At 31.1% G+C, this 72,089-nt stretch overlaps 6 protein-coding genes across 12 annotated transcripts; 5 read left to right on the top strand and 1 right to left on the bottom strand.

Annotated features, from left to right (window-relative positions):
• The first annotated feature begins 392 nt into the window (after nt 1-392).
• LOC115718606 (CST complex subunit TEN1) lies at nt 393-3,915 on the top strand. 7 transcript variants are annotated; one of them, XM_030647422.2, is made up of 4 exons: nt 393-512; nt 2,170-2,278; nt 3,375-3,528; nt 3,614-3,915. In XM_030647422.2, the coding sequence occupies exons 2-4, from the start codon at nt 2,175-2,177 to the stop codon at nt 3,716-3,718; spliced, it is 363 nt and encodes a 120-aa protein (XP_030503282.2). In that variant the 5' UTR covers nt 393-512; nt 2,170-2,174; the 3' UTR covers nt 3,719-3,915. The 7 variants fall into 7 exon arrangements, with proteins under 7 accessions (XP_030503282.2, XP_030503278.2, XP_030503280.2 ...); XM_030647418.2 differs by having other exon boundaries at nt 395-512; nt 2,118-2,278; XM_030647420.2 differs by having other exon boundaries at nt 396-512; nt 2,122-2,278.
• Nucleotides 3,916-20,249: 16,334 nt separating this feature from the next.
• LOC115719734 (probable protein phosphatase 2C 34) lies at nt 20,250-23,855 on the top strand. Its single transcript, XM_030648908.2, has 6 exons — nt 20,250-20,642; nt 21,684-21,990; nt 22,162-22,470; nt 22,857-22,974; nt 23,077-23,300; nt 23,392-23,855. Exons 2-6 carry the CDS (start codon nt 21,745-21,747, stop codon nt 23,602-23,604), a joined length of 1,110 nt encoding a protein of 369 aa, XP_030504768.1. The 5' UTR covers nt 20,250-20,642; nt 21,684-21,744; the 3' UTR covers nt 23,605-23,855.
• Nucleotides 23,856-42,117: 18,262 nt separating this feature from the next.
• On the bottom strand, nt 42,118-42,845 carry LOC133034575 (uncharacterized). The gene is made up of 2 exons (XM_061109683.1): nt 42,409-42,845; nt 42,118-42,309 (listed from the first exon to the last, which is right to left on the bottom strand). The coding sequence occupies exons 1-2, from the start codon at nt 42,598-42,600 to the stop codon at nt 42,118-42,120; spliced, it is 384 nt and encodes a 127-aa protein (XP_060965666.1). The 5' UTR covers nt 42,601-42,845.
• A 5,152-nt stretch (nt 42,846-47,997) lies between these two features.
• Nucleotides 47,998-57,253, top strand: LOC115718689 (topless-related protein 3). Its single transcript, XM_030647511.2, has 25 exons — nt 47,998-48,343; nt 49,159-49,338; nt 49,418-49,531; nt 49,686-49,844; nt 50,276-50,450; nt 50,548-50,677; nt 50,948-51,063; nt 51,209-51,344; nt 51,484-51,593; nt 51,792-51,861; nt 51,947-52,020; nt 52,117-52,212; nt 52,283-52,375; nt 52,994-53,121; nt 53,353-53,590; nt 53,680-53,847; nt 53,944-54,030; nt 54,395-54,547; nt 54,631-54,741; nt 54,834-55,013; nt 55,087-55,215; nt 55,311-55,406; nt 56,051-56,233; nt 56,326-56,516; nt 56,743-57,253. Exons 1-25 carry the CDS (start codon nt 48,264-48,266, stop codon nt 56,957-56,959), a joined length of 3,414 nt encoding a protein of 1,137 aa, XP_030503371.2. The 5' UTR covers nt 47,998-48,263; the 3' UTR covers nt 56,960-57,253.
• Nucleotides 57,254-60,422: 3,169 nt separating this feature from the next.
• Nucleotides 60,423-61,139, top strand: LOC115720502 (uncharacterized). The gene is made up of 2 exons (XM_061109682.1): nt 60,423-60,511; nt 60,557-61,139. The coding sequence occupies exons 1-2, from the start codon at nt 60,423-60,425 to the stop codon at nt 61,137-61,139; spliced, it is 672 nt and encodes a 223-aa protein (XP_060965665.1).
• Nucleotides 61,140-64,014: 2,875 nt separating this feature from the next.
• Nucleotides 64,015-67,232, top strand: LOC115719221 (pre-mRNA-splicing factor 38). Its single transcript, XM_030648172.2, has 6 exons — nt 64,015-64,378; nt 64,461-64,582; nt 64,684-64,774; nt 65,223-65,361; nt 65,487-65,557; nt 66,654-67,232. Exons 1-6 carry the CDS (start codon nt 64,089-64,091, stop codon nt 67,111-67,113), a joined length of 1,173 nt encoding a protein of 390 aa, XP_030504032.2. The 5' UTR covers nt 64,015-64,088; the 3' UTR covers nt 67,114-67,232.
• The last annotated feature ends 4,857 nt before the right edge of the window (nt 67,233-72,089 follow it).

Below are 72,089 nucleotides of genomic sequence, written 5' to 3'. Positions count from 1 at the left end.
GAAATTACAATGCTAAAGTTTATTTTTCTTTGTAAATTTAAAGTTTTAGTTAGATATTACCGTTAAATACTAACTGGATTACTACTGTATCGACTTTGAGGTTTTACTGTTACATATACACATGTGTACACAGTGGTCATCCAATTAATATTTAACGATAATATTTAACTGTTAAATATGCAAAGAAAAATAAATATAAGGGGGTTTTGCCACAAAAAAAAAATAAGGAAGTTAAGTGTATAAAAATTAAAACATAAGAGGATTTTGCCACTAAAAAAAGATAAGGAGGTTAAATGTATAAAAATTAAAACATAAGAAGTTTTGCCAAAAAAAAAAAAAAATAAGAGAGAGAAATTAAGTGTATAAAAATCAAAATATAAAGGGTTTTGCCGCAAATTGTTATTTTTATAAACCCAAACTCATATATTATTTTGCCGCCATTTTCAGCAACAGTCCATTCAACGGAAGGATCTCCGATCGAGTAACGAAGTAAAAGTATCGCTCCTCTCACTGTAAGATACCAAAAATGTCTTCAATTTCCAACTTCAAAATAACCAACCTTTTCTTTTTCACCTATGGCCACCTTCCCTTTCTATGAATTTTGCCTTTTTTGCTTTTCAATTTCATTTGGGTAGGTCAACTTTTATTTTCAACATTTATCAACACGGAACACCATTCACACACCTTCTCAATTTTTTTCCTAGTTATTTAAATGTTTTTGTTTTGGGATGATTTTTGAATTGTATGCAAAGTGTTTGATAAAATGCATTTGATAGATTAAGTTAGTACTAGTTTTGAAACTTTTATTGAGAGCTTGAAATTCTTAGATGTAATTTGTTAATGATATAATGTTGATACTTTTGTAATACTTTCCATTCTTTCTGTAAAATATACTCAAGATTGTTGTGAATTTAGTTAAACACTACCACTATATCTATAGGTGGTCATATTAGTTTATTTATATATTCTCTTTCTATGACATGTCTGGTAGTGCCATTAATTTTGTATTTTTAGCTTGCTCATAACTGTTAAGACTTTTTTGCTATTGAACAAGTACTTGTTGGTTTGAATGTTAAAATAACATAGTGTATGATATGCAGTGTGTATATGTTTATAAAGAATATGATATTATATGTTATACATTAAAATAGCATATCATGATCTAGATCAAATATAACTAAAATGTGATTATTTTAATGTAATGATTTTGCTTGTTTATCAGTGGGGTTTTCAAGTTTTATTGTTTATTGTTTTAGAGAGTTCTGACTTTGGTGAACTTTTTCTTAATAGAATAAGTGGTGGGTCAAACTGAGTATCTGTGATGTGGCATTTGGGTGTTTTAGTAAGAACCCATATGAAATTCTTAGCAATTGGCTTAGTAGCCAAGCATTGAGGTAGTCTTTGTAAAACATGGCCATGAATTGAGGCAAATGCATATACTCTAGATTATGAGTCTTCTAGTTGTGGCGGCCAGCAAGATTTGAAAATTTCTTTTGAAAAATGGCATGTGAGGACAGGTGTTTTTGGGCTCTTAAATCATCTTAGTCAAGTGTACTTACCAGTGATCTTCTCTGGCAATGGATTTTACTAGAAGATCCCTTTTGCATGCCAATCAAGTAGTTATCCGATTCATCTTTGTTTATCCTTAAGATTCACACATTCAATTGTCAGAAGAAAAAAAATCAGACATTTAGAAGAGCTGTCTGGAACTATTTGGGATGCTTTCTCATAGTTTCACATTTTCAATGATTCAAAGGCCATATTAATACAAGCCTTATCCATATGAATGTGGCAGGGAAGCAACTTGATTTATGGGGAAAAGATTCTATATCTTTGCTGGTGTAATAGAGTTTGTTTGATTTTTGAGTGTGGCTTTCCATTTCTCATTCTCTCCTGTACTTTTCTATACTTGTACAGGTGTGTGAAATAAAGGTTCCATAAGTTAGATGCGGTAGGAGTTTTTAATGGGTTTGTAAGGGATTGAAAGAACAATACTCATCTTGGTTGAGAGAAATATGAATATGAGTAGTGATTAATTGAATCATCACATTGTACATATCTGTCAAAGATTGCATTTTTTGGGTGGTTTCATTGATGATTTTATTCACTTGCACTAGCCAGTTGTAGCCACTAACCAGTAAGGAACTATAAGTTATACTACTTTGAAAGGTTTGATGGCTTCGTCAGTAATAACATCTGGGGCATTGGTTTTACTGGAGGACTTGCATCCATCTTCACCGCACTTCAAGCAAGGGACTTCACTTAGAGTAACTGGAAAGTAAGAGTTCTGATTCTTTTTAGACTTGATTCTCTTTCCTGTGGTGTGCTAGATTTTCACGTTGAATTTTCTGCTTTTAGTGTTGAAGTTTAACAAATAATGTTGAATTTCCCCTAAAATTTGTGGCTTAGCCTGAGTGGATAGTGTTCAGGAACTTTATTCTTTGCTCATGCTCTTTCCTGTTAAATCTATCAGAGTATGGGGGCTAGAGTAGGGAACTAATGTTTCTCCATTGAGGTGTTTGATGAGATTCTACAAGAAATGGAGGTGGATGGGATGCTTAAAAAATAATGTGGGTAAACTAGAATTGACAATTTCCAGTAATTTTGATGGCATTTTTATGAGTAGGATGAAGAGTTTTTTTTTTTTTTTTTTTTTTTTTTTTTCTTTTAAACAGTGGTGTTTTTGTATGGATATAAAGTTGTGAAGGTGGAGGCAAATGACATTGAAGATGGCGAGGTAATGAAATTGGATATTAGGAGGAGATTTTTGAATTGGAAAATGTGTAAAATGGTAGCAGGGTGAGATGTACAAGAGTAATTGAATTAGCATAAGTTCATTTATGGGACAAAAATTAAGTTTTGGGTTGGCCTTTGACTTTCTGATGTAAAAGAATCTATTAGTGTTGTTTTCCAATAGTGTGAGGGAATGGAGTATGTGGCTGTTCTTCTTTAGAATGTCTTACACTCATGAACTAGTTTTTTCTTTCTAAAACTTTAGGATCATCCACTGTAATTGCTTTCTGGTCAGTGGAATACTTTTGGGATATGGTTAAAGTTTGTGAATTTCCTCATTCCCATCCCATGTGCATATATACTGGTGTTTTCATTATGTTGATGGTGATATCTAATTAGATTCTTCCTGCTATATATATATAAAATAGATTCTGGGTAAGCTTAATCATTGAAAACAGATCAGCTAATTCATATAATTGCATGAATGCATCATGGGATTATACTAGAATGATGGCTAAATGATTGCACCAATTTATTTCTTTTCATTTCCCTTTAAATATTTTATCAATTCAGTTGATTATCATATTACAATGACTTCAATTGATATCCTCACCAAACACAGTGAGTCATTTTTCTACCAGGCTACAAGAGTATTCTGTAGAGACGGCCATTGCCATGGTTGTTGACGGAAGTGCCAAACTAAAGATTAACACCGAACATCTAAGGAACCTGAGTTTGAGAATCGGCTCCTTCTACCAGTTTATTGGGGAACTACTTATCCAACCTGATAATGAGGTATCTGGTTTATAACATCAGTTTGATTCTCTTGTATCATATATACATACATCTAACGATTTAGATCGACTCTTCTTATTTTCAGGCAATCTTACAGGCGCGTGTTGGTAGGAACGTCGATGGCATTAACCTTGATCTCTATTGTCAGTCCTTACAGCTGCTAAGACAATTCCAGGCTGATCATCAGTAGAATTCAACAACTTGATACAGTTCTAGTTTCGAAAGGCTCACATGGGCTTTTCTTTTTCACACTGATTAAGGTATCATAGTAACTTGACTTGAATCATATTTGAAATGCCGGTCAACCAATGATTTTTACCATTGTTTTGACTATTTCTTGAGACTAAATTATTGTAAATATATGATCTTGATTGTGCTAGTCTGAAATTCATTCTCCCATAAATGATGCTAACTCTGTAAATGAAAATAGGTTAATAAGGTAGTCATAGTTATATAAACACCAGGAAAAGTGGATTTTCAAGTTTTTTTAAGGGCTTCTCCAATGAGACTCTAAAATCCCAAAAATAGTAGAGTTTTGACACCAGTGGTGCCTAGCACTTTTTATAGGTAGCGTTCGACGTTTGGTTAGCGATATTTCTTAATTTTTTTTTAAGTTATATGAGACCCGATATTTAATTATATCAGTAGCGGTATGATACTAAGAAGGGTTCTAGGCACCAATAGTGCCTTCAGCAATTCTCGGGAAATAAAGATTGACAAAGTTTTATTCTGTCTAATCACCTTCTGACATAAAACTGTCATATAATTCAAAATTGGTATCTCATCAATACTATTTAGTAAGATTGTTAATTGGTTTGTTTAGTTTACGGGCACATCTAATCCAACATAATTAGGTAGTTTTTGGTTGGTTCAAAATATTGAATTCACTAGTGATATTTTCTCTCATTTTACTTTCTTGGTTAAAAATATTACACCTTTTTTTTCTTCTTCTTTCTTTATTTGATTTCATATGTTTTGTTATTTTGGATTCTCCGATTCTTATGCATTCATCTCCCATTTATAAATATTTAAACAACCTAATGCCTTTATTGTAAAATGTTCAATGTTCCCAACTAATTTGGCAGAATAATATAATTCTAGGTAATCTTTTCTTTTCTTTATAAGATTTTATTACTAATTAAAATAAAAACCTGACTCTATTTAATAGTATCTAGCTGAAGTTGAGAAAATTCTTTTTTTTTTTTCAGTAAATTATTAAAGTTATTTATTTTATTTTTTTAACTCACAGTGATTAAAGTTGTCATGTGAGTCATGGAATGGAGCTAACACATTATTACATGTGATGTAGATTTGCACTAACACAACTTTTTTTTTTAATTAATAATGATTATATTTTACAACAAATTTAATTAGAAAGACAGGATTGAGATTTAAAATCAAAAAGTCAAAAAAAGATTGAAAAGCTAACAGTGCAATCTAAGTGATTTGGGAAATTGGGGTAGTGCAGTCATAACCATTAAACGCAATTCAAATAATTTTTTATTTACTACCAATCTTTGGCGTTAAATGTTGATTGGATCATATTATATACATAAAAAGAGTGTTGGTAATCATAACATAAATATTCATTGGATCATCTCTTTTATCATTAGCCCATTATGGTATTGATAAATCATGGCCCAGGTCGGACTCCACACTTCTCCATATCCTTTATTATGATAAGATTGGTTTTTTTTAAAAGAATAATTAGTTTTTCTTTAGCATTTGTATTAGGCACCAGTGGTGACTAACACTTTTGCGACATGTTGCATTGCGATTGGTTAGCGATACTCTCTAAAAGCTATTATTTTAAATTATATCAGACTTGATACTTAGTTAAACCAATATCAATATTGACACATAAGAAAGTGCTAGGCACCACTGGTGCCCTTTAGCATTTCTCTTTTTTTTTTAGTCCTTGTGACACCGTACTATTTAGCTAATTAAAAATATCCCAATGTACAATTTCATATGCTTACATCTAATCCTTAGAGCACTCACAATAATAACTAAAAGCTAAAAAAAAATACCTAAAAGCTTAAAATTGAGCTCCAACAAATGTTTTAAATCCTTTGTTATTAGGGGCTTACTCATTTTTACACTTAAAAATAGTTTTTTCTTGTACTTTTACGGAATCCTACATAGAAATCCCTATTGTAACTAGCGTTGTAACCTAAATCGCAATAAAAAATCGTATAGCAACCCACATAGAAACCACTTTAGAAACCCAAACCGTAAATTTGAAAAAAAAAAAAAAAAGGTGAAAAAAACAGTATATGGGGTAATTCCCCTTGTTATTATACGTCATTCCAAACTTCAAAAAAATTTCTCTACATTTAGCTCATGAATAGTGAAGAGGTAAAATATATTTTAGATTTTTCTTTCCCTCTTTCATTCAATTAATTAATTTTTATTATTTTTTTACTCATTTTCATTTTTTTTTGTTTTAATTAGTAAAATATATGTAAAAATATAATATTTAAATAATTTAAAGTAAAATATAAAGAAGCTGATGTATGATGTAATATAAATGTGTGAGGTAAAATAAAGAAAATGGTATTTTAGTGAGATATTTTAAAGAATAGAGTAGAGAAGTTATTAGAAGTACTCTTAGTTCATTACAGTGTAATAAAGGATAGAGTAGTAAATTTGTCTCTTTCAAGAGAAAAATTGATGGGAAATTCTATTTGCACTCTATAAAATGATAATATATCTCTATATTTAAATACAATTTATTTTTATTTGATGGGTATATATTTTAAGAATATGAGTTGAAACAAAAAAAAAACTAATATAATTAAAGATATATATTTTATGTAAAATAAAATTTATAAAAATGAGGTACACCTATAAAAAAATTTAGGTGCAAATAAAATTCCTCAAAATTAATTATGAGGTGGCATAAGTGACGATAAAAGAAGAATAGAATTCTCTTGTATTATATTACGGAGTTAAAAAAAAAAACTAAGAAACGATTTAAAAAAAAGTTATTTCATAAACTCTTTAAAAAATAAAAATTTAATAAAATTAATTTCATTAAAACGATCCCAATCGTTTTTTTCTTGCCAATTCAAAATAGAAGGTGTAGAGTTCATCAAAAACTTCTTCTTCTTTGGCCAGTTAAAAATTGGTGGTGTTGTTACCGGCTGTGTGGAACTAAAATTATTTTTTAAAAGTCAAGAAAACCTAAATTTATTCGATCTAGTTTTAGATTCTTATTATTTACTTTTTATTCATTGTTTTTAAATTTTTATTTACGTGTTTTTATTCTTTCTTTTTTCATTTAAGGGTATACAAGTTTTCAATTACTATCTGTTAGAGATGACAATTTTACCGAAAACTCGTTTACTCGTGAGTATCCTACCCGTGTGGGTAGGGTAATGCCTGTTGAATTAGAGTTTTGGCCAGGATAAGAGTATGAAAACATGTAAACGGGCATAGAGTAAGGTATGAGTATAAGTGTACCTTGCCTATTATCCTACCCGACCCTATTTGGTTATATTTATATGTATATTTGAATAATATAGATTTTATTCATATTTGAAAAATATATAAAAACATATAGTCCTAAAATAATTATATAATATTATATTATTATTTTAATTGTTAGTAATTATACTTTTTAATTCATATTCATTTTACAAATAATAGAATTAATACTTATTACTAAAGTAATTATATATATATATCGGTGATTTTTTATGTATTGAACACAATTTTATTAATTTTTTTTTTAATTATTTTTCTTAAAAAGTTATTAGGATATGGTTTACTTGTGGGTATCCTATACCCGTTAGGGTAATACCCGTACTTTACCCACAAAACATAATAAAATAATGGGAGACGATTTTGTCCTGTGATATACTTTCACGGAATGTATTCCGTAGTACATTAGATGGGTCTCAGGGTACATTAGATAAGTGTCAGGGTACGTTACTATTTTTTAACCTTAATTACCCATAGATCAATCTCAGCCTTCAGATCAAATAACTCCCTTATCTAACGGTTGTCGTACATCACGGAATACATTCCGTGAAAGTACAATCACGGGACAAAATCATGTCCCATAAAATAATATGGGGTAAGTTATAGGTAGAAATTTTTTCATAGGGTAGGGTCATGGAATAAGTGTACCGTACCCATACCCTACTCATTATCATCCCTACCATCTATGTATAATGTCACACCATCAATTTAACAGTCAATTTGAACAAAACTATACGTGTTAATCTATCATATTTTGCCATATTTTTTTTTATAGAAAAATAAAAAGATGGCTCAACATGCTCTGATTCATTATGTGCATTCCAATCGAGGAGCACTATCAAAGTATTTCAAAGAAGGATTATCCTATCGTAAGTCTGCTTTTGGCCTAAATCAAGTTAAGTTAAATAGAATTTTTATCGCTCTATTTGACTCAAATATGAAGTATATTACTCTAACTGATATATTTTAAGAGTATTTTTAACAATGCTTATAGATTAACGAGCACAATATTACAATGTCATAAGTAAATGAACATAAAAACTAATTGTTATCATTTTTTTATCACAAATTTCAGGATTTTTATATATATTTTTTTGCTGGGAAATGAATTTCAGAATTTTCATTGATCACAAAATCTAAGATGGCCTTCTCCTTCTTAGTAAACTTCTTACGGCCTGTCAAAAGTATAATTCTAGCCTTAAGATTTTGCAAGGTGATCACCACTAAAAGTGTTCAGCTCATACAAACAATTGTTTCTATTAATCCATATTCCATACACACTAGCTGCCATAGCTATTAATATTACTATTACTATTTTTTTATGGGCTTTGATATACTTGTAGGATTAATTTAGGAATAATTACATAAAATATATTTTTTTCGTAAAAAATTTACAATATTTTATATTTTTATGCTTAAATATTTTTTTTTTTACATTTTTACAGTATTATATAAAAATAACACGAAAACAATAAAAAAAACTACATAAAAGTAACAAGAAAATAACATTCAAACAACAACAAAAAATAACATACAAATAATAAAAAATTAACAACAAATTAACAAAAGTATATCATAAAAATACATCAGAAGTATTTTTTGTAAATAAAATCATATAAAACATAAAAAAATATTTAAAATTTCGTACAAATGTATTTTTGTAATTTTTTTATAATTTTTGTGTATTTGTGAAATAATTCCATTAATTTATTACTATTACTAACTATTACAATTTTATTTATATTATTCTATCTTTCAAACAAAAATACTCTTGAATTCTTCTTTTCTTTTAAAATATAATAATGATAAAAAAAAAAAAAACTCTTAGATTTAAAAAAAAAAAAAAAAGTTAAAAAGTCTATAATGATCAGTACTAAAATTTAATTTTCTCTATTATACACCAAAATTTTAGAATAGTTATTGAGAGCTCTTGCAAATATATAAAAAAGTAAAAAAATTATTTATTTTGGGAAAAAAAGTAGAAGTTAATTACGTAAGGGTAAAGACGGTTTTACGGCACTTAAACTCGATATGAACAAAGCGTTTGACCGAATTGAATGGGATTTCCTTGAAGCTATACTTCGAAAACTGGGTTTTGTTAAAAGCTGGATTCAACTCATTTTGAAGTGTGTTAAGTTCGCAAGGTATTGTGTAATTCATGGTAATTATGAAGTCGACCTAATTATTCCTACAAAGGGTATCCGTCAGGGAGATTCACTTTCACCGTACCTATTTATTGTATGTGTTGAAGGCTTCACAGTTTTGCTCCGTAAGTATGAACAACGTGGTTGGCTTCATGGTTGCAAGGTGGCGAATGGTGCTCCAAGAGTCTCTCACGTGCTCTTTGCAAACGATACTTACTTATACTGCGAAGCTACAGAAACTGAGGCCCTTCGAATTTAGGAAGTTTTACACAAGTTCGAATTAGCTTCGAGTCAAAAGGTTAATCTTTCTAAATCTTCTATCTTCTTTAGTTCAAATACCTTGAGAGAGATAGGATTAATCTTTTATTGGGTATGGTCACGGCTACTGAGGGCAGCCTGTACTTCGGTTTGCTTACCTCTATGGGTCGTAACAAATCTGTTGCTTTGGGTTTTCTAAAGGACAAGGTGAGGAAAAGATTTCTTGGTTGGGGAACTAAGTTTCTTTCACGGGCTGGTAAGGAAATTTTGATAAAAACTATAGCTCAAGCGCTCCGAAGCTACGCCATGAGTGTGTTTTTGATTTCACAAGAGGTTACAAGAGATATGGAAGGCTTGATGTCAAAGTTTTGGTGGCAATATTCTAATAGTTCATCTAAAGGTATCCATTGGATGTCTTGGAAAAGACTATGCAAACACAAATCGAATGGGGTATGGGCTTTCGTAACTTGAGAGATTTTAACTTAGGTCTTTTGGGTAAACAAGGATGACGACTTCTCTCCAAACCTGATTCCCTTGTATCTCGTGTATTTAAAGCTAGGTATTACCCGCGAGGCTCTTTCTTTACTGCTGATATTGGAGCCAATCTAAGGTTTGTTTGGCGTAGTGTCCTTGAAGCTCACTAACTGGTGGCTAAAGGGGTTCGTTGGTCTATTGGGGATGGCATAAGCATATCGATTTTAGGTGATTCTTGGTTAACCGATGCTGTCAACTCCTTGATTTATTCATCGCACCTTGCTCTTATTGGTGCAAAGATATGCAACTTGTTTTCCATGGATGGTACGGGTTGGGATGAAGAGCTTTTGGCAGATTTATTTGACCAGTGTGATCGAGATTTGATCCTCCAAACTCTACTTCACCAAGATCGTGGGCATGATTATCTTACATGGATAGGAGAAAATTCTAGTTTGTACACTATCAAGAGTGCTTACAAACTGGCACAAGATGTTCGTGGTGATAATATTCAAGAGGAGACAGTAGTTGATAGATTTTGAAAGAACTTTTGGGGTTTAAAACTTCCACCATAAATGAAAAATTTGTTATGAAGAGTTGGAAAAGGATGTCTACCAACCATGGTCCAACTTCAGACTAAACGTGGAGGTGCTTCCCAATATGCAACATAGAGGAAGAATCCATACTCCATGCCATTGTTTCTTGCCCAGTTGCTAAACTCTGTTGGGAAAGAGTTGGAATCAGCACTATAGTGCAGCCAATTTCCTCCATTTTGGACTGGTGCGTGTCTAATTTTTTGGTGCTTGATTCGGACATGAAAAAATTGCTGGTTGCCTTTTGTTGGGCTATTTGGAATGCGAAAAAATGATAAGGTTTGGCAAAACAAAGTGGTAAGTGTGGATAATATAGTGTCTCGGCTAGAAGTTACCTTAATCAATGGTTAATTGCTCATAGTTCAGACTTAGAATTCTCTGGTCTTGGTTTCTTACCAAGTGACGGAGCTGAGCAATGGCAGGTACCACATGGAGATAGCATTAAGGTTAATGTTGACGATGCTATATTTTTCGAGACTTAACCAATATGGGGTGGGTTTCGTGGTTCGAGATGCAAAGGCATGATTTTAGAAGGTGGTACCAAACTTTTGAAATGGCTCGGTTACACCAAAATTTGTTGAAGCATTGGGGGTTAAGGAAGCTTTGAGTTGGATCAAGAAGAATCGACCACACCATGCTATCCTTGAAACTAACTGTTTATCTGTCATACAAGTCTTGCATAGTTCACTTGTTATGATTTTCATATTTGGTCAAATAATTAATATTTGTAAGGCTTTATTGAAAGAATTATGAAATGTTCTATCTATTCGATTAAAACGATTAGCTAATAAGATGATTTATAATTTTATTAGAGTTATCTTATTTTATATTAAAAAAATAATAATAATAATAAAATAATAATTTTCAATTAAAAAAAATTATATTAAAAATATCTTATTTTATTAAATTCAAAAAATAAATAATAATAAAAAAAGAAGATATTTTTTTTTGGTAAAGAATTGTGTGGAAGCATTGGGAAGTCACTATCAGGTGAGGGTGAGCCGCCCCACATGTGATTGTTAGAGGACACGTGGGTGATATTGATTGGGTGTGTGAATGAACAGTAGATGTTGTTTGTTTCCCTCTTTACACCGACTTGATTGGATGGATGTGATTGTGTGTGGTGCGAGTCACATGTGTGACGTGTCCCTACCTTTACTTACTCTGACTCATCTCATCTCATCTGCTACAAGAAATGAAACTAACTCTTCTCCCTTCTTTGCCTTCAATTATTTACACTGTTTCCCCAATCAAATCAAATCACTCTATCTATTCTATATCTACCTTCACACTTCTTCCATGCATCTTCCCATAACTTATCATCCACTTTTTTTAAAAAATTAATAAAATTTTTATATTATATTATAATATTTAGAAATAGCCTGAGGTCGAAGCCGGAAGGCGAAGACTAAAGCTAGGATTTGGGTTCGAATTCAAAGTGAGGGCTGAGATTGAAGGTCGGGGTTCGAGATTAGGATTTGAGGCCAAAGTTGGATTCGGGGCCGAGATCAAGGTTGGGGTTTGAGGTTGAACCCTGATTTTGGTTCGAACTATTGAGATTGTTAAATTTAAAGACTTTTGTCTAATTTCATTCAATTTACTGTTTCAATGATTGTTTATGTACTAAATCATGCTCCCAAAATTTGATATTTACCAAATCATGCCCCTCAAACTTTGATATGTACTAAATAATGCTCCTTGAACTTTCATCCATGTTAGAATTTTTTTACTAAAATTAGACAAAAGTCCTTAAATTTAACAATTTCAATAATTCGAGGGGAATTTTTAACGGCCAAAAAAGTTCAGGGGGCACGATTTAGTACATGTCAAATTCGGGGAGAAAAATTACTAATTAGCCTAAAAATTATTATAAGGTAATAATAGGGTTTAATTAATAGTCTTTGCAAATCATTAATAGCTTTTTTTTAATAATAATTATTAAATTAAAAAATATAAAATTTAATAGTTAATTATACCAATAATAATATAATATCTTGTAATAATATTAAGCATTCCTATTCAAGTAAGTGGACCTTTACTGCGTACTTTCTTTTTTAGCATAATGGTGATATTATTGTTGTTGGTAGATTAGTATATTACTAATTCGCAAATTAGTCTTAACGGTCTAAATCTTTTTATGGTGTTATGATTGGACGAGGTAAAATCAATTGATCGTTAGAGATTAACATTTTTTTTTTGATGGAACATCAATTCATTAGCGATTAACTTGTCAAAGATAGTGTATATCTTACTTTCAATAAAATCCTATTGTTATTTGAGAAATTAAAAGAATTCTTTTAACCTCTTCTTCGTGTTATTTTGGATCGAAATCGAACTAATTCATAAAGAGAATCACGCTTAGCAATTGAGAGTACACTATTTTATTTTATTTTATTTTATGTAATTTTGAGAAAGGACTACCCCATTTTGCATGAGCTAGAAAGAAAAAGAAATCTTCATGCCAATTTAACATTTTGCTTGAAATTAATAACATTACAATTTACTAATAAAGACTTCACTTCACACACATAGAAATAAAAATTGCCTTGTTTGAGACGTATCTAACTTGAGCCTCTAAACTTTTCGATACACACAAAACTTTAATTAATACATTAGTAAATTAGTATTACGTGTTAGCTCAATATTAGTTTCAATTAATTGGAAAATTCATCCTTTTTTTTTTAGGTCAGATTAGATGGTTGGTCAATTAGTCACTTTTTTCAAAGATTTATATATATATCTTTATATATATAGATTCTGTGCCTGTGTAGCTATATATATATATACTAGGTGATTGTTACGTGGCTTGTCAAGCCACGTAGTGTTAGTTTTATTTAATATTTTAATTTTTTATTTTAATTAATAATTAAAATAGTATAATTATTTGAATGATTTGTTTTATAAAAATAAAATATGTGTAAGTATATTTAGTAAGTAAAACATAGTTGTGTTATAATAATGTAAGTTATTAATAGTAAAATGTACATTAATCTTCTAACTGAAAAAAGTTCTATTATTTCATTTCATATCTAATAATAGCTACACAATTATATATTTATAGATTTTCACATTCTTTGCAAATTACTAATAAGCACCAATAATATTTTCATATTCTAATATTTTTTAACCTTCTCCTCTTGGTGGTAAAATTAAAAATAAAACTAAAAATAAGCACAAACATATAAGGTAAATACTAATTACAGCCCATTTCATCTTCTTTTTATTTTTTTAAGCTATTTTATCTTTTCTAGACATTTTATCTATATTTTTTTTTTTAAAAAATAAATAAAAAAATTATTAATATTCTTTTTTAAGATAGGTTTGTTAGAGAGATATGTGGCTAAGATGATTTTTTTAATTTAAAAAGAGATTATTAATATTTAAAAGATTGTTTGATTTTTTGGGTTTATTTGTTAACGGGAGATCAAACTTAATCGTTAAATTTAACCGAATATTCTTTTATTTTTAAGTATATTCTGTTAAACCAAGAAATGCCGTTAAATAGGCACTTTTAATATATAAAGATATATATATTTTTTTTTTTAAACATAAGTGTAGCTACATTAATAAACAGAAATCTTCAAAATTTCAACAATTAATGTACTTTCTAGATATTAGGGAGGTCAAGAATGATAGGTCCCCTAAACATCCTTAATATATAGCTATAATATTTAAATATTTTATTGTAAATTAAATTACACCATTATTACAAAAAAAAAAATGAAAATAACAGGAGATATCATCCTAAATGACATGCAAGTGTAATTAGTTTTTAAAAAATGTATATTTATAAATTAGAGGCTAATAGTGGTTAATTTTAAGGTCACTTTATAAGTAGTTAATAATATATTTTTTTAATAAAAGTAACAATTTTTATAGTAATTAATATTAAATTAAAACATGAATTTAAAATTACATCATTAGCCATATGAAATATTGTGGTGGTGTTAGGTACTAGTGGTACTCTTTTGTATTTTTATTAAACAAAAAAAATTTGCTAAATAGCATATTGTTATTTATGCCAAACACCGCTACGAGGTATCATATTATACTTAGTGTAGTTAAATATCGTATTCTACATAATTTAATATAATAATTATTATAAAAGCACTACTAACCATTTGTAAAGTATCCCCATTAATAAACATGTTTTTCTTTTTTTAATATGTATAGAGATGATTATCATCAATATATTTGAGGACAATTAATAATGGGCATTGTTTTAAGAACATGAATATAGGTTATTGGGTTAGTAAAATGAAATGAATAGGTTTGACTAAAGAGGGTTAAGTCTAGATGCCGACCACAACCATATAACAACACGGTGAATAATCCCATGACTCGATCGGTGAAGATGGGTCCACAAAATATATCAAAATTGAAAATGGCAGGGTGAGTCTCAACCCAATATTATGGTCATTGAACATGATGTGTTAGGTGAGAGAGTGGCTCCACTTGATCATGACCACAGACCACCTCTCTTTTCAATTTGTGGATGCTAATAAGCTCTAATATAGAAATGGGGTCCCTTTGCATTTTTTATTTTTTATTTTTTTAGGACTTTGAAAATAACTTCTTCAACATATATATATTATAATCATCTCTTTTGCTAATTTGGTATATTTATTTTGATTGTTATATTTTTGTTTGGGTCATATGACAAGATCCAATGCATAAACAATAGTCACTTTTGCACCCCACCAAAAAAACACACACACACAATTATTTGCTTCTTTTTTTTTGTAGGATATTTGGTGCTAGTCATATCCAACAGTTCACCAAATGCACATAATATATATTCTTTCTTGTTTTGGTCTTTTAGAATATGTAATTTAATATATTTCTTTTTCTCAGTTCTTGAAACGTAAATGGACTTTATTGACAACAATTATTGGAAGAAAATTAAATTAATCCTTACCCAAATTAGGAAATGAGGAAATATTGTTATATAGTGAGCTGGAATTACAAGGAGGGTAAACGAAAAGGACTGAAAAAGGTGGAGACATTTTAATAAAGAAAGGCTAATATATTAATCTATACATATTGTATTGTATATATATTCATTAATAATAATACATTTAAAGATTTTGACGTAGATACATTTTTCTAACAAAACAAAAATACATATATTACACGTCAAAATGTCGATAAATTATAAATTATCATTCTCCTGTTGTGACTAGAAAGTCTCTGGTTAAAAGTATTAATTATAAAAATTATAATTTATTGTGACTAAATGTGTTTTTATAGTTACAATACTGATTGTAATTAAAAATAAATTAGTAACAACTTGTATCTAAATACTATATTTTAGTCACTAGTAATTTTTTATTGTGACTAAAAGTTACATTTAATCAAGCCACTAAGGTTAGTTTAGTGGTGAGGGAGGAATGGGAAAAGGGAGAGGTCATGGGTTCGAATCCAAGACTTTTAAGCTATAAGCTATTAGTTGATTGTAAGAATACCATTACGTTACACTCAAAAAAAAAAAAGTTACATTTAATCACAAAAAAAATTATAACTAAAAATAGCTGTTTTTTTTGTAGTGCAATATCAATTATGTTTAGTTGTTATTTTTCTAAAAAATATTATCATTGTAAATCGTTTTTTTAAGCATGTTTAGGTGCAGAAGTTGATATTTATTTACAATGCTACTAATATAAGGTGTACTCAATATATATCAATTAGTTGTTCTTTCTCTGGCTAGGACTGTCGGTTCTCTAAGTTTAAGTATGGTTTGGTCGGTATTGAAGAATATTGTCTCATATGTATTAAATGTAAAAATATTTATGGTTTACTGTTGATTTTTGTGTCTTTTGAATAGTGGAGTAAACTGAATATAAGTGTGATGCTGCAATCTGTTTATTTTAATTTGTTTTGTAAAATGATTTGAGAATTAGATGAACGATTAATTAGTTTATTTTTTTTCAATTTTAAATCTAGTTATATTTTTTTAAAAAAATATCACAATTAAATTACAAATTACTATTAATAAAATTGCATAATAATTTTAATATGGGAAATTATTCTGTATATTATTTTTTTAATTTTTTTTTTAAATTTACGGTTTAAATATCTAAAATAATTGCAGTGCTAGTTGCAATAGGAATTTTAATGTAGAATTTCGTAAAAATACAAAAAAAAAAAACTATTTTTAAGTATAAAAATAAAAAAAATTCCTTTTAATATAATGTGACTCATTATATTATAACATAAAGCCATAGACTGTATGCTAATAATTTCTAATTTTAATATTTTCAAATCTTCACCCGACATTACAACCCACTAAGTACTACTAAAAAATAATATCTATAATTTTTCTTCTTGATTCTTGTAGACTTTTCTCCTTATTTTTCTTTTATTGCCAAATTTTCCATAACTATTTATATCATTGCAAATATTCTCTTTCTTGAATTTTAAAATAGTTTATGTACGTGGATAGTACAAGTATTTATTTAACATTCTTAAGCTATTTAAAATCTAACTTATTAGTATTAAATATGATACAGGTAATATCTCTAGAATATATATACAATTATACATATTCACATAATTTATTAGAATATGTAAATAAATTATACATATACCTTAATGGTATGAGCCTGAAGTTAAGATCGTAGTTTTAGACTCGTGCTATTAAGATATTCACAAATCACCCTCTCAGTTAAGTCTTGTAGAAACCAAAACTCTTAAAGAGACTGGTTCAGTGAGTCATGAAGCTCAGCCAATTCAATATTCAGTACCAACCAATAATATAAATTAAAGGTCAAATCCTAGCCGATTTTATTGTGGAAACGTACTAGGATCGACGACGATACGAAAGAACTAGTGCCAAGACTCGCACGTGATTTGAAAAGTCTATATTGACGAAACTTCGAACGGAAAGAGGTGTTGGAGCTGGAATAATAATTCTAATTTCCCCTCAAGGGCACCAACTTCAAAGTGCCATTTGATTCGAATTCGTCTTCTCCAACAATGAAGCGGAGCACGAAACAATGATCGCTGATTTATATTTAGCCAAGGAAGTTGGATTCAAGAACATTGAAGTTTACAACAACACACATATAGTTGTGAACTAAATATCAGGGGATTATCAAATTAAAGGAGGAAAGATGACTGCTTCTGTCTCCAAGGCTCACGACTCAGGAGCTACTTTAGAATTTTAAAAGATATACCACCCGATAGGTCTCTAGGGATCAGAATGCATTTGCAGATGTGTTGGCTAAGTTAACAATATATTAAGAAATAGAGGAACACAGAGTGGTCCCCATAACTTGTCTTGGTGTATTGAATACCCAAATGCTGGGGGTAAATGTCATTGACCACTCCACCTCGTGGATAGAATACCGAGTACCCAATCTACAAGTTCTTAAATTCTAGAGAGCTAGTCACAGATAGGGTGACCGCAAGAAAAATCCAATGTCAAGCTCTAAATACGTCATCCTGGACAAAAAAAATTGTACAAAAGAGAGTTGTTTGTACCATACCTAAGGTGCATAGTTGGGATCAAGATTAGCACAAGTGTCCATAAGATATTAGACTGCTATTTATATATTAATTTTTGTCTATACACTTGAGTTAGGCTAGATTTACGTAGGCCCAAGCATAGACGAGTTAGGCCTGTGCTTAAGACCTACCAAGCCTTAGAATTCTTAAAAAAAATTACCTTTTAAAATTACACCTTTTTTTATTAATTTTAAAAATACTAATTTTTTTAAATAAGGGTTTAATTTTTTTTCTTTTCTATAGCCTACTAAAACAAAATGTTTGAAGAAATGATTGTAACTAGAAAGAATGTATACAATGATTTTTGATAGTTTAGAAAAAAATTACAAAAATCAAAAATAAAAATTAGATAAAACTTTAATTATAATTCAAGGTGACAGATCCTATTTATTCTAAAAAATATATATATATGGTAAGTAAATAAATATAATCTCAAGTACTCATAATATATTTCCTAAGAAAAAGTACACATAATATATGCATTCTTTAGTTACTAAATCGAATGAAAAAAAAACCATTGTTTTTTTTTAATAGCTAGTAATAAAATAAAGTACTTTGTATTGTTATTTGTTGGTTTGTAGAATAGTCAAAACTTGGGTACTGGTCCTGGAGCATGAGATGTTGTATTAATTAAATATGTGAAGAAAAATGAAGAGCACGTGTTATAAATATTTGAACTCAAATTTCAATAACATTCATCATTTTAAATCTAGACTAGATCTTTTAATTTTCACAGGGTTTATTTCTTCTTTCCTATTTTCACTATTTTTCAATGATGTTATTTTAACTGATCAACAAACACATAATTACTCCTACTTTGTCTCTCTTGTGTTTTTTTAACAAAAAAAAAAACCTTTTTTTCTAGCAGAAAAGAATGAATTAATGATCATAACTCATTTCAACGACTTACTTATTCTTCCTCCTTTACTACACATTTAATATCAACACAAAAAGCTTGAATAAAATATAGATTATTTCGTACTAATCATATATGTACGTAAACACAGCACACTACTATTTTCTAATCGAATAATTAATTACATATAATAATAATATCATGTATAGTTGAGTAAATTAAAATATAATAATTAATGACATCCTCAGTTTGTCACCTTATCAAGACTAATTAATTAACAATAAATTGTTAATACCAACTAATGATCTCTTCATATTATATATATAATATTATATGGTAAGTATCTGGTGTATATATGTAAGACTTTGAATTATCAAATAATTTATTAAATTTTTCTTCAAAAAAAATAATTTATTAAATTATCATATGATGGTTAGCTAAGTTAATTAAATGGGGCGGTGTTTTTAGTTCACAATATTATTATTAAAATGTATTAGTACTTCTAATATTTTTTATCTTTAATAGCATTCTTTATTTTTTTTTAATTAAAATAGTATAGTTATTGCTCTAATTATGTTTCTTACTTTAATTAATATTTCATCATTTTAATAATATTTTATAATTTAAATTTGTCAACTATTAATTAATTTTATAAAATAATAAAAAAATAATATTATCTTTGATTAAAATACTATTAGAAAAATTTAGCAAAAAAATAGAGAACTAAGTCAGCTTTTTTATATAATTGGAGCTTATTTTTTTAAGTTCTCCTCTCTATTTTAGCTAAAAATTATATTTAGAGAACAAGATTAGAGATACTAAAGTATAATATCATTATCTAGAATTAAATATATCTCATCCTATATAATTGAATAGATTAATTTTTATAAAGTATTATTAACCAATCATAATATATTACTTCTATTTTTAAGTATTTAAATGTCCATATATAATACAGCCACGTGTCTGTCAGAGAACATTAGGGCACGATTAGGACCAAATAACACAAAATCATAATCATAATAATATTTGTTTCTATCCCATTATTATTTTCTTTAATAGTATCGTGTGCTGTAGATATTAAAATTAAAATTATATGCAATTATGCATTACTATTTTTAATTTTTTTTTTATATATATATACATGATATTAACGTAGAATCTTGTAAAATCTTTGTCGAGTACCAATACATAAAAATAAGCTAAACACATTTGGCTATCCTATGTTGACCATCTAAAATTTAACTACATAAAAATAGTAATAATAACCCTTCTCATACAAATAGAATATTTTTTTCACCATATACGAAATTGATATTTATAGATTAATTACTAATGTATAGTTGAACTCAATTTCTTACTTTTCACATTTATAGATACAATTAAAGAAATAACAATTATTAGCTTAGCTAAGCTAAGCTTTTGAGTCACTAAATTGTACAGCTCTAAAAGAAGAAAAAAAACAAAGAAAAATTATAAAGCTAAAGGAGACATAATATAAACAGTTTGGTGTTTTGTTTGTTTGTATTATTATCTCTCTTAGTTTTCTTCTCCCTTAGATAGATATTAAAGAAAATGTCCCATAACCAAACAAAAGCATAAAACTTTCATTCACAGAGAGACAGAGGAGCACACTGTTATGGATTATAATCCACAAGCCTTCTCTCAATCTCATACTAGGCCTCCTCGGAATTTACCTCTGCTCCGGCCACTTAAACCCTTTTTCCGGCGGTTATTTTCAGTTCCGGCTATCTAAAAATCCAATCTTTCAGACCAAGCTTAGCTTATAATAAATCAAAGGTTCTACCTTTATGTCTTATACATACTTTTTCTTGCTTTGCTTTTGTTTTTATTTAATGGGGTTTGTTGATTTTTCTGTTTTTGGAAATGGGACCGGATTAGAAGAATAAAATTAAAAAAAAAGTTTGTATTTTTAAATTAGTTCTTCTTTTTTTGCATTGGTATTGTTGATTTTTATTTTTTATTTTCTTATATTGGGAAGATGGAAAGATCGAGTTTTGTTTAGATTTGGTTGCTCTTTGATAAGATTTTTCATCTGGGATTTTTCTTTCTTTAGTTGTTGAAAACTTTCTAGGGAAAAGGGTTAAAGATTCCTTCAAAAAAAGAAAGAGCTTAAGTGAATGAAGACAAGAGTTTTAAAGTCTAGAACTTGTTTTCATTCTGTACTGGGAAAAAAAAGAAAAGAAAAGAGGTCATTACTCAAAATCTGGATTTAATTTTGCTTTATTCTATTTCATTTTGTACAAGTTGAGACATTTATCTATATTTGTATAAACATATGTATATATATATATTCTTGTGTTGCAGATGAGATGAGATACTTATTCTACTAGCCTAGTTGAGTAGAGTTTTTTTTTTCTTTCTACTTTCTCATATTACAAGTGGTTCAAAATGTTGGATTTAAATATTAAAAAAATCAAGAAAAAAAAAGTGTTTCACCTTTTCTGTTAAAGACCCAACAATTAATTAATCAATTGAGTTTCAACTTGTTATTATTTTACAGTTTTCCTTTTTTCCTAGTCATGATTAGATTAAAAGAAAAAAAAAATTATGAATGCAATGCTGGAATTTGTATAAATATTCTCTGCAAAGTCTTCCAAATTCATTGTTACTGTTTTTCTTTTTTAGTATTTTTGTTTGTTTGTTGATTGTTAATTATCTTATTCTTAACTTTCTGAGTCAGATTGTGTCCTTTCACATAGTCACAAGATCACTTAATTGAAAATTCTCTGTTTTGTTCTCTGTAAAAGAATGTTTATATTCAACCATTTTTTCTCTTTTATAAATGGTGGACTAACACAACTCCTCATAATTGTTCAGAATTTTTGAACCTCAAACCAAACACTTGGTGGGAAATTTGGATATTTTAGGCTTTGAGCTAATGGGGCATTTTTCATCCATGTTCAATGGCTTGGCGAGGTCGTTTTCGCTCAAGAAAGGAAGGAACTCGGAGAACAATCATGGCGGAAGAGAGGCTGCAGATGCTATGGCTAAGGATGCAAAGAAGAATGACTTGATTTTACGCACTTCGGGTACTGTAAATGCTATTGGTTCTAACAACTTTGCCTCAGTTTTCACTAAGAGAGGCCAGAAAGGAGTGAACCAAGATTGCTGCATTGTGTGGGAGGTATGTAGAGTCATGATTTTTACGGAGTTTTATTGGAGTATAGTGTCCCACATGGAACAAGTATAAAAATATCGAGCCATTTATAAGAACACGAGTTACTCCTCTTATTAGTTAGATCAAGTACTTTCTTAACTTTTTGAGAATATTGAAGGTTTTTTGGTTTGGTGATAGGAATTTGGGTGCCAAGAAGACATGATGTTTTGTGGGATTTTTGATGGTCATGGTCCTTGGGGCCATTTTGTGGCCAAAACAGTTAGAGAATCAATGCCACCTTCTTTGTTATGCAATTGGCAAGAGGAACTCTCTCGAATGTCTCTTGACCCGAATTTGGACTTGGAATCAGATAAAAAGAATCAGTGGTTCAACATATGGAAACACTCTTACTTGAAAACTTGTTCAACTATAGATCAAGAACTCGAGCACCATCGAAAACTCGACTCGTATTTCAGTGGAACAACAGCTCTTAGTATTGTCAGACAGGTAACATGAGTTTCTACTTTCATGATAGTGATAGTGATAGGACTGTAGAGTTTCTATATTGAAATGTGTTTGAGAGGTTAAGTTGTTATGGTAATGGATTTTGCTTTGAAAGTCTTCTCAATTAGTGCTCTTCTTGATTATACTTACTCCATTCACTGCATTTATATAAGTGGTCATAATAGCTTGCCTTTTACTTTACGGCTCACTAAACTTTGAAAAACACCATCCACTCAAAACTCCACAACCACTCATAAATGACCAAAAAAAAGTTTGTTTTATCCAAGTGGGAAATAATTTATTCTTGTTTGTTAATTTGTTCATACTGTAGCTAAGATTTGTTGATCAGAACAATTTTCACAATATGATTGTCTTCCTCTCTTTTGTAGGGTGAATCTATTGTCATTGCGAATGTTGGCGATTCTCGAGCTGTATTGGCTACAACTTCCGATGATGGAAACTTGGAATCTGTTCAGCTCACTGTTGATTTCAAGCCCAATTTACCTCGTTAGTCTTTTTTCTTTTTCCTCAAAAAACGCCAAACAAAATGTACAATGTCATACTTATACGAAATGTTCTTACACTGTTGTGTTCGTTTCTATTTTGTAGAGGAGGTTGAGCGTATAACTCAATGCAATGGGCGAGTTTTTTGTCTAGACGACGAGCCAGGCGTGCATCGTGTGTGGATGCCAGACCAAGAATCGCCGGGTTTGGCCATGTCTAGAGCCTTTGGAGATTACTGTGTTAAAGATTATGGACTCATTTCTGTACCTGAAGTTACACATAGAAATTTAAGTAGTAGAGATCAGTTTGTGGTTTTGGCAACTGATGGGGTATAATTTTTTACCACTTTAACTAAGATTTTCACTAAATGCAAGTCTAATTCAGTGTTTGATTATTATTGTTATTGTTTTGTCCTTTCAGGTTTGGGATGTTGTTTCCAATCAAGAAGCCGTGGAGATTGTATCGTCAGCAACAGACCGATCGAAAGCAGCTAAGTCTCTAGTTGAGTGTGCGGTTCGGGCATGGAAACGCAAAAGGAAAGGCTATGCCATAGATGACATCTCAGCAATATGCCTCTTCTTCCACTCTCCCCCATTGTCTCAGCTAATTCACCCTATTAGCACCTCTAAATAGAAGAAAGGACATGAAAAACTAAAGAAAGCAAAAAAGAAAAATGGATGTTCATTGTTTCATCATGTTAAAAATGTACCCTTGATTTGATTTAATCAAGAAATTGTTCATCTCTTTTGCTCATCAAGTTCATACTAGACTGTAAAATTGTTCAGCAAGTACATATTAGCCTTTTCCTTTTCTTTGTTGGTCTCTTAAACAATTGTTTAATCTAAAATGTTTTATGAAATTGAAGATCAATTAAAATTTTCTAATACAATTTCATCATATGAAATGAAACTGTGGAAATTAAAGAAGGGTTGAATTTTGCATATACCAAAGTACAAGTAAGTTTAGATTATGAGCAAAGTGTTTATGGTGAACTTGTCCCACATCGACAGCGGAAACAAAAGTAGATAAGCATATGTCTATAAATAAGAAACCAGCTCCTCCATTAGGCTTATCCCGTCCTGTCAGGGGTGAAAGGCGACTCGCCAATGATCGTATAGAGACGACGAGTCGTGCCAACACCCACTGTTATGAACACTCAAACTTCAGGCGAGTGGGTTGGGCCCTACTTTCGGTTCGACCCGCCCGTCAATTTTTGGAAGCACCCGTTTTACAACGGGAGCTCAAATAAATTAATTCAATCTAAATATTTGCCTAGTTTTACAAATTTGTGCAATTATTTTTTAAAATATTTTTACTATGATTATTTTATTAATTTGTATTTTATTTTTTTTATTTGGAATCTGAATATTTTATATGAAATAGGTAGAAAGACATTGTTTTCTTGATTTTTTTTTAATAAAAGTTGATTGAAATATATATATTTAGTTTTATTTAATGTGAATTATATACTAAGTTTAAGTTTGAAATAAGTAGATACCTATTTTTTTGGGTAAATACTATTTTGGACCCTGTGTTTTGTAAAAGTTACAGATTGGACCCTGTGTTTTGCAAAAGTTACAGATTGGACCCTGTGTTTTGTTAAATGACAAAATGGACCCTGTATTTTCTAAAATAGTAAAAATAGGACCCTAAGCTTAATTTTTGACAACTTTTTTTTTAATACAACCAACTTGAAGACAATGCTTAATACGAACAGATACAAAAAATGTAAACAATTTTGTCATAGCACTTTTAGATCGGATTATAATTAAACTTTATTTTGACAAAAAATCAATTCAGGGTCCTATTTGTACTATTTTAGAAAATACAGGGTCCATTTTGTCATTTAACAAAACACAGGGTCCAATTGGTAATTTTTGTAAAACAGAGGGTCCAAAATGATATTTACCCTATTTTTTTTGTTATTTTTTTAATAATATTTGTTGATTGAAATTTTATTAATTATTTTTTTTTGGCATATTTGAGTACTATATTTAATGCTGGTGTATTTTTAGTTTGAAATAAGTAGATAAATATTGATATTGAGAAATTTTATATAATTTTTATTTAGAAGAGTGATAATTAGTTTTCAAATGTTTTAATATATTGATATTGAGAAAGTTTTACTAACTATATTCTACTAATTATGTGAATAATTTTTTTGTACTTGTTTATATTTAATTGTAGATATATTGAGTGATTTTAATTTTGATTTCTAAGAAGTTTCAAGAATATGTAGTCACTAGTTATATATGTATTAGTTACTTGTTATTATTTAACTTAATTTTTATTTTCAATTTTTTTATATTACATTTAATATTGTAGGTTGTGGATTGTTATTGGAAAACAAGTAAAATTTTGATTATCATTGATTGCTAATTAGAGGAATTGGTGACTTATTTCCTTTTACTAATTATAAAACTATTAGATTAGAGGAATTTGAATATTTTAGATATTTATTCATCGTGAAATAAATTATGTGATATAGTGTATTTCAATGAATGGATAATTAATATGCATTTTAGAGGAGTTTGAATATCTTAAATATTCATTCGTAATGAAGTAGTTCTGTGAAATATATATAGGTTGTAAATTACTATATTTTTAATTACTTTTTTAATTTTTGTCTTGTTACCAAATTTGCTTGTATTATTTGTTGCATTCTTATATAGTTATCAATTTGAGAAATATTATTGAAATAGGAAAAATTCTTTTCAATTTTTTTAAAGATTCAGTAGTAAACACGTTTTTTATTATTTAATTACTAAGCATGCAATAAAGTGGTTTATATGGTTTCTAAATTTTTTTAGGATTCGTTTAGTGAACATATTTTTTGTTCCTAGCTCTATAAATATTTGATTTCTTTCATTCTCGGTGGTTATTAAATGTCATGACTCATGATCTTTCATTTAGTTTTCTTGCCTGATATTAAGCCTTTAACCTAATGCAATAAAGTGGTGTAGGTAGTTTTTAATTTTGGGCTATTAGTTTTTTTAGAGTTGAGGTCATGGGCCTTCAAATTTGAGGCTTATTGTTGGATTTTTGTGTCCCTTTTATTTCATTGAATTTCAATACCTCTATATGATTTGTTCAGTAAAAATTTTTGGTATTAAGTGATTTTTTATTTGGATAAGAATAAAAGGTCCTTTCTTTGAAATTTAAGTGGATAATTTTGAGATTATATTGTGTGTGTGTGTGTATAGTGGGTTGTGATAGTTGTATTATATAATGTATGTATTGTAAAATTATTTGGGAGTGACATATATGATTGGTATTATTGAAAAATAACTATATGTTTTTGTTGAAGCTAAGGACAACCAAGGCCTTGTAGTTGGCACATTCTCTTATAGCTAAAATTTTCAATGTGAGTACAAGAAAGTAATGGCCTTTGTCAATCAAGTCTTATAATGCAAATAGAATTTGACTTTATTTATTATTTAAATTTTAGCTTTTATCACATAATTTATTATAATTAACTCGTGGAATATTTTTTATTTTAGCACGGTAGAAAAATCTCTTATATAAAGGATGAGAATAATGAAGTGCTCGAAGAACAAACACAATACATCATTAAATTGATGAAGTCTAGATAAGTCTTTAAGTTTAGAACTTTAAGTTATTCTTTCTAATATAAAGATTTGTGGTATTTTATTATGTGTAATATTTTAGAAATTTGTACACAATATAAAATATTATTATTGAAGTTACTAATTATTACTGTTGTCTTTAAAAATTATATTAATAATTTATTTTTTAGTTAACTTTTTTTATACATGTTCTATATAATTATAAAAATAAAAATTAAATTCATTATTTATTAAAACAAACATACAATAAATTTTTAAAAAAATCTAAAGCAACATATTTATTATAAAAATAAGATAAAAGGGTACCTTTTATAAAAAGTATTCTTTTTATCCCACTGCCATATATTCTGATTTTTATTTTAGTAAAAATCAAGATAAAAGGTCTTTGTTTGTAGTAATGGTACGGTTCAGCCCTACCAATACTAGTAAGAGATGAGTACTTAGTGCATGTGGTACAGAGGTCGTACTTCTGTTAAGCCTTGTAAATAGGTATATGGGCGCCTAAATATAAGTCGGTGATATATTATATTATATGTTTTTCTTGCTGAGTCTGTCGACTCACAATTATTATTTACATGTGTAGGTAAAAGAAAGGCTAAGGTTGAGCAACAGTGAGTCTAGAGCTCGAGAATAATTGTACATATCATGATGGTTAAACCTACCAAGTTCGATCTCAGAAAGATTTGGGCCTTATTTTGTAGTCGCTGTACGTTATGTTTTTAAAGTATATTTTTAATACGTTTATAAATTTTGAAGGCGGGATCCCGGTTCATATGTTTGAATATATATGTGTATTTACAATGGTTTATAGTTTAATTAAAAAGTTTAAATTTGACACGACTTTTGAAAAATCTTTTTATTAGCAAAAGTGTGCACAATAATAAAAAAATCACTACAACGTGCCTAAGTAATAAGGTGTTACAATGACAGTAAAATTGACAAAAAAGAAATGAGTATTTTGTAAGATTACCTTTATGTTTATTTAGGAATTTATGGGTTTTTATAAACCAAATCATTTATTTTATATTTTTGTACACATTTATTCCATGAAGATAAACATGTTTGTGTTATTGTTTTAGTAATGATTTGTGTATTTGGGTATTTTATATTAATGTACAATGTTCATTGATTTATGATTTGGGCATTTTTAATGCTTATAAACATTTTTGTATAATTTTATTTTTTCAGTTTTATGAGTTTTTATATTTTAATATATTTTGTTTATTTATAAATATTTTTTTATCTAATATTGGGAATTACTCTATATATATATATATATTTTTTTTTTGGGTTGCTTCAATGATTTCTATGTGAATTGCTATATGGATTTTGGTTGCTCCGTTAGTTGTTATAGGTGTTTCTGTATGAGATTCCGTAAAAATACAAAATAAAAAAAAAAATAACTATTTTAAGGTATAAAAATAAAAAAAATTCTTTATGTTATTTTGATATTATTTTTATGAACATTGTAAAATGTAAAAAAAATTATATGTAAATGTGTAAAAAATTTGCCAAATAATAGTTTATGTAAGTTTTTCTTATTTATATGATTTGGTATGTAATTATTAGCTAATATATATAATTATTCATAGGAAGTAATTAAAATTATATTACGATTATTATAAAAAAAAAGTTAGAATATTTTATTAATTTTTTTTATACAAAGAAATTAGAATGTTTGACTATTTTTTTTTAATTAATAGTAATATTTATAGATAAATTATAATATATGCATAGTTTCATTAATACAAATATGTGACTATTAAATAATATATAATTACAATGATTAAATATAAAAAGATACCACATTTCACGTATGTTTGTCAAAATAATGGTATTTATATTAAACAACAAAAGATTTTAGAAATTTTTACACTAAAAATACAAAATACATACTTTATTACATATATATCTTCACACGGTTAAACCAACATTTATACTCATTAATTTTATTTTATTACACTTTTACTACTTGCACACACAATCCATGCAGTCACACACGTCATTGATTGATGACTTATATCAATCACACCTTACATCATTCCCTCATCTTTTTCTCTTTTTTTTTGTTTTATTATTTTCAATTTTTTTTTTCATTTTTTTTTTGAAGTAAAACATCCATAGCTGAACTTTTCTCCTTTCCCTTTGCCAAAGAAAAGTTCTAAAATTGGGTTGAAATCTGTAGCTAATAGGAATAAGACGATGACTCCGATTTTGCTCCTCAATTGTCGAAACGTGAGCGAGTTCCTCCTAAAAAAAAATTAAAGTTTGCTGCCCAGGAAAAAATTCATCAAGATGATGCTCAAAAAATGATTAAGATGGAGCTGGTCTTCGATCTCAGGTTTGTTTTCAGTTTCTTTTTCGTTTCCCCCCTTTTTGAATTTTTTTTCGTATTTGACATTAGTGTGTTTTGTGTTTATCGATTTTACTATTTTAGGTTTTTCATTTTAACATTTCATTTAGTTTTGTTTGGTTTTTTAGGGCTTCTATTTTTTTAGTTTAATTTATTTGTTCTTTTTATGAGTTTTTCATTTTCGTTTGTTTAGTCTTAATTTCTGTTTTATTTTGTTGTTTTTTTTGTTTTTGTTTTTGTTTTTCGAGATGTTTTATTGTTTTTCATTTCAGTTTCTTCATTTGATTAATTCTGATTTTGTAATAGTTTTTTCATAGTTTTTTAACAGTGTAAACGCCTTCTGTATGTATTTTTTTTAATATGTTTTTTGTCTAGTTGTTTCCTGTCCATTTTTATATCATCAATGGGTAACAATGAGATTTATCATGGATGTTGATGTTCAAAGAGTTTTTCCTGCATTTTAGTTTGTATACAGTTGTTTTGTAGTTTTATTATAGTTTTGCTACTTGCATATGTTATTTCATTATAAAACTAATATGCAACTATTTGCACAAAACTTATTACTATGTATAACTACTATTTTTTAGTCCCCGTCAAATTAATTTCCTGCATAATATATAAACTATCATAAAACAATAATGCAACTATAAGGCAACCACAACAAAAAATAAACAGACTTATACGTAACTGGTTGTACCTTAATTCGAATTTACTCTTCTTATTGTGTTTTTAAAAAAATATATTCATATTAGAAACTAGTAATCAATCAGAATGCAACTATATATAACGTAGATGTATTATTCATGAGGTTTTTTTAAAATTTTTCACATCATACATTGTTTTGGATTTGGTGGGAGCTCCAGATCTGTTTGTTACAGATCTACATTTCATGAATCTGGATTTCGATATTAGGGGGAGTTGTTTTGATCGAATAAAACAGAAAACAAATGTGTAATTTCAGTTTCTTCACAGTTTTTCTAATTTTTTTTCGTTATTTTCTGTTTAGATCATTGCAGGTCTTCTTTTCCAGTTGATTTCGCCAGAATTAATAGTTATATTTTCCTCGTTTTGGTTTCATTTTGGTTGTTTTGCGGTTTTGAAACGATCGAGGTATTTTCATCTTCATCGTTCGCTCTGTACAGCTGAAGGCTTAGTATATGTGGTATTTTGTAAATATTTGTATGTGGACTGTATAAATGTTTAATGGGCCGACCCATAGTATTTTTGTAATTTTTTTTTTCTTTTTTGTATTTTTCTGTTTTTTTCCCAAGATTTTAATGGAAAAAAAAACAAAGGTAATAAGTAATTTTATCCAAAAATGATTGACATTTTTATAATAGTTATAGAGATATAAATCACATAATATATAATTATATATTAAATTATTTGGGATGGGATATATAATTCAAATTCATTAATAGTAATATAATGTTTTTTTAAATAATCTTAAGCACCAATAATTATTGTATTTTTGACAAAAGAAATTCTATTTGTACTCTATAAATGATAAATACACTTAATTATTAAAACAAAAAATAAAGTTAAATGATTTTTAAAAATTACTCTTAATATTTTTTATAAAAAAAATTCTCACATTATTTATGTTAATTTCAATACTTATTTTTTACTTTTTTAAATCATATATATAAATATTTTATTTTTTTAAGAAACTTTCAAATAATTTTTTATTTTATTTTTTGTCATAATATTTAAAATATAATTTATTTTTATTTAATAGGTATATTTTTTAAGAATATGAACTGAAAGAAAAAAGTTAAAATTTTTTAGTATAATTAAAGATATAGATTTTGTATAAAATAAAATTTATTAAAATAAAGTGTCTTTAACAATTTTTGGGGTTTTATTTTTTCTAAGAAAAATTTATATAATTTTTATTTTTTTTATCATAATATTTAAAGTATAATTTATTTTTATTTGATAGATATATTTTATAAGAATATAAATTAAAAGAAAAAATTAAAAAAACAATATAAATAAATATAGAAATTTCATATAAAATAAAAATTATTAAAATAAACTATCTTCAACAATTTGATGAGTGTAATAAAATTTTCTTTTTGACAATTATACTTTTTATATATTTATATATAACAATTTCTATATTGGTAAGTGTTTAAGCTGGAAATTAGAGCTAACTAAAAGCTTATTTATCGCTCAAATGATGTACTAAAAAAACCAAAGTTGATGGACCTGATATTTGATAGAGACACCACTTAAAACGCGTGACTACAACCTCACCATCTTATCGCGATAAGACCAATAACTTTTTATTTCTCACTAATAATCTCTTCAATTTATCAAGCTTCTTTTAACTTGTCTTAGTCTAGGGCCCACGCGCTTTACGTGGAGCGTAGGAAAAGACACAACTTTCCAGTACTATGACGTTTTTCTTACTACCGCCTAAATTTGAGTTTAGTACTCTTTTTTTGAAAAAAAATTAAAAAAATAAATAAATTAAATAAATTAAATTATTAGTTTTATTTGGTTTGTGTTTCCAGCGTTTTAATCTTATAAATAATATCAAATTTTGACCTAATCATAATTATAACAGAATTATCATTTTTTAAAAAAATGAACAGAATAATCGTTATAATAATTGTATTTTTTGGTTTAGTTTTTTTTTTAAAAAAAATTGTGATGCATTTACAATATAATTACTATTATACTATTTACATGAATTAATATTACAAATCTATATTCATATAATTATCAATATAATATTTATATATAAAAAAATATTCTCATAACATGCCTCTACTAAAAAAATTTAAAGTAAAATGTATTTTTTTTGTTTTGTTTTAATATATACCATTCATTCTAATTATCATTTCAAAAATAAACTAAACATCATAATATTATTATCCTAATACTATTATTACCATTATTGTTTCATTACTCTACAAATTAATGCCACTTAAGTAATTATTTTGTTTTTTAATTTGAAAAGGACTTTGTTATATACTCCTCCTTTAGTTTATTTACTATCCTTATTTCTCTTCTTGCATTTTTTTTTATTAGAAAAACAAAATAATAATGAATTAATAATAATAAAAATGAGTTTAGGACAACATCCGTGGAAGATTTGGTTTTTTATTTGATTGATTCTAAATTTTTTAACTTTTCTTTTTGGAATATTGAGTCTAATACTTTTGTTCCCTTAAAAAAATAATAAAAAATAAAAAATCATAATATTATTGTCAATATGCAAACCCTTAAAAGAAAAATAGTATACATAGTGTATTAAACTAATCTAAATATGATACATCAATTTATTTGAGAGTATTTTAAAGGGAAAAAAAAATATCTACATGGTTAATAGTATTTAAAAAAAAATAATTAGTTGAGTTGGCACATTCAAATTATTAATTTAATAGGAACAGTAATTTTTAACAAGTGATCTTAATTCTTAATAAAAATATATAAATTTTAGAAAAATTATAGGGTGCAGCTAAAGCAATGCACGGTGTACCCTCATTCTTATTTTTTGTGAATAGTTATAAATATATGGGTGATTCTACAATACACCTTCTTAAAAAGGATGTACTGATACACCCTTCACTTGTTTCGGTATCAGAAAAAAATTTTAGTCTAATTTTTTTTCTTCATATTTATGTACGTTATAACTATTCAAGATAACCTACAAAATTTTGAAAATTTTTGAATAATTTACAATATAGAAAATAATGTTCAAACAGTCTATTTTATACGCGTATAAAATAAAATAGTCACGCGTGCAATACACCGTTGGAACGTAGTTTTCGGCGTGTTAAACTTTTCCAAATTTCTTAAAAATTTTGTAGGATGTCTTAAATAACTATAACATACATGACCATGAAAAAAAAATTGACTAAAAAATTATTTCGAGTGCTAAAACAGATAAGGGTACATCAATATATCCATTTTAAGGGGGTGCATTGTAGAATTTCCCTAAATATATTTTAGAACATCCTGTAATTTTTTTTTTTTAAAAAAAATTGAAATAATTCATAGTGTAAAAAATCTATTTGGGATGATAAATAATAATGATAAAAGTTTTTAGTTTAATTTTTTTTCATAATCATTTAGTTTTTTAGAACCACTAATTTTTTTTAAAAAAAATTGAATAATTTATGAAGAATTTTTTAAAAACATACTTACTGGTAGTTTTTTTTTTTTTTTAACATAAACTTCATTCATAACAGCAACATTACAAAGGATTTGGTAAGTCTTGCATCAGAGCAAGCCTTGCACAAGGGGAATCAACCCCAACCCACATAGCTCTGACTTACTGATAGTTTTAAATAACTACAATGCACACAATTTTAAGAAAAAAAAAACTCTTATAAATGCTAAAATAAATAGATAGAAGTGTACCCAAATAATCATTTTAGTGGGTGTACTATAAAATTACCCCTAATGATATATTCATTATTTCTTGATATTTTATGTTTTTTCTTTTAATTTTTACCACAAATAAAAATTTTAAAAAATAATATTTGTAAGCTAGACTAATCATATAAAATGATATATATTAGTGTAGTCAACAACTAATATAGCTTAAATTAAAGAAAATTAAAACATTGTTATTAAGCATTATGATGTCTAACACCACTATAAAATATTATCCTATAAATAATTAGTAATTTTCTATAAATATCTAACACCTCATAAAATTATTACACACTATAGAATTTCTCAAAAAATAATATTTTACTCACTCTAATTACTTCCCTAACGATAAAAAAGGCATTGGGCTTTATAAAGCATTTCTTCAACTATTTTATTTTATTTATTTATTTATTTTAGCATTTCTTCTACTACTTTCTTTTTTTGAATAAAAATTTGTTGTAGTATTAATTAAATAAATCAGCTAACAAATTTTTTTCCACTACTTTAATTTGCCTTGAAACTAGCATTTTTTATGGTAATTTTTCTTAAATGGTTTTTTAAATTGTTTTTAATAAAATGTGTACAACAATTCACGCAAGTGTGATGTTGACTCAGAAAGTTTTAAATTTATCAAATTTATATTGGTATATTACTTATAAATAATATAATATTTAAATTAAATACGTTTAATAAATTAATAAGTATGTATGACAATTTATATTAGTTTTCATCATTTTATGATAATTTATATTAGTTTTCATCATTTTATAACATATAGTGGAATTACTTGTTACTATATGTAACTTCATAATTATCACTTATATAGGGTCAGCCTGAGAATATATATAGGCATATTAAATTTTGGGACCTTAAAATATATATAAAAATATATAAAAAAAATAAGTGTTATGTGATTTGAACTCATGACATTGTATAACATGTGATTCATCTCAATCAACTATATAAATATTTATTGTTTACAATACACTTAATTTTACTTAAATAAAAGCCTAAACTTTTTATTTTTTTTTATTTTGGGCCCTCAAAAAGTGTAGGCATTAAGCACGGGCGTAGCTCGCCTATTCCTAGGGTCGGCCCTGCACTTATATTAAGTGTGTAAAAAAGTATTACAGATCTTAATTTGAATTCTTATCCTTATTCTCACTGAGTTCATAACATCCATAAGAAGTTATGAGTTAGAATTTCAAATGTTGATATCTTAAAAACTATATAAAAAGGTCTAAATGCTCTTATTGAGTAAACAAATTTTCTATCAACAAATTAATCACTTTACTAGAAATTCTAAAATGCTTGATAATTCTTAAAGTTAATCTTATAAGAGTTCTCTTAGTACTTAGAGATAGGGAAAATAAATTTTTAGACAAAAGTGTACTACCTTTTCAAGTCATACGGTGATCTCCACATTTTTATGTGAGTATATAGTGTCACTAAAAGCTTAAATTATAGTAATAATATTTTTTTTTCTTCTTATATATATGTATTGTACATATGTTGTAATCTTATTTTTTTACATTTATATCTATTCTATATGAAGTGTGCTTGTATAACAGAATTCTTGGTTTATGAGAAATTCATGGGTGATTCTTTATTTATATATAATAAAATAAATCCTATTAAATTCAAATAAAAAGGTCAGGTTCTGGGAAAATGCTAGCTAAAAACTGCTTCATAGGCGAGATATCCTGCCGCTCCGTAATCCTGTCCGTACGAATGCGAAGGGACTTCATCTTCGTCGTGTTGGTGAATAGAACTCTGGTTTACAATTACTCCAATTTGAAACTTTATTGCCAGATTGAGACTGCGGCGAATCCTAAGGGGCTTTGCGCCGCTTCGGTAGCGGATAGTCCTGCTGTGATGGTTTGTCTTGGGGTGCTGATTGGGGAGATTAGAGTTGAGCATTATTCTATAAGGAAGATTAAGTTCATCGCTGCTCACTCTTCTGAAATTGCTTGCTTAGGGATCACGCGTGAGGGTAGCTCAGTGGCCACGGCAAGCGTGAAAGGGACTGTAATTAGGGTCTTCAGAACAAGAGATGGAGCGCTGTTACAAGAGGTACCTACCTATATCTATCTCTATATATTTTGAGAAACATAAAACCACCACATAATATATAACTTGATTATGATCAGTTTTTAATTAGTTCTTACGTTAATGTAAAGAGCTGAGTTGAGTGAATTATATATATAGTTATGGAGGGGTACTGAAAGGGCTATGATCTATAGTTTGGCTTTTTCTTCACCAATTGAATGGTTGGCAGTCTCAAGTGACACGGGTACTGTTCATATTTTCAACCTCAGCAAATGTACTACTACTCAAGTGCTTGAACCTCAGCCGTTGCAAACATCATATACCTCTTCTTCTCTGTCATTTATCAAAGGTATATAAAATTTATTTCTTGTACATTCAACAGAGACTAATTATAATAGTATTTTATTATAGAAAGTCAGTAGAGATAATAATAAAAACTTTTCTTTTTTTTCTTTCTTTTTTCTTATCAATTTTTTTTTTCTTTTTGAATAAAGATAAATATTAAATTTTAATCGTATAGAGTTTTATTTTAATAAAATATAGTATTTTAAAATAATTTAATAGTATTTTGTTATAGAATACTATCACTTTTTGTTAAACATGGTTTTCACTTTTTGTCGACACTACTTTATTCAATTTATCAACGAAAAAATATAGACAATCCACATATATGCGGACCCAACTAGAATGAAAAGTGCAAAATATAAAAATTACACTATTGTCTCTATCGAAGCAAATGAAGATTGAAATCCACCAATGATTATCATTAGTTTTCTTATCTACAATTTTTAGACAAATGCTATCTTCAATTATCAACAATTTAGAGATTGATTTTTAATTTTCTTTTTATCTTACACCCATTTAAGTAATGTTTTTTTAAATATTGGAACATCAATTTTTAATTTATTTTTGGATTAACTTAAGAACATATTTAAATCATCAAGATTTTTTAAACACTAATATATTGCATTCGGTATTCACTTTTAATTGACAACATTATAAACTATAATATTTGTTACACATAATAATAATCTCACCTAATAACTAATAATATTTTTTCTTTAATTTATAATTATATCACTTTCAAATAATATAGAAAAAAAAACTAACATAAAATTTAGTATACGTGCCTCGCACGTAGTTTTTGCTAGTATACATATACATATATAGTGTAGTATATATTATTATAATATTTTTATAATCAATCTTTTATTTTACTTCTTATATTATTTTTATAATAAAATTATAATACATTTTAATATTCTTCTATTCTAATAAAATCTCTAACATATATCATCATTAACTTTTATCATTGTTAAAAATGTGTAAATATATAAATAAGGATAGTTAGGTACAAATATTTATCATTTTTTTTTAAATAAAGATGCTTAATTGTAGAAGGGAAATTTCACTATTTGCCCTTAATAATATACCTCATATCAAAATTTATACCTTTCCTTAATTTGTACAAATTTAGTCCATTAATTACATGAACTTCCCATTTTACCCTTTTTAAAAAAATAAATAAATAAAATACCTAAAATCTGAAATGATGTTTCTCTCTCTTCCCTCTTCCCTCTCTCTCGTGCACCACTCTCTCTCTCTAGAAAAAAACTGAAAAATTTATCAAAAAATTTCCCCCTATCCGTCCCACTCTCTTGTCACTCTCTTTATTTGCTGTTGAATGGTTGTTTTCTCGGTGGGTGTTGGTGGAAAACCGAAGCACAACTCAATATCACTCAAGAATCTTACACCATTATAATGGGTAAGTTGTATTTTAAGCATTTTGTTTGACTTTATGTAGTTTAAAATTGTTATATGTGTGTTTTTTGTTGGAACTGCTGTTTTTTGGTCTGAAATTGTTGAGATCTGGCAGATCTGGTTTTCAGTCGATTTCTGGGTTTTCCAGTGTTATCGATTATATGTCGATGATATGTCGATGGTTTGTCGATGATTACAAAGGAAAGGTCAGTGACGACCATTATCGACGTTATGTCGACATAATGTCGACATGTTGTCGACATCATGCAACCAACATGGTATTAACTATTTGTCGACATTTTGTCGACATTTTTGTCGACAGAATGTCGACAACAAGCATTTTTCTTTTTTTTTTAAGAAGTTGTCGATATTTTGTCGACATCATGTCGACAAAATATCGATGCAATGGAAAAATACCGTGAATAAAATATAAACATAACATAACATTAACATAAAATAAAGTTCATTAAAAATAACATAAAAAAACATAAAAAAAAAACAGAAAATAAAAGTTCATAAAAAAAAAAACAAACATTAAATAAAACTCACCACAAGCCATAACATAAGAAATTATTTTTTTTTAAATTCTTTGGCTTGTGGGTGAGCCTTGCAATACTTGCATAATGTGCCAGGCTTCACCGGTTTACCGTTAAAGATGCCTAGTTTGCAACGACGGCATCCTTCGGGGAACCCTGGTGGTGGAGCCGGCCATACACCAGTTTTGCAAAATTCTCTTTCAAGTTGCATGAACCTGAACTCGTTACGATTTCGTTCTCTTTCGAAAGCTCGAGCGGCGTCCAAAACTTTCTGCATTGCAGGAGTAATTATGCCAACATCAGGCTCCTGCTTCAGCTCTTCAGGAGTTAGGATGGGGAATTTGCCGTTCTTTCTTGGGGCCATATTTCGAACTTAAGAGAATAAGAGAAATTTTTAAGAGTAAGAGATAGGTAGAAGACAAGAGCACTTATGAATAAGATTTCCCTTTGCTTTTATAGAGCAGTAAAAATGTTGGGAATGTATGAAAATTTAATGGTCATTAAATGCGTAACTGTACAGGGAAAACGCATGAAATGGCGTATTTGTCGACTGAATGTCGATACTATGTCGACATCATGTCGACAACATGCCAATTTAGTGTCACTGCTAACACATTTGTCGACGACATGTCGACTTCATGTCGATATGTTGTCGATAGGACACGTGTCTGACATGCAACGTTTCAGTTGGGAAGGGTTGTTGGGAACGTAGGTAAAATTTATTAACATTAAATGTGCAACCGTTTTTAATTGTCGATTGAATGTCGATGGTATGTCGATATTATGTCGATGACGAGCATGGTTGTTGTTGTTGTCGATTGTATGTCGACACAATGTCGACAATCAGTGCCCTAATTTCTGATGTTGTGCTTCTCGACATTATGTCTATTGATATCGATGGGATGTCGATTTTTATTTTTTTTTTTGGTGTTTTTTCCTTTACTCACCTTGTTTTTTTAGTTTGCAATTGCAGGAGACAAAGTGTTCCTTGTTGTATCGTACGATGGTGTTTGGTTATGTGAGAATTATAATTGGATCTACAAAGCAAATAGCAGCTTGACGTTGACAAGCTTTCTCACAACCGAGACAACCCTACAAGAACTGCGACAAATTTTATATGAAAGAGTTGGAAGTTGATCCGGTAGCGTATGATTTAAAGTTGGAGATTTGTTCCTTGTACATGAAGGGAAAAATGGTTGCGCCAGAGGTTATTAAGAGAGAACGCCAACTGAGAACGTTTTTAGAGATGAGGGCAACAATGTCAAATACAGAGTTTATGCCATTATTCGTGACCAAGGTGAGAAAAGTTGGGAATTCGGAGCCTACGCCGCCTACTAATCCTCTCCCTCGGAGTGTGGTAGGGTCTTGTGTTCCCGAAACAGATGTTGGGATTGGTGTGAATGAGGAGGTTCCGGCCAATTTAGAGGTTCCGACCAATTTTGATGTTCCGACCAATGTAGGGCAAGAACAAGAAGCGACAGGATTTCATCAGTTTGAAGAGTTCGATACACCCTTCTACAATAATGATCCTATTGTAGATTTGAATATGGACGATGAGCATGATTTAGCAGTCGATGAACCCGTAGCGGGACCATTGTTGAGGTTAGAGTGTGTACCGAGTAACCAAGGTACACAGCGAGAACGACAACCTCGTAGTGAAAATCGCACTACACCTGGAACTAGCAGTAGTCGACCGGGCGAGGGCGAAGAACATGCTCGTCATGCAACGTTCTCAACGTTCTCCTCTTTCGAAGTTTGTACCAAGTTCAAAGCTCCCATGTGGACAAAGGAAGATATAATGGAAAATCATGAGCTAACTACTTGTTTACAAAGTAAGGAAGCAGGGGTGATAGAGCTTGGTAATTTTTATGAAAACAAGGAAGAACTGAGACAAGTTGTGGGTAGGTTTGCCCTTAATAACAATTTCGAGTGGATGGTGAAGAAGTCATCCCCTGATGTGTTGTACGTTACATGCAAGGCTCCAGATTGTAAATGGAGATTGAGGGGAGGAAGAAGATGCATTCGACAACTTTGAGGTCACCGTATTTCACAATGAACACACATGTAACTTGAATGCGAGACGTTCGGATCACCGTCAAGCGGCACCATGGGTAGTTGGCCACTTATTAAGGGGAAGTACACCCAAGACGGAACTAAGTACAAGGCTAAAGACATACGAGGAGGGACATGTTTGACAACTACGGTATCGGTATGAGTTATGTGAAGGCGTGGAGGTGCGGGGAGATGGGACTTACGTATGCTTTTAGGGGTACGCCTTTGAGTTTTCATACATGAAGCTTCCTGGGTACTTGTACATGCTGGAACAGAAGAATCCAGGTACCATTACTGACTTGTACTTAGAGGATGAGCGGTTCAAGTATTGTTTTATATCACTCGGTGCATGTAGAAGGGGCTTTTCTTTTTGTCGTCCTGTTTTGAGTATCGATGGCACCTTCTTAAAGACGAAGTACGACGGTATAATGTTAGTTGCTGTGGCATACGATGCGAACAACTAATTGTTGGCGGTTGCTTATGGTATCGTTGACAGTGAGAATAACGACTCTTGGACGTGTTTCTTACAGAAGTTGAGGGTAGCAATTGGCGTGGTTGAGAACTTAGTATTTGTGTCAGATAGGCATTAAAACATTGATCATGCTGTTGAACTCGTTTTCCCTGGGGCAGTCCACTGTGCATGCTATCACTACATTGTTATGAACGTGAACGCCAAGTTCAAGACTGATGCTTTTCACAACCAAATATATAATGTTGCTTACGCATGGTCGAAGACTGAATGTGATAGAGAGTTCGAGAAGCTTAGAAAGATGAATCCGGCCATTGCTGCATATGTGGAGAGTATAGGGTTTGAGAAGTGGGCTCACCCTTATTGTTTGGGCGATAGATACAACATCATGACGAGCAACGCCGCCGAAAGCTTCAATAGTGTCACGGAAGAGTTCAGAAATATCTAATAACTACTTTGGTTGAATTTATCGAGTTCACACTCCAATCGTGGTTCGGCGATCGCCTCGAAAATGCTGACAAATGTGCCACCCCTTTGGCCACGCTCTTCGAAAAAAACTTGGCAAAAATTCATGAAAATGCAAGGTACAGGCGCGTCCAACGAAATGGAGCCAATTTGTATAACGTTGGTAGGGGACCTAACGGTGAAAGAGGTGGTGATGTGAATCTAGTTGAAAGAACATGCACCTGCGGCGTGTTCACGTTATTGAAACTCCCTTGCCTTCATGCATGTGTCGCGGCATTGAAAACGAACACAAGTGTGTACACGCTTTGCTCACCTTATTATTCAAAAGAAACGTGGAGGAAGATTTACGATGATACCATCAATCTCGCCGGTGACGAGGATGATTGGGTTCTCCCGAACACATCAAGAATATGAAAGTTGGGGTACTGTGGAAAAGAAGCCTGTAGGTCGTCCAAGAAAAAGCAACGCGGGAAGAAGACGGGAGAACCGTTTCCCGTCTGGTGATAAAAAGGTTCGTACCACGAAGCTGCAGCCGTTGTGGCGATTCGAGGCCACGACAGAAGCAACATGCAAAGCCCGCATCTGAGGCGTCTTGTATGTATTCGTTGGGAAATTTGATATATTGTAATGATGCATATTTTGTCATAGTTATTTTTGTTGAGGTTGAATATTTTTCAAATATTTTAATTATTTTTAGGTTTAATAGTTATTTTTGTTGAATAATGTTGATATTTTATATTTGAAACCACGTATAATTATCAAAATTTGAACGAAAAGAAAATCTATATATACATAACTTGTAATGTTAATTACACAAAATATACAATGTCCCGATAATTACACATATAATCGAGTGACATTTTGGTAAAATAAATCGACACACCACCGTTGACGAAACATGGCTATCCGGTACGGCGTCACATCGGTCAATCCACGGCTTGCATCATGAGATGCTCCACATACTCGATGCAATACACGCCACAATTACCACTAAATGCAAAATAAAATGTAAAGTCGATCTAACGTAAAACATATTTTAATACTATAGTACTTTTTTATCGCTATGTACACAGTTTGCTGACTTCGGAACTAAGTCGTGAGTGGCTCGAGTCGCGTGCATTTTTGGAAGCACCGTGATGTCACAGTTAGCTAACGCCATGATCTGGTTGTTATGTGGAAATTCCCCGGTTGCAAGGAGTAGCGAGGGCAGCGGTTCGCCCGAACCTTCATGATGGGTTCCATGGGCGGTCCAATGACAGACGCTGGAATCACAGTCGTAGACATTAATTTTCCACAGCTCTATGTCGACTTCAACTGTGACCCAGTGCCTTGCCGTGGGAAGGTTCAGAACGAAGTAAATAAACTCGTTACCCCTCCATCTCTCAAAGACTTGGGACTGTAATTACAGAGAACAACGAAACAATTAACAAACCATAATAATCTTCCCAAACAATTGACATTTTAAAATCTTACTAAAACAATACCTTATGAGCCCACCGTGCAGTAGTCCAGGATATAATCCTCCCATTTAAAGTTTTTCCTCGGACCCTTGTGGCTCGTCCATGCACTGCTGATCATGGCGGTCACGAATGTGGAGAGAATGATACCCTTATGAGGAAATGTCAGTGGATAGTCGGTGCGTCGCCTCCTCAGCATATGCATTGCTGCATCTATATGCTGCATATAAACGGAAATGTCAGTTACACAAAAAAATATATTAATTGCATTGTACATAAAGTTGAAAAGTGAAGTAATATTATAAAATACTTTACTTACGTCATCTGTAAGCCATTCCTTTGGTGTGAGCATTATCCAAAAGAATCCTGGACCGTAATCACCACTTCTCAAATCCCGAAGTCGGTGGTTCGGAATGAGTCCAACACACCACTTTCGGAAAGTGGTTAACAATTTCTCATCCGGTGGCTCCAGGGGATCAAAAGTCGAAGATGGCCTATGTCTCCTCTTCATCTCCGTATAGTCACCGAACCATACAGGAGGCTTTCTCTTCCTCTTCCGACTCTTAACCACTGCAGGTTGTGCCTCTATGGACAGAATCTCACCCTGCGACTCGGTGTCATGTACATGGATAAGAGGTTGTGCCTCGATCGGAGTCGCTGGAGCTCCCTCATAAGGATCGTAATCGTCGGGGAAGACCTCATCCTCTTCTACTGGGGGTGAAGCAGCTGGTGGTGGGGTAGATGGATCTGCTGGGGCCTCCGTGCCGAAGGCATCGTTGGCGGACGATTCAACATGGCCAATATGTCTACGAGGCTGCTCCATAATTACGTTCTGACCACCCTTCAGCTCTACATGGCTGGTCTCGTATGCCTTCTTCAGCTCGACATGAGCAGCATACAGACCCTGAGTGTCAGCCTCGATCCTATCCAACCGAGCCACTAAATCAGTGTACTCGGCACCCCGAACGCCTGATGAAGATGGTGCACTGGGCTGAGGTTCTGAACCAGTGGCCTGAAAAAATATATATCAAAAAAATACGGTAAGCATACGATAATTCCACAATGTAACAAATATCACAAAACAAAAATAATAAAAAATAAAGACATAAAAAAAAGTTCTAAAAATTGGTACCTGAGTGTCTGGGACCTGAGTCTCTGGTACCTGACTACCTGCCTCAGCCTCTGTGTCATCCACAACATCATCAACCAGGTTCTCCACACCATCGTAAGATATTGTCCTCACAAATGCCTCCTCCTCTGTCCGTGGAAGTAGCCCCTTCACCACTTCCAGATTCTGTTTATGGTTTAAAAAATATCAAAATAAAACCATTTAGCATTTATTACAAGCATTTATGTTAAATAATTATTCAGAACATAAGTGAAAATCATACCCGTCTAGAAAATAATGCGCTGACGTCTTTCTTCCCAATATCGCCTTTGCTCGTCCAGCTAAGCATCCTAGGGAACCGAATCCCGTGGTTCGTGCCATACCTCTTGCCAACCTCCAAAATGGCCTCGTACGCCCAATATTGGACTGCAGGTGCGAAGCCATATCTTTTGTGTATTTGCACTCGTGCTGAACATCCGAACTCAGCTTCTTCTCGTAGTTGGCCTTCTGTTTCAACATGTCTTTCTGAAGCGAGTGCATGAGTCTGGCGAATGAGTGCTTCCCCCAAGGAATCCGGAAGAAGAACTCGAGGTCTTCCACATATCTAAGTATGTGAGGCGTGATCAGCGCGTTGGCCTCGCGGCCCAGAAGCACTGACTCCACAAACAAGCACAAGCCGAGCTTGTACAAGTCTTCCGGGTTCTGGCAGTTTGTGAACTGAAGTTGGAGTGCTTCTGTCTTCACACTATCAGACCGGTTGAAATATTTGTTGATCAATCGGTCTGACCCCGAGCGCGCGACCTGCGCAGCCTTCTCCTCTTCTGTTGGCCCCGAGGAGAAGTCCAAACCCGTAATGAGTGCAAACTCCAGCACCCCGAATCGGACCTCCTTCCGACCAACATAAAACCTCATCCTCAACTCCTCCTGAGCATCCACTTTCATTTTGTGGAGCATCAGCTGGTGAAATAACACCGAGGAGAATGTCAGTGGTACGGCATTCCAGAAGCTCCCGAAACGGCTTTCCTTCGCCGTGTTATTAAGGTTGAACTCCTCAAACCGAGCTTTGATTTTTGCAAAAATTCCAGTGCCCCTATATTTGACGCGGCCAGTGAAATGCTCGGGTGCTGGAATAATGAGTCTGGGAGCCATCTGAAAAATCAAAGACCAAACAAATTTAAATGTCAAAAAAGTTCAGAAATGTCGACATAACATCGACATCATGTCGACATTCTGTCGACATTATCAAAAGCATATGCAACACAACACTAATATGTCGACAAAATATCGACATCCTGTCAACATTCAATCGACAATACAAACATAAATACAATCAAATAACAATGACACAACATATCGACATACTGTCGACATACAGTCGACATTCAGTCGACAATATATGGCAGAAATACATTTAATCTACCCATCGACATCCTATCGACATTCAGTCGACAATGCAAACATAAATTCAATCAAATAACAATTACACAACATATCGACATACTGTCGACATACAGTCGACATTCAGTCGATAATACAACCTAACAATCAACGATTTAGTTTAATCGACATACCATCGACATACGGTCGACAAATCGTCGACAATATAGGGCAGAAATATACTTTAACTACTATGTCGACATCCTATCGACATACAAGCGATATCCTATCGACATACAAATTACAGCAAAATTCAAACAACACCCAATCTATCGACATCCTATCGACATCCTATCGATATGTCATCGACAACTCTGTAATATACACAGATTTCATTGCAACACTAACATCTACAACCTAAAGATCACAAAAGCTACAAAAAAATCCACTAATCTGAACAACATGCAATAATTGGCATCCAAATCTATGAAAAATGTATTTTTTCAAAAAAAAAAAATCTTACCTTTGACTGAATTTCGTGGTGTAGGCGACGGTTTTTGCTCGTGGGTGGTGACGGCGGTTTCTCCTCGTGGTGGCGACGGCAGTTTCTCCTCGTGGTGGTGACGGCAGTTTCTCCTCGGTTCGTCGATTGGGTTCGTGGGGTTGGGTTCGTGGGTGGTCGACGGCGGCGTGGGTTTGTTGGTTTCGTGGTCGACGCCGTGGGTACGTTGGTCTGGTTCGTGTGGGTTCGTGAAGAGAGCGAGAGAGAGGGAAAGTCTTTGAGCGAGAGAGAGGGAAAGTCAGAGAGCCAGAGAGAGAGGGAAAGTCAGAGAGATAGTGAAAATTTAATTTTAGGGGTATTTTAGGAACTTTTTCAAATTAGAGGAATCAATTTGTTCAAAAAATTAATGGGTATAAATTTTGATATTGAGTATTTTATTAGGGCCAAAATATGAAATTTCCCTTGTAGAATTTGAAATAATTATTGGGGTCCGCATAAAATAATTGAGAATTAAAATCCAAATAAATTTTCAAATTATCGATCGATTCCCAAAAATCTTCAAATATTCTTTTACTGTTTTGTTTTAAAATTACCAATACCAACCAATCATCAATTAAAAATTTATTTCAAGTTTAGAAAAACATAAGTTATGAATCTCAAACAAATAAGCAAAATGAGTTAATTGCGGCATATATAACTTTTGATAGTATTTTCTAGCAATTAATTCTCTATTTTTTTTTATAGTAAAATCCCTCAAATTCTGTATATATAACACTATAAAAAAATTCTATAACGCACATCCACATCTCTGTCTGTTTTAGTATTCGAAATAATTTTTTAGTTAAATTTTTTTTTCATGGTCATGTAAATTATACTTATTTAACATATTCTGCAAAATTTTAAGAAATTCAGAATGAAAAAATTAGACTAAAAAAAAATTCTTGATGCCGAAACAAGTAGAAGGTGCATCAATACATCCATTTTAAGGGATGCATTGTAGAATCACCCAACACTATATTATTTACAATTAAGTATTAAGTTGGTTGTCCATATCTATATATGATAGGGTGATTCTACAATGCACCCCTTAAAAGAGATGTACTGGTGCACCCTTAACTTGCTTCGGCATACAGAAAATTTTTTTAGTCTAATTTTTTTTTCATATTCATGTACATTATGGCTATTTAAGGTATCCTACAAAATTTTGAAAAATTCGGAATAATTTGCAATATAGAAAACAATGTTCAAACAGTCTATTTTACACGCGTATAAAATAAAATAGTCACGCGTGCAATACACTTTTAAACATAATTTTCGGCATGTTAAACTTTTCCAAATTTCTTAAAATTTTGCAGGATGTCTTAAATAACTATAAACGTACATGACCATGAGAAAAAATTTGATTAAAAAATTATTTCGGATGCTAAAATATAGGGGTGCATCAATATATCCATTTTAAGGGTGTGCATTGTAGAATTTTCCTATATGATATTGTCTACATGAATACAGTGTACACATAACACTATAGGAAAATTCTATAATGCACCCCCTTAAAAGGGATACACCGATACATCTCTATCAGTTTTAGTATCTGAAATAATTTTGTAGTCAAATTTTTTCTCATGGTCATGTAAATTATACTTATTTAAGACATCCTGCAAAATTTTAAGAAATTCGGAAAAGTTTAACATGTCGAAAACTGCGTTCAAGTAGTGTGTTGCACGCGTGACTATTTTATTTTGTACGCGTGTAAAATAGACTGTTTGAACATTGTTTTTTATATTGTAAATTATTCCGATTTTCTTAAAATTTTGTAGGATATCTTAAATAGCTATAACGTACATGAATATGAAAAAAATTAGACTAAAATTTTTTTATAGATGCCGAAATAAGTAGAGGGTGCATCAATGCATCCATTTTAAAAGGGTACATTGTAGAATCACCCAATACTATATTATCAGTCAACGTAAATAAATATTTTTTAAAAAATAAAAAAATAACTTTTATTTCTTCTTCATTCTTCTTTTTCTAGTTTTTTTTTTCTCTTCTTTATTTTTATAAGTACCATCGCCACCACTACCATTCTTTAAGATTGTTTATCAAATCGTTCGCACCGTAAAAAAATACGGTTTGAAATTCTTTGTGATGTGGTCGCTTTAAATTTTTTCTAAATCTCCCAATACAGTACTATTTGAGATTTTAAATTGTAAATATGCAGTTCATTAAATTGTAAATATGTAGTTCAAACCGTACCACACATATTATAAAAATACTAATTTTTATATTTTTATATTCTTAAATTACGCCTATAATAATATTAAACCATAAAATATCATTTCTCAATCGAAAACCACTTATACATTTATTTTTTATTTTAAATTAAATTATCATGTGACGATGTGAAAGTGAAACCAATAACTTTTAACTATTCTTTATTTATTTTTATTTTTCTTTTAAAAAAAGAAAATTACTATTCCAATAATAAACTGCCACGTAGTTTAAAGTGGTGGACACTTAAGTCTCATTTAAGAATCTCGTTCCAACTCAGACGACAATAAAGACAAATTTATATTGGGTTTGTTTGAGATACTCGCGCGTGAAATTGATTCCTATCGGGAAATGATCTTCACGTCAAGATATGATATTATGACACGAGAAATTGAGTTTTTCGTAGAAAGCGACACTACCATAAAGGAATTGGAGTTAGGGAGTGGTGGGGTCGACTGGACGTGTGTACCGAATATTCACTAGATTTGAATTAGTGGTTTCGAATCCGTCACTTCTCTTATCACTTTTCCTTTATCCACACGAAATGATAAGTAGAACAACAGATCAATAATCCCATCAACTTATCTAGATAATAACCATAACTTATCACTGATAGGTCAGTGGAAAAAGCTATAAAGAGATAAAGAAACCCCCTGTACAATGCATCGAAGATAGCGAACCAAGCCTTTATCTCTCTTTCTCTGTTTTACTCTGTTCTTTATTCGCAGCTTTTCAAACCCTAGAAATTCTCGGAGTTCGAGCTATATCATCCTTAACAATCACGGAAAATTTTGACGAATTTGATGATTCCGAGTGTGCGAGCCTGGTTTGAATTTTTGTTTATTTCTGTTTAGTTGTTGTAGGTCTCTGAGTTGGGGTCTTCGTCGTTCTTTTCGAGGGGTTTCGAGGTCTTCGGAAAATGACGTCTCTGAGCAGAGAATTGGTCTTTCTTATTCTTCAATTCCTCGAGGAGGAGAAGTTCAAGGAGTCCGTACACAGGTAAGCCTCTCTTCTCTCTTTCTCTCTCTTATGTATGAGCTTGTGTTGAAGAAGCAGGGGAGGTTGGGAGAGAGAAAGTTTTTAATTGTGTTCCTTTGTTATATGTTTTTATATTATTATGCTATTTTTATATTTGTAGCGTTATTGTACTGAAGAAGGGAGACCAGTATTGTTGTTGATTTGAGTTGAAATATGTTGCAGATTTTGTTGGTTGTAGATATTAATTAATATTATTATGTGATTTTTCGATTAATTTCATTATCATATTTTTGGAACAAATTTTTATTTTTATTTTTATATGAATGAATTAGATTATGTATTTTTCTACAGTGTAAATTGTAAATCAGTAAATATTTTGTGATGACATTATGGTTTTGTTAAATGTGGAATTATTCTGTTTGGTTTGGGTTTTGGATGATAGATCTGTGGTTTTTTCTCACAAGGTCTGAGGATCAAGTCCCTCCCAGTTACCTACATGGCAATTGCTATAGTTTTAAAAACAAAAACTAAAAAAATCCTAGCCAGTGTTGATTTGGTTTCAATTATTGTTTACTGTTGTTTGGCTGTACGGAAAATGGAAAAACCTTAAGGAAATGGGTTATTACAGGATAGAATAAGTGAAGGATTTAATAAAGTCAGAGATTAAGAAGTTGGTTGGTCGAACTTGGGTTTTCCTTTTGTCAGACATTGACTGTGGCAAGATTTAATATTTTCATTTCTTTTCTTTAGATTGTACAGAAATTGTTTTGTTATGAATTAAGTAAGCTGAATTGCATTGATGTGTTGTTCAAAATGGAAAAACCTTTGTCTTGTAGACTTGAAAAGGAATCAGGGTTCTACTTCAATGTGAAGTACTTTGAGGAGAAAGTTCTAGCTGGAGAATGGGAGGAAGTTGAGAAGTACTTATCAGGATATACTAAAGTCGATGATAACAGATACTCCATGAAGATATTTTTTGAATTAAGGAAGCAAAAATATCTTGAAGCACTGGACCGGTATTAATCAGTCTATTCTGTCATTCTGTTTTCTTCTTGCTCTGGGGTTGTTTAATCCTACTTGTTTTTTTCTTTTTAGGCATGACAAGGCAAAGGCTGTTGATATATTAGTTAATGATTTGAAGGTGTTCTCTACATTTAACGAGGATCTCTACAAGGAAATCACTCAGCTTCTAACTCTAAGAGATTTCAGGTAATTAGTTTTTCAAAACTTTTGGTGCTTAAAGCGAAATTATGTTGCAGATTGGATTGTATACAAATTTATGGTATTGTTGGTTTAAAATTAAAGAAACTCTAAGACAGTTTATATAAATTTCATGAAACTAACTTCCTTTGCAATTTTTTAGGGAGAATGAACAGTTATCCAAGTATGGAGACACTAGACAAGCTCGTAGCATTATGTTAATAGAGCTTAAGAAACTCATAGAAGCAAATCCCCTATTTCGTGAAAAGCTTACTTTCCCGGGTCTGAAGCCATCAAGGTTGCGGACCCTTATCAATCAAAGGTATGCTTAATATCACATTTGATGAAAATAAACAAACAAAAAAAAAAGCAATCTGGTACTTTCTAATAATTTTCTTTTAATGGTAGTCTTGCATGGCAGCTGTGTGTTAAATCTGATATTTTATAAGTATTTAACTACCTACCTGCCTAGTCTGCAATATTGTAATTATATCCCTTTCTTCAGCTGTATTATTTTAGTCAGTCTCCCTTTCCAATATGTTGGTCAAGCTTGCTTGTTGAAATGTATTGTTCATTTAGCACTTGTGTTGCTATTATGGATAATACATTAACTGCTTTATGGATGTTTGTTGCTACTTTCACTGGATGATATCCTATCATATTGCCGTCAGTTTTTATTTATTATTATTTTTTCTTTCAAACTATTGTGGTAAACCCAGTACCTCTATAATATCTAATGTTGTACTCTTGCAGTTTGAACTGGCAGCATCAGCTATGCAAGAACCCTAGGCCAAATCCAGATATTAAGACTTTATTCCAAGACCATTCATGTACACCTCCTAATGGTCCCCTTGCATCCACACCTGTCAATCTTCCTGTTGCTGCACTCACAAAGCCTGTTGCTTATACCCCACTTGGAGCTCATGGGGTATAATCTATTGCATCTCAAAGTTTGATTTTCAAATGTTTCTTAGGATCTGTAACTATTTCGACTAATAAAAAATTGTTCTCTTTACTATTTTTAGCCCATTCCACCTGCTGCAGCTGCTGCTAATGCAAATGCTTTAGCAGGTTGGATGGCCAATGCCTCTGCCTCTTCATCTGTTCAAGCTGCTGTGGTTACTGCATCTTCCATTCCTATTCAACAGAATCAAGGTTAGAAATTTGATTTGAACTTCACTGCCTAGCTGCTGTATCCATATGGAATGATCTAAGAAACAAGGGAGTGAGCTGTCTTTTTGGTTAAGATTACCCTACCTCAGTGCACTGAAGTAGTATTTTTTTTTTGAATAAGCACTGAAGTAGTATTTAGTTTGATGTAATTTTCTGTTTTTTTTATTAACAGTTCTGAGTTTCAGTTCTGCTATTCATGTTTTTCTCTGTCCTTGTGTATTGTTTAACCTTATGTACTTTGTGTTTTGGTAGCTTCGATGTTGAAACATTCAAGAACTCCTCCAGCAACACCAGGAATAGTTGATTACCAAACTCTTGATCATGAGCAACTGATGAAGCGATTAAGGCCTGGTCCATCTGTAGAAGAGGTAATGTAAAATATACTTCTCTCGATCTGCAGATTTGTGATGCTTTTGTACAAGTCTTGCCTTCTGCCGAACTATTTTGATACTTGTTATTGTATATGTCGTAATAATTAGTCTTGATATGCTAAAAGTAGTGTTTCATAATTAGGTTACATACCCAATGCCACGTCAGCAAGCATCTTGGTCACTGGATGATCTCCCAAGAAATGTTGTTTTTACTTCGCATCAAGGATCCAGTGTCACAAGCATGGATTTTCATCCTGTTCACCATACATTGCTCCTGGGTATGTTTCTTTTTCAACTTCCTTGGCTTGTTGTTATACCTTGTTCTGATTAGCTCTCTTAGCAAACCTGCTATGCTTTACCACTTTCTACCCCTTCTCCTTAAAGGAAGCAGTCCTAATTTGTATTCCTTATGAGCAGTTGGTTGTAATAATGGAGAAATAACACTCTGGGAACTTGGATTGCAAGAGAGATTGGTATCGAAGATATTCAAGATTTGGGATATTTCTTCTTGTTCGCTGCCATTTCAGGTTTCCTTACTTGTTTTTTCGTATTGTACTTTGCCTGGTGTTATTTTTGTTATTCTATTTATTTGTTTGTTATGAAAACGTTCTGTTCAGTAAGGTATAGGCAATGCCTCATTCATTATAATAGTCTTTGAATGTTTCATTATTTGAGAATGTTTGTCGTTAATAACATTAGAATCTTACCATTTAGATTTTATACAGGCTGCTGCTATTAAAGATACCTCAATATCTGTTAGTCGTGTCGCATGGAATCCTGAAGGGAATTATGTAGGTTAGTACATGTAAAAGAATGAATGATAAAGTTTCTTCAGTTCATGTATGTCTTATTATATATATTTATATATTCCTTGTTGTAGGAGTTGCATTTACCAAGCATTTGATTCAACTGTATTCTTATTCTGGACCAAATGAACTACGTCAACATTTAGAGGTGAGGTGATATTATGATAATAATTAACTCCATAGGTAGGATAATTTGTACTTGTAGTGTTGTTTAAAATTTAAATTGCTTGCTCTGTCTTCGCAGATTGATGCCCATGCTGGTGCCGTGAATGACTTCGCTTTTGCTTATCCCAATAAGCAACTATGTGTTGTCACCTGTGGAGATGACAAACTAATTAAGGTAAAATGATATTTAGATTCACAAGTTTGATGTCATATAAGATGTTTCTTATCTAAGTGTTGTGAAACAGGTGTGGGAGATATCTGGGCGTAAGCTATTTACCTTTGAAGGTCATGTGTCTCCAGTATATTCAATCTGTCCTCATCACAAGGAGAGCATTCAGGTATATTGGCTTCTAGTCATTTATCTCACGATACTCTAGAACATGATACTTTGGACAAGTGTCTAGAATTCTTCTAGTCTAATAAAAAAGTTCACTCCACCATGCATGATGAGATTTAAGTTAAAACGACAAATGTAGAGGTGCTTCTGTTTTGTAATTTTTTAAAATGATAAAAAAGTGAAAAGAATGAATAGGCAACATGCAGTTGTTGGTACTCTCTCTTTTTTCAAATATATTTACATTGACAGAAAACCTTTTCCATTTTAGTCAGCAGCTGTTGTTAACAGGAGTCTGGATTTTCTAAACAAACCTATCCAGCATTTTCTCTTGATCTTCCAAATATAATACATGACCATCAGCTGGCTTTGCCATCAATTTTCGATGTACATTGCATTGGCGCTAAAATCTTCCACTGTTCTTTTACTGAATCGTGCCATCACCCTTAAGCCACCTTGGTCAGCTGCCTCCTTACCTTCACCAAAAATTACATTTCACCAGTTTTAAAATTTATAACTTCTTTTTGCATCGTAATGGCAGCTTTGAGTTGGCCATAACTTTCAGAAATTTAACAAAGACATGCTTCTGTGATGTTTGACTGCTTGCTTCTAAATTTTGCAGTTTATCTTTTCAACTGCTGTCGATGGGAAAATAAAGGCCTGGTTATATGACAATATGGGTTCTAGGGTTGACTATGATGCTCCTGGGCAGTGGTGTACCGCAATGCAATACAGTGCTGACGGAAGTAGGTAAGAATAAATTCTTCAGCTCAATCATCGCCAGACCAGGCAGCTTTAACAATAAGCCTTCCTCCTGTTTTCAGCATATTCTTGTTATTTCTAGGATGAATGTTTTATGTTTTACGTTTTATGTGCCACCATTTTATATTTTTTAGTAGTTAGTCCTAAATAATTAGAATTCTTAATTTTGTTCCTGATACAATAGTAGTGTTTCAATATTCTTGTTTACTTTATTCCCAGATTGTTTTCTTGCGGAACAAGTAAGGAAGGAGACTCATATCTTGTTGAGTGGAATGAAAGTGAAGGGGCAATAAAACGAACATACACTGGGTTCAGAAAGAAGTCATCAACAGGTGTTGTGCAGTTTGACACCACACAAAATCACTTTTTGGCTGCAGGTGAAGATAGCCAGATAAAGTTTTGGGATATGGATAACACCAATGTTCTCACTAGCACAGATGCTGAGGGTGGACTTCCAGTGCGTGTTCTTACATCACTTTTCTATGCTCTGTTGTCCAATTCAGAATTTACTTTTTCTAATTTTTGTAATTATATTTAATTCTTCAGAGTTTCCCTCGCTTGAGATTGAATAAGGAAGGAAATCTTCTTGCTGTCAGTACAACAGAGAATGGGTTTAAGATACTTGCTAATGCTGCTGGTGTTAAAACCTTGAAAGCCATTGAGTCTACAGCTTTTGAAGGATTGAGATCACCCTTAGATTCTGGCACTGTCAAGGTTGCAGTCTACCTTTTACTTGAATTTATTTGTTTCTACTTATATTTCTTTGTTTATTTTCGTATATAATGACTCTGTATTTGGTGTGTCGACTAGGCTTCTGGTTCGTCTGCTATTCCACATGTCAGTCCAGTCAATTGTAAAGTGGAAAGAAGTTCCCCTGTCAGGCCTACTCCAGTTATCGTAAGCCATCTTGATTCTAATTTAATGTATAACGTGTGTGTGTGTGTGTGTTTTCAGTTGGGTGGGAGGGTTGCCTAATTAGTAATGACACTGTTGTATTTATTTCTGAGTTTTTTAAGCTAAAAAGTAGTTTGGTGTATGAAAACAAACCCCTTTGGTGCTTCACCTCATGTTTGAGTTGAATTCCTTTTAATGAAGGGATATATTCTTCTTCACCAAAGGTGACTAGGGATAAACATGATTTTGAGTCATCATTATTTCTGACTGTACTGCAGTTAAAAATTGTTTTACTTGTAATATATTTTATTTCATCTTATTTATGTTCTGGTGGAAAAGTATTAATTACTTTTGTTTTGTGTTCAAGAATGGAGTTGATCCTGCGGCTAGAGGTTTGGAGAAACCTAGAAAAGTTGATGATGCAATTGATAAAACCAAACCCTGGCAGTTGACTGAAATTCTGGAACCTGGCCAGTTCCGGTTAGTTACCATGCCGGACAACACAGATAATACCAGCAAGGTGTGTATGGTATCTAGTGATCATACTGTATTATGAAAAATCATTTTTTATTGTATTTGTTTTAATTAGTAAAAAAAATTTAGGTTGTTCGACTTCTATATACCAATTCTGCAATTAGTCTTTTGGCTCTTGGGTCAAATGGTGTTCAGAAGCTATGGAAGTGGGGCCGTAGTGATCAAAACCCAAATGGAAAGGTATCATCTTTGCATGAGAAAGCTTATTCTTCTGTTTCTACTTTCTTATATCTTTTTGAAAGAAATTTTCTGAAGTCAGTGAGTTTTTACAGGCCACTGCTAATGTCGTTCCACAGCGCTGGCAAACAAGCAGTGGTCTTGTTATGACTAATGATGTCTCAGGTGTCAACCTTGACGAAGCAGTTCCCTGTGTAGCACTCTCGAAAAATGATTCATATGTGATGTCAGCTTGTGGTGGAAAGGTTTCATTGTTTAACATGATGACATTCAAGGTATTTTTGTGCTTGTATGTATTGCAATTTTTGTCGAATTTGGAAGTGTCTTGACCTATGGATTTGTTTATAGGTAATGACAACATTTATGCCACCTCCCCCGACTTCCACTGCCCTAGCATTCCACCCTAGGGATAATAACATCATAGCCATAGGAATGGAGGACTCAACAATCCACATTTACAATGTCAGAGTGGATGAAGTATGTCAACATATAATTTCACTATTTTTGTTCTTTTTTCTTAAAAGTTTCAAGATCTGAATCAGATAAATTAATCTTATTTGTCCATTCTTCAGGTAAAATCAATATTGCAGGGCCACCGTAAGCGGATAACTGGTTTAGCTTTCTCTACCGTTCTTAACATTCTAATTTCATCTGGTGCAGATGGTCAAGTAAGTACTGTCCGTTATATTTCTTCTCTTGATTAAATAATAATACTAATAATAGCAAAAAGTTTATTTTATTTTATGTCTAAAATTCTTGAAGATGTATGCTATGGATTTGTTTTGGTTTTATCTCATGCCCATTTTCTAGTCGAGAGTAGAAAAACTGTTCTACCCTTCATCTGTATCTAGGTGCAAATTCTACCATGCTTAATACTATTATTAGTTATAGCTGAATTCTCTATTGCTTAATGTTATTAGTATACTATGCATTGTTTTCGTCCATTGCTATTGGTCTTGTAGATGTAGTAGCTAAATTTTTTTAATGTTGCATTTTCTTGTTATCTATACTTGCTTCTGTCATTAATAACTCCAATCTCTTTTATCATAATTCTGATATTTTACTGCTCTCGATTGTCTACATTATTGTGCTTGCTTTTCATTTAAATTCGTGTGGCTTGCTTGAATGACTAGATTAGAGGACCGTTATGGTCCCCTTTTAAATAAATGTATTGTCCCATGTTCTTTTCTCGATACTTTTTTTCATAACAATTCTTATGCCTTGGTTGGAAGCATTTCCGTCTGTATTTTGATTTAAACACATTATCCATAAGGACCCTCTTACTGACTAACAGTTAACTTAACCCTGTCAGCTTTGTGTATGGAGCATGGATACATGGGAGAAGAGAAATTCAGTTGCAATACAGCTACCTTCCGGAAAAACACCTGTTGGTGAAACTCGGGTGCAATTCCTTCAGTGTCAAATTCGTTTTATGGTAGTTCACGAGTCTCAGTTAGCAATATATGAGGCTCCCAAGATGGATCGCATTGGACAGGTTGAAGATTTACCAAGTCTAATTTCAAAAAATAAAAAGTGAATATCTGCTGTTAACACTTGAGTTAATAATTTTTTCTTTCTTTTTTTCAGTGGCTTCCACAAGATGTTATTTCTGCACCCATTTCTTATGCAACCTTCTCGTGCAACAGCCAATTCATTTATGCTACCTTCTGTGATGGTAATATTGGGGTATTTGATACTGGGGTACATGAGGCTGATTGCTTGCGACTACGGTGCCGCATCGCACCATCAGCATACTTATCTCAAGCAGTCTTGAATGGGTAAGTGAAAAACTCGCCTAAAAAAATCAACATTATTACCGGTTACAAACAAACCTGAAATTAAACATGAAGCTTGCAATTTTTCTTTACTAGTCTTACACACTTAACACTAATCTTCATCATGAAGATTATAAATTGTTGTCTTATGTCATATATCGGTAGGTGTATATTTATAGTTCGTTCTTCTTCGTATTGTTGACAAAATCGCTTGGTGTACTACTTGTAGAAGCCAAGCCGTGTACCCGCTCGTTGTTGCGTCTCATCCAATAGATCGCAACCAATTTGCTATTGGGTTAACAGATGGGTCTGTGAAGGTGATTGAACCCATCGAGGCAGAGGCTGAGTGGGGGACTTCACCACCTGCGGATAATGGAACGGTGAGCGGTAGGGCAGGTTCTTTGTCTACGACCAGCAACCACACGTCTGATCAGATTCAAAGATGAGACTTGTTTGTTTATAATGATGGTACAGTCTATTTTAATCGCATTGCTGTAGAGAGTTTAGGTTATCAGTTGGTCCCTTGTCAAAAAGGTAAGTTTGGACACTAGTAAATAACTTAAATAGGTGAATATTTTTAACACTAGTGTTCTGCAACTTCAAACGCACGTATGTAGGTATTATTAATTCTTTGGCAGTAAATGCATGTACTTATTTGGTTTAAGATTTCTTGTCTTTGTCCATTTGGAATGTTAAGTTTATATTGTCAAAACAATTATATGAGCCCCTCTTTCAAGACTCCTCTTAATCTTGATTTCAAGCTTCAAATTATATATATTTATACAATTACTCTTTGTATTGTTATTGTCGTTGTTAAGCTTTTATTTTCATAATGGGATTACGAATGAAAGTCCATACATACACGAGAGCTGGTGAAGAACATTTTTTGTTATTTTCCAAATGAATAAAATCGTTGTAAATTGATGGAGAAAAATAAAAATATAAATTTGTTGTAACTGTCGCAGTTCTTTTTAAGAAGAGTGGTGCTTTCATCATTTATATTACCGCGGCTGCTGGGACAGAGTTAGTCGATGCTTATTCCTTAGATACCATCATTGTTTCTTCTCCGAGAAAAGAAGTGCATGACATGTAGGTCTTCTATCTCCACGCGACATTGTTTCGTTAGGTTTTCGCCCATTACGGAAAATTTCCCACTGCTGCCTCCCCGTAAGTATTATAAAATTCTGTCTTTGTTGAACTTATCTAGGTTGCTACTCATGGGTTAAATGTGTTATAAAGATTAATCTTAACTATTTATTCTAAAAGCTCAAACTCAAGAACACTATAGTAATGTCAAAAGGTAATTATTGTAAATATAAATAGTCAGGAAAATAACGAACACAACCAAACAAGAACATTTTCTACTGTATTCAATTAGTTATTGTCCAGCTGTATTTTTCTGTTACATTTCAATTGTAAGGTCTCTGACCAAGTATTGTATAAATAATGTCTCTTCTCAGCTGAATTCAATTGAGCTTTCCCATTCTCCATTATTCTCTCTCTCACTCTCTCTCTCTCTCTCTCTCTCTCTCTCTCTCTCTCTCCCCTCCATTTCTTGCTCACTCTATTTTCTGGTCAAGTCCCTTGTTTTCAGTGTTCTTGCATTGTATCAGACTACCGGTCGACCAAAAGCACCTAAAAATCTATAACCCAATGAAACTCAAGAAGCTGCACCAACCGCACTACCAAACACAAATCAAAACAATAACGTTACATTATAATGTAGTCTATTAGGATACAGAATAATCATATTACAATTTACTTGGTCAAAATTATAAAAAATACCTTTAACACATAAATAGGATCTTAAATTCAAATATTCACATATAATATCACGTACTAAACTATATAATAATATAATTTCTCATTAATATTTACTTAAGTTAATTAAGATTGTTATTCCATATCATATTTTTCAGAATATTACAGGAGTTTGTTTATTCATTTCAAACCAAATTTTACACGCCATAATCATCATTTTTCCAAGATTTCATAACTATATAACAAAATGTCTTTTATGTAATGTAGTCTTTTTGGCTTAGTAAGAAAGGGTAGTCTAGGAGTTTTCATATCGATTGTGCAAATAAATGGACACTAAAAACATGGGCATTAAAATCTTCTCCATAACTACATTGAGTAACCTCTCCATCCAAAATGTAATTTGATACAATCTTGCACTATGTAAATATATATATATATATTTTGTTTCTTAGATGAATTAGATTTTTGAAGGATAAATTTCTCATTTAATTTTTAATTATTAAAAAATAAACTTTTTTCTTTTTTCAAAAAAAAAAAAAAGAAAGCCAAATTACTAGTTTATGTCATTGCTCAACAAAATTGGAAGAGTTTATTTTCCATTCTACTTTTTTAATTTAAGTGTTTCCGGCAAAATTCTATCATTAATTAATAGTAAACAAACAATGAGTGAGTTTTTTTAAAAAAAAACTATTAATGCTAACTTCTTTTGTTCAAAATGATAAATAATTTTTCATTAGTCAAATTTTTTAAATATTTTTTTAATAAATTCAAAGAATATATTTTATTTTATTTATTTATTATTTTTTTTTTTGAAGGAAAATGGTAACTTTATTAATAAGAAGATTCAACCACTACAATAGAAAGAAAACCAGGAGGAACATCATCCTCACTAAAAATACGATCTGGATACAAACATGAGCTACGAGCAAGACAATGTGCAGCTTTGTTTACAGAACGTTTAACAAAATTAATTGAGACTAACGGCAAATCGGCTAAAAGAGAACGACAAACCGCCACCTGAAGGCCAAAAGGAGAAGGTATCTCCACCGTGCTTTGGACTGCCTGGACAACAACCAAAGAATCGGTTTCAAGGTCAACCGGTCCCCAATGTTTCCTCTTTATCCAACTCAAGGCCTCCTTAACCCCTACCAATTCAGCCATAGCCGAATCCACACACCCCACTCGTAAAACTGTGAAGCCTTCAATGAATCGACCCTGAGAATCTCGGGCCACCCCTGCCGCTCCAAATCGACCATCACTTGCAAAGATTGCACCATCGACATTAAATTTAGTGTTCCGAAATTAAATTTTTGTTAGCTATATAGGACGAAAAGTATAATAGATTGGCCATAACTCATATAGTTTGAGAGAAATATTTAATATTTGTAGTAAGTGATGTTACAATTTTTTTCCGTTATAATTCCATAACAAAAAATATATATTTTAATAAATAAACTATCTGTGGAGTTTTTTTTTTTTTTTTTTTTTTTTTTTTTTTGTAATTTTTAATTTTCTACCACTAAACATCACTTAGTTGGGTTTTCTTCTTAGTTGCCTCAAGCTAATGACAACAATACGTATCTTGGTCTTCCGAGTACTATGGGAAGGAACAAGTCCGTTGTTTTGGGTTTTTTAAAGAATAGGCTTCGAAAAAGGGTGGAGAGTTGGGATACTAAAATGTTATCTCGAGCTGGCAAGAAAATTTTAATCAAAATCGTGGCTCAAGTATTGCCTAGTTATGCAATGAGTGTGTTTCTTTTACCTTTGAAAGTTTGCCGAGTGTTGGAAAGAATTTTATGTTCGTGTTAGTGGCGTTCTTCTCCAAATCAAGGCAAAGGTATAACTTGGGAAGCTTGGGATTGGATGGTGGTTCATAAGCACTCTGGTGGGATTAGTTTTCGGTGTCTTCATGATCACAATATAGCTATATTGGGGAAGCAAGGGTGGCGTCTTCTTACTAATGAATCCTCGTTGGTTGGGCGTATTTTTAAGGTAAGGTATTACCCTCTTGGATCTTTCCTTAATGCAAGCATTGGGAATAACCCCAGCTTTGTCTGGCTATTTGAGAGCCAATCCTTGATCAAGTCTTGTGCTCGTTGGAGCATAGCTAATGGCTCTTTGATGGATGTGTTGAACCAACCATAGTTGATGGATAAAGATAATCCTTATATTACTTCCACTCATCCTGCATTGTTTGATGCAAAAGTATCCCAATTAATGGTTCCGAATGAGAGAAGGTGGGATGAGGATATTCTTAATGATCTTTAATCTGATGTTGACAGAGAACATGTGAGGGGGGTTGTGATCAGTTCGTCTCGCGAATTTCATTCTCGATACTGGTTTTTCGAAGCTTCTGGTCATTATTCAGTCAAAAGTGCTTATAAGAGGCTTCAAGTTTTGAATGGTAGATGGTCTCGAGGGGATAATTTGGGGCTGTGGAGGAAGCTATGGAACATGAAAATTCCAGCAAAATTCTATGTCTTCCTTTGGCGTGCTTGCCGCAATAACCTCCCAACACGTATTAGTCTGAAGGTGAAGCAAGTTGATGTTCCTTTGTTGTATCGTCATCGTCATTTAGAAGATGAGACTGTGGAGCATGTGCTTGATGATTGCTCATTTTCTCGTCAATGTTGGCAACATTTTAACTCTTCTCTCTCGGGTTCTGCTGGTGCGTTGTTTTCTGACTGGTTTTTGAGTATGGCAAGCAATTTTTCTTCTTCTAGTTTGGGCAGTGTTGTAGTTATCTGCTGGGCATTATGGAAAGCAAGGAATGAGTTAGTTTGGAACAATAAACAGCCGCTTGCAAATGTTGTTGTGCAGTCTGCATTAGCATATTTTGATCAATGGAAAAGTGCGAAATCTTAATCTTTTGAGAGTGATTTGCCTACTGGTGTGATCACTTCTCCTCACTGGGAACCTCCTCGTTTGAATACAATCAAAGTCAATGTAAATGCTTCAATTTTTGCTACTGATAAGAGGTTTGGGTACGGGTGGTTGGCCAGAGATCATGAGGGTCGGGTCATCTTTGCTTCAGTTGTGGCGCACCAGGTTGTTGTCGAGCCTGTTATGGCTGAAGCCATATGGCTTTCAGCCATATGGCTCAAAGAGGTTCTAAGTTGGCTTAAAACTATCGGCTTTCCTCAAGTTGTGGTGGAGTATGATTGTCAAGTGCTTATCAATGCTATTCAAAATAAAGTAACTATGTATTCCCCGTTTGGATTATTAGTTGCTAATTGTGTTTCTTTGATCAATGATTTGAGGAGTGTTTCCCTTTTCTTTGATAAACAATATGCGAACAAGCGGCCAACTTTTTGTCTAGGAATGTCTGTTTATACTTAGGTCGTAGTTAGGGGTGGGCATCCGATCCAATCCAACCTTTTTTTCCTCATCCGATCCAATCTAATTAGTAATTGGATTTGAAAAATCATCATCCGATCCAATCCAATTAGACTTCAAAATCCAATCCAATCCAATCCACTAATTGGATTGGATCGATTTTTTAATTGGATATCCAATTACACACCTAAATTTCAATATTAGCTTAAAAATATAAAGAAAAATACGTAAAAAAAACTAAGTATCATTTTTTATTTTAGTTTAATATTTCATAAACATACTATTCTTACAAGTGTATTGTAGCTGAAAGTTTTAAATAATTAAAACAACAACATTTCTAAGTAATAAAATAGAACAAAACATTATGAAAATAAATGTACTAAACAATCAAGTGTTACAAATTCAACGTACGAAAAAATCTAATAAAAATATAATAAATATTTATTATATTTTTCAATATTTTTTATTATGTGAATAATTTTTTTTATATATAAATATAATTGGATTGGATCGGTTTTTAATTGGATTTTGAGATTGACATCCAATAACCGATCCAATCCAATTAGAATCCAACTTTTAGCATCTAATCCAATCCAATTGTAATTGGATGTCCAACTTTTTGTAATTGGATTGGATTGCATCGATTCGGTTCAATTGGATTGAATGATGCCCACCCCTAGTCGTAGTTATAGTAAGGGGTTTGTCCCTATTGATTTGCTTTAATAAAACTACCATTTAAAAAAAATGTTAGAAATTTTGAAGGATTTTTTTTAGTGATTTTGAAGGATTTTTACAGTGATTTTGAAGGATTTTAGATCATAAAATTTCTATTAATAATTTTAGTTCTCCAAATCTTTTGATGAATTTTCATTTTCTTCATGTAGCATAGATTTTTTTTTATTTCTATTTTTCAAATTACTTTGTTTTAGCATGGGTTTTCTTACATATATATACTAAATAAAAATAACCATTTTTTAGAAGATATATAATAATAAACCATTAACATAACATTAGTAGAGTAGGTTTCATCTTTCCAAAAAGATTTTTTTTTAATATATATATAGGAGAAATCTAATGTACTCTCCTTTATTTTTACCTCATAGCATAGGGAAGTTAAATGCACCATTAACAATAAAGAAAAAATATTGTATATTTGATATTGGTGCACTCTTTTACAGCTGATTATTTCTTAAAAAAAGAAAAAAAAAAAAAAACTGCTTTATCAAATACAGCGGCATGATTTGAGGTTGAGCTTTTTAAAAATTTCATAAGTTAATTGTAAGTTATTAGTGACTATAAATTATTTATAAGTTTTAAAAAATTATGTAAATATTTAATATATTTATTTTTTATGAATTAAGCGTTTACATATTATAATGCATAATTTGATACTCGAACTCAAGACCTCCAACACACACGCACTCTCCTATGCCCACTTGAGCTAGCCTCAAGTGGTTTAAATATATAATATTTCAATAACAATAATATATATCATGAAAAATTAAGATAATAATTATTAAAGATCTAAAAACACAAAAATATACCAATACTAAGTGTCGAATTACATATTTTAAATTAGAAATGCATTTTTTTTTTTAAATAATAATATTTTTACCTATAAATTTATGACACTACTAAATAATGTCTCCTATGATAACGGAGTGTTGTTGTGTTCATCTAATCCAATCCGCACTATTTTGCTCATAGATTCGTACTAAGTGTGAATTTCATATTTTGGGTCCAATCTAATTTGCACAATAGCTCAAATTCAATCCAATTCAATCAGTACAAATACAGATTGAATCGGTTATTTTGGATTGGTTACTTTTTAATATTAAATTTTTTTATATTTATAAAAAATATTTTTTTTCTTCACATTTGATATTTTATATTGATTAATATTATATTGATAGCAAAGTTAGTAACTAAAACTATTTTTGAAAATAAATATCTATATAAAAAAAATTAAACTATTTTTTTAAAAAATAATAATAATTTAAGTTAAAAATTAATATTTTTTTTATAAATTATTAATATTATTTTATTTTTAAAATAAATATATCATTAAATATTATTATAATGTATAAAGTTTTAATTGTATACAAGCAGTCTTATCGTAAGAGTATACACCTTATATCATAATAACCACACGATCTAAAATCAACGGTTTAAAAAATTCACCCAGGTAGGAAGCTTTTCTTAGTCTACCATGTGTCTTCATATATATAAATCATACTATTTTTTTTTTTTTTTGAAAGCACATAGTATTTACCTTATTATCTATCCAAAAAAATTATTGATAGAACAAAATCTTACAAAAAAATATATAAAATATATATTTTTCTAAAAGAAATTGAAAAAAAATATATATTTTCTAGATTTTTTTTTAAAAAAAAACCATTTAAAAGGAAGAATGGGCGTGTCTCTGGTCCCTCTACCCTCTTCGGGTTAGGGTTCTCTTCTTCTCTCTCTGTAAACATGGCGAACCGTACGGACCCAGCTGCGAAGAGCATACGAGGTACGAACCCTCAGAATCTGGTGGAGAAGATTGTGCGTTCAAAGATTTACCAGAACACTTACTGGAAAGAGCAGTGTTTTGGCTTGACAGCCGAGACCTTGGTCGATAAGGCTATGGAGCTCGACCACATCGGAGGAACCTTCGGTGGAAATCGCAAACCAACTCCTTTCATGTGTCTCATAATGAAGATGCTTCAGATCCAACCGGAGAAGGAGATTGTCATCGAGTTCATCAAGAACGACGATTACAAGTAACTTCATATACCTTTCTTTTTTTTTTTTGGTAATTGGGTTTTCGCCATTGTTGAAAATCTTTAATGTGTGTGTGTGCAGATATGTACGAGTTCTTGGTGCTTTTTATTTGCGTCTTACTGGAACTGATACGGATGTGTATCAATATCTTGAGCCTCTTTACAATGATTATAGGAAAGTCAGGCAAAAATCACCTGATGGAAGTAAGATAACCATGTTCACTTCTCTTAAATTTTTCCATTTTTGTTACTTTTTCAGTGTAAAAATCACCAATAATACTTATTTTGATTTGATATATTTTCAGGGTTTTCATTGACACATGTGGATGAGGTTATTGATGAGCTTCTTACAAAGGACTATTCTTGTGACATTGCTATGCCGCGTATTAAAAAGAGGTGCTTAGTTTCATTTGAGTATTGATCTGATGAGTTTTTACTTTTTTAGAACAATCCATTGTGAAAATAATTAGAATGGCTTCCCAATTTTATTGTTTTCTTGTTACTATTTAGTAAATTCTAAGCCTTTGTTTAAGATTGTGAAACAAAAAATTGCTAGAAAAATGGTTTAAAAAACTTATCTGAATTTCATTTTATTTCTCAAATAAAAGGTCCATTTCTTAAATTTTGTACAGCCCCATAAAAGCTAAACACGGCCTGCAATGAACTTGAGTATTGATAGTATTGATCTAAGCTTTTAGAGATTTAGAACAATGAGTTCTCTCTTAGTATGTGTTGATCAATCCATATTGAAAATAATTAGGATGGCTTCCCAATTTTACCAATCCATAGTAGAGAGTTGTTTTCTTGTTACCATTTAAATGATTGTGTACTTTTTGTGTATTAGATGGACTCTTGAGTCACTTGGCTCGTTGGAACCTAGAAAAAGTGCTTTGGAGGAAGATTTTGAAGAGGAGGAAGAGAAAGAGGACAACGAACAACTCGATGATGATGATGATGAACTTGAAGATGAGGGACATGAGAAGGTTTGTGTATCTTCCTTTTCAAAGAAAGATCTGCTATGTTTCCTTTTTCATTGATATCATTAAGGGGATTTTTAAAATTTGGTGTTGTTATTTCTAAACTATGGCTATTTATTTTATTTCTGCAGGATTATTATCGTGGCCGGAGTCCCGTACGAGACAGAGACAGGGATAGAAGACATGATAGTCACAGATATAGGTATAGTCTTTCTTCATATGTGTTTCTTTCCCATTGTTGTGTTTTACCAGAATAATGTCAATTTCTTGTTGAGTTTAAGCTTGTCTGTAAGTTAGAAGATTCCCTAGTCGAACTTAATCAATTTTTAAGAGTGTCTGGGTCTGCAAGGATTAGTATATAATTAGGCCATATCTCTCGAATCTTCGGTTTAGACCTTTCTGTAGGCACTTTTTAACTGGATGGTTCTTTTTTTACATTCATTCAAACCGAACACAACCATTGCCTCATCTCAACTTTTCTTTCCTAACAAACATATTTGGAACTCAGATAAAGATTTTAGAAAGGAGAGACAAAAAAAAAAACAAATCATTTCATTTCATTTCTCTTGTCTGGATCTCAAACTAAAAATGAGTTTTTTTTTTTTTCTCTTTTTAATTTGGTTTTTCTCTGATTTTTCTCAAAAATAGACAATATTCAATGAAGTCTATTTACAAATTTTTATAAATATCTTTTCTTCAATCCGTCCCTTGCCCATTTCTCTTATAAATTTTTTCTTGTGGAATTCAAGTTCCAAACAATGCTTAAGTGAAATTAATTAACTTCAGTGCTTACATAGCCACCTACTGGATTTTCCTTTGTTCAAACTTCAAACATGAAGGTTTATAATTATTCCATGTTTTCCTTGGGAGTCCAACATTGATGGTGGTGTGTAGATTTCTTGAGGTATTTATATCCTAATCCAGATTGGACTCACAAACCCCATAATAGGGTGTTAATGGAAGCTGTTATCAATTGTTTATAAGTCTAACAACACTAGTTCACACTAGTATATCAATTAGTTGATAAGTCTCCACGTGGCATTTAAAGGCCTCTGTGGTTCACCATTGCTTCCTATAATGAGTATCATATGATCCCTTTCAGGTTTCTCTGCACTGGTAGTGTGCAGTGAGAAGTATGATGGATCGTACATCTTTTTTCAATGTTTTCTTAATCTCTCATTCTCTCTAAATACTAATACATATAAATTATAATCCACTATGTTTGGTTGTTTGTGTCAGTGTTTTAAAGAAAATGGATTGAGTATCTGATCTTAGCTGAAATGACATGTTTTTTGCAGGGATCGAGATTATGACAGAGACTATGATAGGGAGCGCGGACGTGGGAGAGACCGGGACAGAGATAGGGACCGAGACAGAGACAGGGATCGAGACAGAGACCGTTATCATCTCAGAGATGAGAAGGATTACGGTCGTGATAGAGATCGAGATAGGGATTGGGAAGGTAGAGAGCGGGAAAGACGAGACAGGGACCGTGGTGGTCGTCGTCGCAGCCATTCAAGGAGCCGAAGCAGGAGTAGGGATCGCAAGGATCGTACTCGCAAGAGACATGCTCGCAGCAGCATTAGTCCTAGAAGACGGGATGGAACCGAGGCTACTAACGGCACCGGGGAAGAGCCAAAGAAGAAGAAAGAGAAGAAGGAGAAGAAGCCTAAAGATGATGGAACAGATCATCCAGATCCTGAGATTGCAGAAGCCAATAGACTCAGAGCTTCACTTGGTTTGAAGCCTTTGAAATAGTTAGTAAAAACGCTAGAGTGCTACTACTTGAAAACTTGTTTCTTCATTTCAACTCTGTATATCTCAATTTGGAAATTTCAAAGCCTAATTCACATGCTTATATATAATTGTTTCTATAATATTTTGAATTGATAATAATAAGCCTAAAAAACAACAACAACAACAACAACATGAACAATTGTTACTAATTATATATTTTCATTAAACTATATAATTGAAATTAATAACAATTTTATTAACTAATATAATGCTAACAATAATATCTGTTTTTCATTCATGGAAGGGGCTCAGGTAGTAAAACGCCATTGTTATCGTACTGAAGAGTACCTGAAACATTCAATGGTTTGCATTTTCCTCCCATTAGAATCCTCTTCTTACACAACTCAACACCACCACAATCTCTTCTACCTTTCTCTGAATCTTCATACTTGTTGTTGTTCAGTCTCACCTTCCGACGACTCTGAACCACTCCCGACGATACCCTAACCAGTTTCCCCGATCTATCTCTCTTCGCCATCACCACTACACCATTAGCACCGCCTCTGTTACATCGACCGCTAACAGTCTCAGTGGCCGAAGGTAGAAGAAGAACTTTCTTAGTCAGTTTAACCGACCTCATTTTCTTCGTAAGCAATCCGGAATTTTCCCGAGAAACGAAGGTGTTGGAATCTCGATCATTCTTCGTAGTGGTGTTCTTCTTCTTGGAGCGGAAGACATGAGTGAAGATGGAACCAACTTTGGTGGAGAGAAGGTTTCCGGATTTGGAAAACGACGTCGTTTGGTGGTGGTTGGTAGCAGTAATGTTATTATTATTAATATTATTGGTGTGAGAGTGAGTGGTACCACCGCCATGAAAACGTTTTGGAATGAGTAGTTTAGGGATGTTGACTCTTATACTGGTTTTACTGCTAGGAATTTTGATATTCATCAAGTATGATGATGATGAAGATGATGAATCCTTTTTCTTCCCTAAGCTAAACCCTAAGGGAATCGCACCACCACCAACGCTCCTATGATTAGTAGTGGAGGAGATGTTCTTCACTTTCATTTTGTGTAAGAGGTTGTTGTTTGGCTTCCAAGAAAAATGGAGAGAAAATGAAAATGAAAATGAAAATGAAATGGAAAATGGTTTTTGGGTTTTTAGTTAAGTGTGAGAGAGAGAGAAGATGGAGTGGGTGGGTGAGACTGTGAAAACTGAGAAGTAGTTTTCTTTTTATTTATTTATTATTTTATTATTTATTTTTAATATATGAGTAATATATATTTATATATTTATATATATATATAGGTGGATTTTATTCACTTGGTGTAGACAAAATAGTGGAGAATTTTTAGGGGGAGAGTAAACCGATTCAGCTCTTCTTTTTTTTTTCCCTCCAAATTATAACCTTATTATTATTATTTTTATTATTATTAACTCTAATCTTAATTGTTGATTTGAACAATTGTTTAGTCTATGAAATGAGGTGGACTTAAAATACGGCCTCGAGATGTTACAAATTTGAAATTAGACATTATTTTATTAGTTTTGAAAAAAATAATAATAGTATTTTATAAAAACTAACCCTAACTCTTAGGGCTTAATTGTCACTTTATTGTTGTTATTCTACTTGTAATTAGTGCTATAATTTTGTGCGTGTTCGACTGGTTTAGCCTATATTATTTGTGATTTTTGTAATTAGTGCTATAATTATGTACGTGTCATGTTTAGGTTTGTGTCGTTTTTTATACACACTCAAATTTGTATTTTATTTTTTTTTACAATTAATGAGATAATTATAAATTATAGTTTTTTTATAGCTTAAATTATTTTTATATAATTTTTTAATAATATTTTACAAAACATAATATAAAAATAATTAAAATTACTAAAACAAGACAAACATTATTAATTATTAAAATTTAAATTTTTACTAATAAATATTTATATTATCATTAATTTAAAAGATTTTTAACATGTTATACATTCGAGCTAGATTATTCATGCTTATTTGCTGTGTTTTTCAAATTTGTCAAGTTGTGTGTTCATATTTTTTTTTTTATCATATCTTGTTCAAGTCTATATATTCGTGCTAGTGTCAAAAAGTCCAAATAAGACGAAAATTACAAAATAAATTTAAGAAAGATTACTAAAAATTACTAAATCTCTCTTAACATAGATAACAAATTAACTTTATTTGATTTGATAATTTAGTTGGAATCCACATATAGAAAAGACTCTAATCATGATAGAACAATTCATTTTTATTGGCAAATGATGTCAATTATTCAAGAAGATGTTTGGTTTTGGTTTTTTTCTATTTTTGTTTAATTAGTATTACATCTTATTTTTCAAAAATATTCCCTTTTAGGCTTTAACCGCACAAATTTCCTATCTGTATGCTAATGCATATATATGTAACTTATAAATCTTTTTTTTTTGATAATATTCATAGGGAAATTTACAAAAATACTGGAATTTGAGTTAACTTTTACAAAAATACTGTCACACGGAAATCTTTTCAAAAATACTGTGTTTTTGTAAAACACCAGTAAAACACAAAGCAGAACAACTCAAAACAACAGTAGAACACTAGTAAAACACCAGTAGAACACCAGTGAAAACTTAATACGGTATCTTTAAAGATGAAACTTATGAAAAAACACAGTAAAAAAGTTAAAAATTCCGCCTAACAGTATTTTTGTAAGAAAATAACAAAAGTTAGTATACCATGTAAATTTCCCTATTCATAAGTATATAAATCTTTTAAGCAAAAGCCAAAAGCTAATACTTTATTTGGAAATTACACATTTTATGATTTTTTCTATAATATGTGCAAAAATATAAACTTTTTTCCATTACTCTTTTTTTTAATTATCATTATTATTATGTATTTTCTCATAAATAACTTCAATAAAGTTAATACTTTATTGGAGGAATTTATTTATCCCTTCATAATTAATGTGTTCTAATACAATTATAGTTTTTTTGGTCAAATTTTCCAGGCTTTTCAAATAAACTTTTTGGATAAAATGATCTCTCCATATTGTTTTATTTCTTCATATCCATCACTTTTCAACCAAAAAAAAAAAAAGAAAAGAGAAAAAAAAAACACACACACACAACTTGAGAATTCGAATTTAAAATGATTCATACTAAAATACACAAAATTTACAATGAAACCCAAGAAAATACATTAGTTAGAGGAAATTTTTATTTGTATGAGTTTTAAGGTATAGTTTGTAAAAATATGATTTATTATCAAAAAAAATATTTTATGGGATTTTTTTTTAAAAAAAATAAAAATATGGAAAACGATATAAGATAATTGGTTACCCATTTAGTTACCCCAAGAGTACCTGGTTACTATTCTTTGGTTTTTCAATATTTTTCAACTTTTTATTGAATTGTTCTCATGATTTTTTTTTTTAAATATATATTTCTATACTATAAAATCCTATAGAAAACTACCGATGGTTTATCAATAGAAAACTACTGATATTTATTTTTGCTTAGTTTTTTAATTGATTATCAATGATTTATCGATAGAATATCAGTGAATTTTCGATGATTCTCTCTTGTGTGATTAATTTTAATATTTTTTGCTATATTTTGTCCTGAAATAAAATAGTATCAATATACTATTAAAAATTTACCAAAAATTTTCAGTCTTAAATTTGGTACAATAATCATCAAAATAGTATCAATAAACTATTGAAAATATATAAAAAATTGTCATCCTTATTAAGAAGATATCGGTGAATATGAATAATCAAAAAAATATCGATAATTTGTTAAGAAACTCAGTTTGGTGAGAAAACCAAATCTCACCATTTCAAAGAAAAAACTAGCAAAATAACATCAATAGTAATACAAACAATAACCACATAGATCTATAGAAAATAAACAACATACTAATTTAAATGTTTAAGAAATTTTGAACAATACTTACCCATTATTAAGGTGAATGTGTGTGATTCTTTTTGATGATGAGTAGGTGCTGCCATCCACCGAGATAGGTCGAGAAATAGGGAAGAGAGAGAGAGAGAGAGAGAGAGAGAGAGAGAGAGAGAGAGAGAGAGAGAGAGAGAGAGAGAGAGAGAGAGAGAGAGAGAGAGAGAGAGTGAGAGAGAGAGAGAGAGAGTTGTGTGTGATTAATTGTGTTTTTGTTTTGGCTAATTGGTAATTTATCCCCCTGAACTTTGACATAACTAAATCGTGCCCCCTGAACTTTTTTGGCCATTAAAAATTCCTCCCGAACTATTGAGATTGTTAAATTTAAAAACTTTTAATTTACCTAAATATCTCAAAGTTCTAGACTTAAAACCCAACTATGGCTCTCACCTTTACTTTATGACATTTTCTTGTCCAAGATTAAGCTTTTGGCAACCTTTTTTTTTGGTAATATGCATTTCTTTAGAGCCTTTTATGGGAATATTGGGTTAAAGATATACACCTTACAATTTACAAATGATATTTCCAATAGGCAATTAGAAAAAAGCTTGGCAAATTTTGAAGAGAATAGAAGGCACTAGTAGTTGTAATATAGTATCACTATAATATATTATATGTTTATTGATGTAATTAAGTATTTAACCTAACATATTTTAACTTAATAATTATTATAAAATATCGTTAACCATTCACAAAATACTACTTCGTGGTAGTACCAAGCACTACTATTATCTTATAACAAAACTCGGCTTAGAAAGATTAGAATTTATCACCTCATTAACTTTCCCTAACTTTTATCTTCCCCACCATATGACTTTCAAGGGAGTTGAGTTGTCTAAATATGTGCCTATATATACTCATATTTTGTTAGCCTAATAGGCCAAAATTTTGGGACCATTATCCTTTATCATAAGAGTGGGGATCTTGATTATGAATGTCATGAAACAAAGATAATGCTTATAACTTGATTGAATATAAAATTTGCCCCCTTAAAGAAGAACACCATAGTGTTACAAGTTAGCTCTTGGTTTCTCAAATAAGT

Source organism: Cannabis sativa, chromosome 2 (genome assembly GCF_029168945.1).
Source record: "Cannabis sativa cultivar Pink pepper isolate KNU-18-1 chromosome 2, ASM2916894v1, whole genome shotgun sequence".
Taxonomy (NCBI): Eukaryota; Viridiplantae; Streptophyta; class Magnoliopsida; order Rosales; family Cannabaceae; genus Cannabis; species Cannabis sativa.
This window is presented reverse-complemented; position numbering and strand designations above follow the sequence as displayed.

Coding starts and splice junctions, on each gene's coding strand:
- LOC115718606 (XM_030647422.2), top strand. CDS start 2,175: ATGGCTTCGTCAGTAATAACATCTGGGGCATTGGTTTTACTGGAGGAC. Junction 2,279..3,374: donor TCACTTAGAGTAACTGGAAA/GTAAGAGTTCTG, acceptor TTTTTCTACCAG/GCTACAAGAGTATTCTGTAG. Junction 3,529..3,613: donor TTATCCAACCTGATAATGAG/GTATCTGGTTTA, acceptor TCTTATTTTCAG/GCAATCTTACAGGCGCGTGT.
- LOC115719734 (XM_030648908.2), top strand. CDS start 21,745: ATGGGGCATTTTTCATCCATGTTCAATGGCTTGGCGAGGTCGTTTTCG. Junction 22,471..22,856: donor CTCTTAGTATTGTCAGACAG/GTAACATGAGTT, acceptor TCTCTTTTGTAG/GGTGAATCTATTGTCATTGC. Junction 23,301..23,391: donor TGGTTTTGGCAACTGATGGG/GTATAATTTTTT, acceptor TTGTCCTTTCAG/GTTTGGGATGTTGTTTCCAA.
- LOC133034575 (XM_061109683.1), bottom strand. CDS start 42,600: ATGAAGAGGAGACATAGGCCATCTTCGACTTTTGATCCCCTGGAGCCA. Junction 42,310..42,408: donor AGGAATGGCTTACAGATGAC/GTAAGTAAAGTA, acceptor GTTTATATGCAG/CATATAGATGCAGCAATGCA.
- LOC115718689 (XM_030647511.2), top strand. CDS start 48,264: ATGACGTCTCTGAGCAGAGAATTGGTCTTTCTTATTCTTCAATTCCTC. Junction 53,122..53,352: donor TACAGTGCTGACGGAAGTAG/GTAAGAATAAAT, acceptor CTTTATTCCCAG/ATTGTTTTCTTGCGGAACAA. Junction 56,234..56,325: donor AGATGGATCGCATTGGACAG/GTTGAAGATTTA, acceptor TCTTTTTTTCAG/TGGCTTCCACAAGATGTTAT.
- LOC115720502 (XM_061109682.1), top strand. CDS start 60,423: ATGGATAAAGATAATCCTTATATTACTTCCACTCATCCTGCATTGTTT. Junction 60,512..60,556: donor ATGGTTCCGAATGAGAGAAG/GTGGGATGAGGA, acceptor TGATGTTGACAG/AGAACATGTGAGGGGGGTTG.
- LOC115719221 (XM_030648172.2), top strand. CDS start 64,089: ATGGCGAACCGTACGGACCCAGCTGCGAAGAGCATACGAGGTACGAAC. Junction 64,583..64,683: donor GCAAAAATCACCTGATGGAA/GTAAGATAACCA, acceptor ATATATTTTCAG/GGTTTTCATTGACACATGTG. Junction 65,362..65,486: donor AAGATGAGGGACATGAGAAG/GTTTGTGTATCT, acceptor TTATTTCTGCAG/GATTATTATCGTGGCCGGAG.